This window comes from Pinus tabuliformis, chromosome 8, assembly GCF_031772625.1.
Source record: "Pinus tabuliformis cultivar Carrire ecotype Pingquan chromosome 8, CPIR1, whole genome shotgun sequence".
Taxonomy (NCBI): domain Eukaryota; kingdom Viridiplantae; phylum Streptophyta; class Pinopsida; order Pinales; family Pinaceae; genus Pinus; species Pinus tabuliformis.
In genome coordinates this window covers 1,055,462,884-1,055,534,972 of record NC_142294.1, presented here as the reverse complement: position 1 = coordinate 1,055,534,972, position 72,089 = coordinate 1,055,462,884, and the positions used below count along the sequence as shown (strand labels likewise).

Sequence of the window (72,089 nt, the reverse complement as noted above, 5' to 3'; positions counted from 1 at the left end):
CCTGAGGCCTCGGACTTCATCTGCCACCTGCGCAAACAAAATCCAATAGCCATTACCATAAGATTTATGTTTCCAAGAAACCAAGGACAATAATTCCGCATACTTGCCTGTCTACGTGTTTTTTTGTAGCTTAATTATCTCTTTAAAATAGTTATATAATTTCTCTATAAATACCTGTGTGAAGAATGCAAAACAAGTTCAATTTTTTGCTTATGTATTAAGTTCATATTTTCACTCTATAGTTTGACGAACTCATTCTCTGTTTTAATATAAAGACTATGTTTCATGGATACCTGAAGCGTTGTTGGAGTGTTGATTAAGTGCTTATAATCCGAGATCTTTGCTGAGGGCCCCTGCGTTGGTCAAGGTTACATTTGATTTATGTTTTGTCTTTCATAGTTCATTGTAAATTCACTATGTTTTTTTCATGATGTTTATAACCATTTTCTAACTCTATTCATAATGCAGCTTGTGTCCACAGAATATCTCTTTTGTTTCACTACTTTCTAGTTTCTTATCAATAGCTTGAAGTTGATGTCAGTAGCATAGAGTAATTTAGATTTGTTGATCATTAGTGTAGTTTCTTTCACTTGCTATTCATTAGTCTTTAGATTATGAATTTAACTGATCAATGCCATTTTGTTGTTAGTTTAATAACTCATGTTGTAAGTGAATGTTTCTGAAAGCCCTTTCAGTTGATGGTTCATCTAAAACTAATTGGTGAAATATTTCATTTACAAATGAGTCTTTCTCTGCATTATTATGTTTACTTTTTCTTAGAACAATGAAGTATGGAGTCCCTCAAAATGATATCACAAGGAGGTAGTTCTCCCAAAATTGTGTAGCAAAGTGATAAAGCACTTCATTTAGTTGTTATAATAGATTAGTTGCAATTTTACTTTCAATCTTAGTCTTTCATTTAATTTTGTTGCAATTTCATTTTCAGTTTTAGAACAATGAAGTATTGAATCCCTCAAAATGCTATCACAAGGAGTTAGTTCTCCCAAAATTCTGTAGCAGAGTGACAAAACACTTCATTTATTTTTTATGATAGATTAGTTGCAATTTCATTTTCGATAATAGTTTTTCATTTAGTAGCAATTCCATTTTCAGTTGTTCATTAAGTTTTGATTCTGCTATAAATTAGACAATAATTGTAATCTTATTTTCAGTATTTCATTTTTGGTTCATCTTAGATAGCTGCAATCTCATTTTCAGTGTATTGATTATATAGTAGTTGCAATTTCACTCTTAAGTCCTTTTAGTTCATGTTTTGGAAACAATCATAATAGAGAGAAGAGAAACTTTGTTTTCATTTTCTTGGTTAAAAATTTACTTCCAAATTTGGCTTAAAGCACTTTGTAGCTCTCATTTCATTTTCTCTAGATTCTTAGCAGCAATAGATTTAAGATTTTGTTAGGAATTAAAAGATAAAAACCCCCAAAACAACTTAAAACTCAAAAACACTGAAGTAGGAAGGGCCATCTAGCACATATAGTGCACTATACTTCATCAGTTTACAATACCCGGATTGATAATTTATGTAGAGCAATTTAGGACACTAAATTGACCAAAAAAAACGTATTAGTTATTACCTTAGAAAATGGAACAACAAGAGAAGCACATTCTATATAAGCGAGATAGAATCTTATCACAAAATTGGGGGAGAAATACTTCGAGTACAATAGTTAGGGGTAGTATATTTCTCACAACCATGTAAGTAATGCACGAAATAATAATAATAGTAAACCACTCTCTTTATTGCCATATCAATCTGACTATCATGATTCCTAAACTTGTAAAAGTTGGAACAATCGATTGAACTTGGAATGCTCATAGCCATTCAAAATGAGAATTCCCATAATGTAATAGAGTGTAGTTGTTCGGCAAGCTAGCCAAATACAATATACAAAAATGAGGACAGAGTAAAACAATCAGGCTAAAAACCCAACCGGTAGTAACTTCAAATGTCCTTCTATTACGGCGCAATTAAAATACAATATAACCTATCTAACTTAGGCGTTGACATACCAAGCATATTCTGAAAGAAAAAGAAATTGATAAGGAAAGTTCAAAATTTCGGATTAACATCTCGAACTTTCATTGCCATCATTATACAAAGATGTCACAAGTTAATTAATTGTAGGGAAAACACTATCAGAGACAGTGAGCTTCAGTAAATCCTACAACATCAAAACTATGCAATCAGGGGCACTTGAATTTAATAAATTACAACCAGTGAGTTTAGCATCCAGTGAAAGCGACAAGTCGTTATTGATAGAAGCTACCAATTGAGAATTCACTGGAAATGAAAACCCACATAAAGTTTTGCAACAACAAACTTCTACAACATGCCAATGATTCTTTTCTTGTATCTCAGGAAGCATGGTGAAAGTAACTATGCCGAAATCCCCGCCGAGGTGTAGTAACAAACCTGGAATGCCCCAAATGCTAAAATTATTAATCAATGGCACCCACACATGGTATAAAGTCCATAAATCCATCGTACCAAAGACACCCAAGTAATCATACTAAGTTTATAGCTTTAAATTAATGCGGGAAATATAAATAATCCACCGAAGAGGATGCAAATTACCTGTCAGAAAGAGGATTAACCTGGCAGTTGCGTCTGAATCTCAGTATTGTACTTGCAGAACAAGGAACAGAGGATGTGCATACACATACTCGGGTAACCAAGGCAGTTGTTCAAACCTCTCGGTTATCATTGTGGTTGAGACTAGAGCATAGGTTAACCAACAATGGACAAAAGTAAAGAGAAGCGGAAAGGTTTAGGGATGGAAGAGAGGTATTTCCAACTGTAGGAATGCTTCACGCCACCTGAGCTATACACGGAAACAAAAATTTGGACATTGCCCATGTTCCTGGCACATGGGGTGTGCTGCATTGGCCTTGCATCGATCTAGTAGTGTTTGACAAGTCATTCTCCAGGCGTACAATCTTCCTTACCATTCTACGGTGGAGAAGGTGAGCATTTAATTAAAGTATGGAGACATTAAAAGTAAGGAATGGTGGCTATGCTCATAAATAAAGTCTCCATCAGTTAACACTACTTATAGCATTAAGTATCCATGAATAACCTTGAGCCAATAATGTGCCTAATCAACTCGGTGTATTTAAAACTATATGCAAGCTAATAGGTTGCATACTAAAGATAATTTAAGGATAGAATGAAAAAGATAAGGCATCACCCACATATCACATTGAGGTTCTGAGCATAGAAATGGTATACCACATGGGTTTGTATTATTGTAATCCTCATTACAATGATAAGAAGTAGGTTTGGATTCATTCACCTAGTTACACCACCAAACCCCATGCAAAGCCATACATAAGATTAAGAGGGCGAGATACTTTGTAGCAAGGCACATATAAGTATTCAAGGATCATTATATCGTGACTACATATAAGCAAAGAGCTACCACATCTTGAATGAGCAGCAGTGACATACACCTCAAAGCAATAGGGGTCCTAAGTGATTAAAGAAATAATATGCCTATATATATATATATATATATATATATATATATATATATATATATATATATATATTAAGAGTATGGCATATCCTGCAGTTTGAGCAAAAGTATCGAAGGAAGCATATAACGATTTATGACTCGGAGAATTATGTGTAGAATGAGTATAGTTCCTAATATTATTGGTTCGATGAAGCAAATCCCATGATTATCATTATAATTTAATAACACACATCTATGAGGTGGAGTAAGGGATTATTGTGCAGGTAGGTATATCGATCCCAAACTCCTATATAATAAGGGGAAAAGGTTAAGATTTGTGAGGGAGTCTTCTTTGGAAGTAGGATAGGAAATTCTATAGTTTATACCAGAATAATGAGAAATTGGTGAAACCAGTAACCTTGGTGTATACTACAGCGAACACTATATATATATATATATATATATATATATATATATTATATGAAAGTGGAACAAGGGGTTCATGACAAGTGGTATTAGAGCCTAGGTTGAACTCTCGGACCTAATGGGAAGGAAAGAGCATGGTTACAAGTCATTGAACTAGATATGTAGAGTGCATCAATTTAACAACACATCATAGATGTCGCTATATAACTAAAAGTTTCCATAACAACTTAATGTTCGAAAACTAGCATTGACTGGGATAACAAGGCTATATGCTCGATGATGAACTCAATGGCCAAACCACAACTGCAAAACAAAAACTATCAATAGCAATGGAAATGCTCATGATTAGGTGTGTCATACAAATCTTCTAGATTGTTATATAATAGTTGTTTATATAAAATTCATGATGAATCAAGTGAGTAAATTTATTATAATCATAACTTGTGCTCTGGGCAAGGAACAACATGGAAAAGAATATAAAATTTCCAAGTAATTACCATTGAATCATCAGCCTTTCCCAGCGCGGTTGAGCCAGTGTAAATGGAGGTATGTACTCTACCAGCTTGTTGGTTAGCTTAATTGTACAGCCTTAAAGTTTACTTTGGAAGTTGAAGTTGATAATGCAAATTGACAGTAATTATGTGTATTCATGATTAATGGGGAATATCAACCTGACTAATGCCAATTCCCAAACTTCTTTTCTAGTTGTGCAGTATCATCTACATTATCTTTATGCTGACAAGGTTACATTCCAAAACTCCGCTTGGAAGATATTAGTATAAGGTGGAAACCCTTGCCACCAAAGCTTAGTTGAGGATGCTCATCTAGAAGGGTACAGTGGATTGATCTCTTCACCACTACTTAGTTGTTGCACCTCGGTATTAAAAGAAATAGATAGCAAAATTAGAATTCACACAGGTGTCAAATTATAGAAGTGGTTTGGGCCATGATGCAAAAATAACTTCTTGTACTTGTGATACGAGACCTCTAATTAATAACCATTATTTTCCAACCCAACTAAGGGTATGTATAAGCAGAGGATGTGATCCACTTTTTATGTTAATAAAGGCTAAATGGTGCAATGAATAAGACATCATTTTTGGGCACTACGACTAAGAAAATTGTGTGTCTTGGGAGTAGATTGCAAAAGTTTTCGTCTAAACTAACCCAAAATCATGTATACATGTTAGGGTTATTATCACTTGCAATCCCGAGTAGTATAGAGAAGATCAGCTTAGGATAGGTGGTGAGATATGTATAAGGCTGAACAAGGGACAAAGTCACCAAAATTAGTAACATGTTTTATGGAAAATTCGCATTCTACGAAGAAAAGGGGGGTTAAAAACACTTCTGTAAGGAAAATGAAGACTAGAAATTGCCTACAATGCATAATAATTTGAGCAGATACATAAACCATCAAGTTAAAAACAAGGGTATACCTAAGAAAACATTGGCAGCCTATAGGAATTGGTTGATTAAGTTACCTTGGGATACCACCAACCAGATATGAGAATGGTGAGTAAGGTGCTCTACACCTAAAGGTACACAAGTCACAGTGGTACAACCCATTAGCTCCTAATAAGAATATAAGAAACTTCAAAATTGTAGTAATATGAAGGAAATGATTTCAACTTGTATTCTAAAATCAAAAAAAAAAAATAAAAAGTGGACATAGCTAAGTCCCATTAAAAGTTGCTTTGATGATAAGATAACAACCACCGAATCTGCTTAAATATAAAAAGGAACAACTAATGACATCATATGAACCATCTAGATTGCTAAAGATAGTACCTTGATATGAGCAAGGTGGAAATGCCATTCGTTATTTTTTGTGTCACATATAACAATGGTCATACAACTAGGTGAGTGATTATATGAACATCATATATGGTACAATGATGTTGTTACTGATCTTGTTCAACTCTGCATTAAGAGTTGTTGGGTATGGATGAAATGCACATAGTATGTAGTATACCATCATATTCATTTTTAAAAATAGGAATCACAATAGGTAGCCAGTGGTGGATACATAACTCGGTAACAAGTAGGGTTGAGTCATGCTAAATTTCAATTTATGAACAATGTCTAAAGTATATTTGTTTCAGAAATGTTGCAACATGCACAACTATGGATATGTTTGTCACTTCGAATATATATATATATATATATATATATATATATATATATATATATATATATATATATATATAGACTGAAAGATGCAGTAGAGAAATGTGGATAACCACATTGTGACTGTGTGATTGAAAAAAAAATGATGACCATAAACCACTGGAAATAGAAATACTGGTACCTTTAGATCAACTGAATAGCCAAATCAAATGGCAAAATAGTTAAATAAAAATAAGTAAAAGGGTACAATCCAGATAAAGGAAGAAAATATTTGAACTAAATTAGAAAATGGAAATAGAAGCACATAAGAATGGCGAAGTCTAGAAGGGTTCATGGTATGCATAAGGCAATTCATTGTTAACCATGAAGATCAAATGTATCAAGATACTCCTTAAGTATCTAGATTGTAAATAGCCTTATACCTTCAATTATTTCTAGAAGGGCATGGAAATATGTAACAAAATAACTTCATCGGGATTGACTAAGTCCACGTGAAGCATAAAACTAATAGAAATAAACTATCATGAACTGAAACACACATGCTAGATGCATATTGATAAACAAACTAAAAAAATTAGTTGAGTAATTACCACGACTTTCGGAGAAATAATATGAAAAGTTCTATTTCGAGTTTTACGATAGATCATATGCATGACATTAGATATAGTGTGAATAAGAAGAATGAAAAGGAATTATGGTAGCGTTATGATAATATATTAAAGTTACTAATATCATGGTGCTTGGAATGCATGTGAATTGAGATGATGACTGCAGAAGAACTGCAAGAAGCAAGCGTAGAGCATGAGTACACACATACTAGAAAAATGGGAATTTTCCTTTCTGCTATTAGAAACTCAAGGGAAGTCAAAATAAGAAATATTGAGAAAATTGCAAAAGCTTTTTATTAGTTAAAATAAAGCTCATCATATTTTATTTTTGGGTAGCAGTAATTTAGAAAGGTGAACGTGATAAATCTCACACTAGTGCTTGAACAAATGTTACAGGTAGCACTTGAAGGAGACGGGTGGACCGAACTCCTTCGTACCTGGTTCTGGAAGAGAACAAATCTAGGCTGAAGTACAAACAAAACATTGTATTTCTAAGGAAACTACCTGGATATGTGAAGGGAAGTTGTAGAATGTTATCCAACAAGAGTTCAAGGAAATGCAGAATTAGATAGCAAACACTGAGGATGGTGTTAATAAAAGGGGAGGAGAATGTAATATTGCTATTGTAATCTTGTTTTGACTAGAATGGTGGAAAATCCATGAAAAATACAGGAACAATTATGTAAATGAATAATTTCTAATAAATAAATAAATAGAGCATATTTACTTGGGAATGAGACACCTAGAAACAAGAATCTTGCCAAAACAAAAGAATATAATCTCATAGGTAAATGAGATTGGGTAATTCTTTCATGATAAGGAATCTAGATAAAATTTTGGATAAGCTTAATGGATGGGAGAGAAAGATCCATTAATTTTCTTAAATGGAGAAAGATGATAAGCTTGGGAAAAACATAAAAGCACCGTGGGAGAGAAAGGTGGGTTTTAATGGAAAATCCTAGGCAAAGGATAAAAAGTTCTAGAAAAGCGGGACACTGCTAATGGAAACCTTATCATGAAAACAAGGTATTAAATACATGTTGAAGAAAGCAACAGAGGTTGTTGATTTCTTGGAAAAAACAAAAGGGATTCTCAGCTCGGGGGTGAACTAGAGGAAATATTTCTAGGTTGGGTGGTGAGCATGTGTGAACTTCCAAGTACTCCCCTGATGATTTATTTCAATTTTATTATGTGCTCTATGATTTTATTCAAATTGGCTAGGTTCCGATGCGTTGAACTGAAATAGTTAATATTCTGCGTGGAATTAATGTTGTACGATGTAATAAGTATGTTAGTTGTTGGGATTAATCAACAAAATTGTATTTAGTAGAATGTTGTTTTATTTTATCTGCATGTAGAAGAGATGTGGCTGCCATGGTGAGATAGTATTTTTACATTAATTACTGATGAATGGGAGTTTAGTGAGAAGAAACTCGGGAGGTTATAAGCCGTATTGACTATAGATAGAATTGGTAAACTTATGATAGAATTCCCTGAGAAAATACCACCAAAATGTAAATTTTGTGCTTAGGATGCCTCATTAAATGGGAACAACCTGATTTGATTCCATAACCAGGATGTTTGTGGGGAAAGTAGTTAGACCCAAGCATTTAACTTAGGATGGTCGAGAAGAACTTCATTCATAAGAACGAAAAGAAAGAAAAAAAATGGGTATTGGTCTAAAGGAAGTATGAAAGTGGAACGAGGGTTTCATGATGCATCACAATGTAACAACACCTAGAGCTATTCGTGGAAATAATATAACACATACCCAACAACAAGTAGACTTTAAAACAATTTCTCAAAATGGAAGATGGAGCCAAAAATGTCGATGCATAAGTAGAAGCCTAAAAAATGTAGCTAAAAAAACAAGAAATGACTACAAAAACTTTACAAAAAGGCCCTTAAAAAAAAGAGTCACTTGAATGTGGAAGGTTAATGTGCAACAAAATATGCAAGAAGAATCAAGAAATAAGCTAATACATGAGAACACGAAATTTGTCTATTACTAGAGAATACCATTGTGCACGACTAGAGGGTCACGAGAGCTACAAGCAGTACTTGATAAATTTTGTTGATGTGTTGAGAACTAAAAGGCATGTAACCTATTGAATCTTTACAACATAGAAAAGGTTTCCATCTCAGCCCTTCAAAATTCAAAAATCTATTCATATGCCAAGATTTGGTTGTCGGCCAGGAGAGGGACATTAAGAATGGCATGTTGTGGAACGTCTGCATAAGTATGTAGCCACTCATGGTGTAAAATTTATGTGTATTATTCTAAGCGGGCAACAAGAAGTTAAACTAACAACAAAAGGGATAGATTACATGGCTTGTAAATACTTTGTAAAAGAAGAAGTTACTGTTGCATGTTGTGTACACAATAAAGACTTGCATCATGCTTGCAAACTTAACTGGTTCTGCGAACTATTTCTTACAGACCCAAATATGTTAGCTAACACAGTTGAGAAAATAACTACTTTCGCGAACCTACCTCCAACTGTTTAAAGGAAAAACCATGCGATAGGGTTTTCACATAGTATCGCCTACCTCATACAGTTATAAAACTTATTGCTATTGGAGATCCTTCTCAGTTGCCACCACCATTATTTGGGAATCAGATCTTTGTGAAGGGTGGATGTTGAAACTAAAGACACTATTTTTTCAACTGGTGGAAGTGGGATATTAGCCAATAATGTTACGACACAATATAGATGTCATCCAAGGTTGATAATTATATTGCATGAATTATTTTACGGAGGAAGGATTATCAGTGATTGTAGGGAGATTGCCCTGCCTCCTCTTTTTTCAAGGATCTCACCTTTATTGTTTTACTAGGATGTATGCATTCATGGAAGTGAGGTAAATATTGTTCAGGAGTTTTTCTTCCCCCCAGTTTGTAGTTTTAAAATAAACAAAAGAAATACATTAAAAGTTAAATCTACCAAATATACTTGGTAACGATCTCAATTCTAATTAACAATTTTTTATAAAACATGGTTCGTATGGGTGTTACGTTTAGCTAGGGGTTGATACAAAAGGGCTCATGCCAAATCGTGCAAATGTTTTGCATATCAAAGATATTAACACATTTACAATGGAGGATGCACTTGATATGTTGAGATACCAAGTTGTCCTAGTAAGCATCTAAATGACAAGAAACCTGTTAAATTGAGGATAAAAATGATTAGCTTTGTTATTAGGCATCAAAATTTTATAGTTATGGTACCTAAAATTATAGATCTACTGACAATCATTTTGAATATAACTGTGGAGCTTAGAAGAGTGGTTTCCATAATTTTAGGAAGTGTTCATGTAAGTTAAGATGAAATGGTCGATGCATTTTTCCTTGTTCATTGTGAAAAGGATTTTGGAGTCTAACATGAGGTTTGATGCCATTCAACGATGAAATAGAAATTCTCAAAATGTTGCAGAAGCAATATTGACTATGTTGTAAGCGTTAGGGTAAGTATTCTTAGTGTTAGGTTTTGTGCACTCACCCTATACCTAACCCTAAATCCATGCCTAGCTAGCCATTATGTAGCCTAATGCTCTTTAAGGGCTCCATTCCATACTATCAAGCGACCAACTCCTCACAATGTACCATTGAACACTATGGTATGCTAAGTTCTCAAGGGGAATTCAAGAAATGTACTAAAAAGCCTCTTCAGTTCCTGAGAATACTCACTATTGTTGTATTCGATGCTGGTAATAAGGTGATGATATAAACGTGTGATACATGTTGTGCCATGACTTAAAGATATGTTGTGAAAACGCCTGATTCCTATGTAGTTATTTGTTTTGTAGAATAATATCTTCTCTTCATAAATACCACCAAGATCTAGCGATGCTATTATTTCATGGTTCAACTTAAGAGATTATATTCCATCTATATGTTGCGTACAGTGTTGTGGGCATTTTCTGTTTAGTCTGCCTTTTCTATGGGTGGATTTCTCAACGCCATGCTATGTGTGGAAGTCATGAGAAGAACAGCTTCTTGGCCTCTTGAATGTTGGGTTTGTACAAGTTATTCAATATTTAAACACGGCAAAAAAATGCATAAAAAATGACAATTTAATCATACATTAACACAAGATGTTTTTTACGTGGTAAACCTACCACCTTGACAGGGTATCAAGGAAACATCCATAGGACAAGGGATTGGAAAATTCTATTAATAAAAAATGAATCTCCATCATATAAGCCTCTTGGGCCATCCCAAGTAATATGGGCTTCTCCTCCGTTACATAACTCCTTCTCGTTATGAATCCAGTTTCAAAAACTAACTGACAGTAATTTACAAATTTTACCCATAGTTACATTTTTTTGTCATATTTCAACAAACTCCATCTTGACAACAATTTTTCTAATCCCTTGCCCATGCCCATTCATCATCTCTTCTACAAACCGAGAGAAGTCAAACACCATTGCATCTTCTCTACTGTAATTGGCTTTGTGAATATGTCTGCACAATTCTCTCGTGTATGGACCTTCTTGAGAGCTACTTTTACGCTACCGATCACATGTCTCAGAAAATGATACCGTACATCAATGTGCTTGGTCTTGGTGTGATAAGCTGGATTTGTAGCTAAATGAATAACACTCTAACTATCAAAGAATACTTTCACTTTCTCCTGCATCCTCCCAATCTCATTAAGTAGAGCTTTCAACCAAATTGCTTCTTTACTGGAATCTGAAGCAGCTATATACTCTGCTTCGGTGGTGTAAAAATAAATTGTTTCTTGAAGCTTTGACATCCAACTAATTTCTCCACCTGCAAGAGTAAAGACATAACATGTAGTAGACTTCCTTTTGTCCAAATCACTTGTATAGTTAGCATCCACATATCTGCAGACTGATCCTTCACTACCATTAAATATGATGCAATGGTCACGTGTGCCTCTTAAATATTGAAGCACCCGTTTCATTGCTTGCCAATGTTCTTCACCTGGATTTTCCATGAACCTGCTGAAAGCTCCAACTACATGTGAAATGTCAGGTCTTGTAGATACCATCACATACTTTAAGTTTCCTACAACATTTGCATATGGTACATGAGCCATATACTTCTTTTCTTCATCAGTTCTAGGACTCAAAACCGAAGAAAGTTTAAAATGAGAAGCTAATGGAACATTAATAGGTTTCACATTGTTCATACCGAACTTTTCAAGTACTCTTTCCACATACTTTTGCTGTGATAACCAAAGTTTTCCATTTTTTTGTCTCGGTGTATCTCCATGCCCAAGATATGTTTTTCCACTCCAAGATCCTTCATATCAAACATCCTAGAAAGCTAAGCCTTTAACCTATTTATCTCTTCCACGCTTTTGCTTGCAATAAGCATATCGTCAACATACAAAACCAATATAACGAATATTCCACTGAAACTCTTGAAGTATACACAATGATCATACTCACTTCTAATAAAGTTCTAGCTCACCATGAAGGAGTCAAACTTCTTGTACCATTTCCTGGGAGACTATCTGAGGCCATACAATGATTTCTTGAGCTTGCAAACAAATCTTCTATTGCGACCTTGTACAAAACCTTCTGGTTTTTCCATATATATCTCTTCATCCAAATCACCATGTAGAAATAGAAACACAATACGAATACAAACAAGTTTTACGACTAGTGAAAAAGTCTCATGAAAGCCAATACCTTCAACCTGAGAATACCCTTCCACTACCAGCCTTGCCGTATACCTCTCGATACTTCCATCAACTTTCCATTTCAATTTGAAGACCCATTTCCAACACTTCTCCCTTCAGGAAGTTCTACAAGATCCTAGGTATTGTTCTTGGCTAAGGAATCCATTTCTTCTTCCATATATTTTTTCCATTTTCCACTATATGTATCATCCATTGCTTCCTAATAACAAGAAGGTTCCCCATCTTCAGTAATCAATGCAAAAGATGAAGCAGAATCTTCATACCTTTTGGGTGTTTTTCTTTCCCTTGTAGACCTTCTTAGAGTGACTGGTTGCTAAACTGGTTCTGAAACTTCAACAATTTCTTTTTCATCTTCTTCGCCTTTTCCTCCAGAAGTCTCTCCTTCCTTTCGACTTTCTGAAAAAGATCTAGCCTTGAACTGAATTTGTTGATTTGGTGATACCTATTCCTCTGCAATTTTTTCATCATCTAATTTTAAAAGAGAAGATTCATCAAATGTTACATCTCTACTAATGACTATCTTAGGTGAAGTAGGATCCCAAAACATGTATCCTTTCACCGCATAGTCATACCCAACAAAGACATAACATTTCAATTTTGGATCTAATTTTGAAAACTGATTTTTAGGAATAAGAGAATAGGCATCACAACCAAAAATCCTTAAATGTGAATAATCACAAGATTGACCCAACCAAACTTCTTCAGAAATTTTACAATTAATTGCAACTGAAGGTGATCTATTAACTAAATAACAAGCAGTATATATTGCTTCTGCCCGCAACTCCTTTTGCAGATTAGCATTGTTGATCATACTTCTGGCTCTTTCCATAAGAGTTTGACTCATACGTTCAACAACACCATTTTTCTGAGGAGTATAAACATCAGTTTTATGTCTAACAATTCCTTCTCCTTACAGTATTGTTCAAATTCTAGAGAAGTAATTTCACCACCATTATTAGTTCTCAAACATTTAATTGATTTTCCTGTTTTCTTTTCCACCATTTCTTTGAATTGTTTAAAAACATTAAATACATCAACTTTCATTTTCAACATATAGACCCAAAATTTTTGGGAGAAATCATCAATAAATGTTAAGAAATATAAAGCAGCTCCATAAGATACAATAGGAGATGGTCCCCACATATCAAAATAAGTATAGTCCAAAATTTCTTTACTATTATGACTTACAGTTTGAAACCTTTGTTTACATTGTTTTCCATACACACAATGTTTACAGAAATCCAACTTCAAGGATTTCAAATCAGAAAGCAATTTGCGGTTCATCAGTACCTGAAGACCTTTCTCGCTCATGTGACCCAATCTCTCATACCATAGGCAAGTACCTTCTTCTTTATTCTCTGACATAGTTGTTGCCTCACTAAACTCAATACTTCCTTTGAGTCTGTAAATATTTTTGACCTTTTATGCCTTCATAACAACTAGGGTGCCTTTTTAGACTTTCAACACTCCATTCTGACCTGTAAACTTATAACCATCCAAGTCCAACACTCCCAAAGAAATCAAAAATTTCTTCAATTTAGGTACATGTCTAACATTAGTTAATTTTCTAATTGTATTATCATACATTTTAATCTTGATATTTCACATCCCAACAGTCTGGAAAGATATATTATTACCCTTAAACACAGAACTACCATTAACATCTTCATATGATGTGAACCAATTTCTGTGTGGACTCATGTGATGAGAAGCACCAAAGTCTAACAACCAATTTTCAAAATTCTGAAAGACATTACGTACAAGTAAAGTTTCATCTACCATAACTAATTCATCAGTAGATAAAACTTCATCAATCATACCTAAATCAACTTGATTTGCTTCCTTCTTTGGGTTTTCAGACTCCTTTCATTTCCAATAGTATTTCTTGAGGTGTCCAATTTTGTTGTAGTACCACCATTTGGCCTTACACTTTTTACCCTTTGATTTAGACCTGGAATAACCCCTTGTTTTATCCCCTATTTCCTTTGACCGTCCTCTGGCTACCATGGCTTGTGATGCAGATGTTTCGATACTTGATTTCCTCCATACTTCTTCAGATAACAAAGCTCCCACAACTGATTCAAATTACAAAGAATCAGCAGTGCTCAAACTGATTGATGTTATGAAGTGGTCCCTTGACTCAGGCAGAGAACAAAACAAGGTTATAGCTTTGTCTTCTTCCTAAATTTTAACTTCCATATCTAACAATTGGCAAATAAGTGTATTAAAAACATTTCAATGTTCTACAATTTTTGTACCCTCTTTCATCTGAAGACTGTACAATTGTCTTATTCGATAAATTTTGTTGGTTAATGGTTTGGTCATATATAATGTTTCCAATTTTTCCCACAAACCTGCAGTTATACTCTCTCAATGATGTTGAAGAGAACTTCATCTTCCAGGCATAACCTAATGGTACTGAGAGCTCGGGCATCAAGTCCTCCCAGTCTGAATATGTCATGCTAGCAGGTTTATTCTTCACCCCGTCTAATGCTTTGTGCAACCCTTGTTGCACAAGCAAATCCTTAAATTTCAATTTCCATAAAGAATAGTTGTTCTTGCCAGTGAATTTCTCCACCTCGAACTTTGCATTTGTCATTTTTTCCATGTCTTCCATAGAGTTAATAAAATTGTATTTCTATATTTTCTTTCTAGGTTTTATTAGTTCACTTTCTACTTTCATCTAGGGTTTAACAATTTAATTTCCTTTGATTTCTTAAAAAAAAAACTGATTTTGTTCCCTCTCCATAACTTCCACAAACAACTTCAAACCCTGTTCTATTTTTTTGTATCCTTTTTGTTTAGAATTTCAGAAAGAGAAAAAAAAATATTTTTTAACAAACCCTACTCATATTCCTCATCCTCAGTTCAGAATTTCCCTACTCCAATTTTAAAAAAAATTATATCTTTGTTTCTGTTGTAAAAAATAAATAAATTACCTGGATTTAAAAAAAATCAATTCATCTTGAGAGTGTTTTCTGCTTCTTTCTGATGTGACAGGGGGCTATCTACTCTTTTATGCTTCGACAGATGCTACCCAACCTTCTTTAAAAAAAAGAGACAAACTTCAAACAATGGATTCTTCCTTTCTCAACGACAACAACAATGGCTTCCTTTCTCCGCAACGGCAGCAGGTGTCCCTCTTCTCATTCAACAAAATGAGTGGCTCTTTCCAACAACCTCAGCCCCTTGACTAACGACTCTTCCTCTTCATCCACGACAGTGGTTGGGTTATTGTTGGGTTTCCTCATGGGTTTATTTCTCCTTCACTGTCGTCTCTTCTGTTTTCCGCAGTAGAAACAGAGGGCTTCCTCCTTCAACGTCTCTTGCTTCTATGCGTTATTCCACAGTGGGCTTTCTTTTCCCTTCACAATCGGCGACTTACAAATACGACAGGAGCATCACCTTTCAACTCATGCTTTGATACCAATTGTTGGGTCTGTAAGATTTATTCAATATTTAAACATGGCAAAAAACTGCATTAAAATTGACAATTAAATCACACATTAACACAAGATGTTTTTTACGTGGTAAAACCTACCACCTTGAAAAGGTATCAAGGAAACATCCACGAGGCAAGGGATTGGAAACTTCTATTAATAAAAAATGAATCTCCATCATACAAGCCTCTCTGGCCATCCCAATTAATATGGACTTCTCCTCTATTACATAACTCCTTCTCATTATGAATCCCATTACAAAAACTAACTAACAATAATTTACAAATTTTACCCATAATTATGTTTTGTTGTCATATTTAAACATTGAAAACTCACTGATGTAGCAATTGTTATAGTGTGTTGTCAAATTCAATATTTTGATACTCACACATCCTCCCTAATGCTATAAGGTTTTCCTATGCAACATACTGAGGTGTACCAAAAAGAACTAGGTACTAGAGTTGTCGAGTTGCGAAGTTTCAAATTAGAGTTTCCAAACACAATTAGAACAAGATCTCTCCATGGTCGTTCACGGGCTAGCTTACTGGAGAGGCTTCATAGCCATGACTACAAATAGGGATGAAAAAAGGGTGTTCAAAGTCTTAAAATAGTACATGATCTTTTTATTTGCATTAGTTAAAACTTTGAGACTGGCTTTATATATTTTGAAATGGCACAAGTCATTGATTTCAGTTTTGAAATCGTTTGAATGATGCCTCTAGGTTGAAGCTTCCTAATGTGTATGAAATGCTTCAATCTAAAAATGTTTGTTTCCATTATTTGACTTGTCCATATGTGATGGTTTGGAGAAATCACAGTCTCAAGGTGCAGGGCGTTCAAGATGTTGTTGTAGTGGGAGCATCAAACTCGGGCAAAAGAACAATAATTCCCCTTCTCGATCGATTTTATGACCTGGTTTTTGGGAAAATTTTCTTGGATGAGGACACTACAATACTTAATGTGCATTGGCTTCGAAGCTACATGAGTTTTTTCAGAAAGAGCTTGTTCTATTTTCTACTTTCATAAAGGAAAATGTTATTGAAATGCACAATGCATCTGAATCTGAGATGAAAGAAATGAGCCAGTTAGCAATCTTAAATAACCGTGGACCATGCTTGGTCATAATAAAGTAAACCACAAATGGGAATCCTATAACGGAGACATCATGGGGTTGAGTTCTTCATTGGACCCTGCAAACATAATAGAGATAAATTCTTGTAATCTTAATAGTTCCATAGCATTATGGAATAAGAAGGGTGAGAAAACATTTATGTGACTTACTAAGAAGGAGGTTCTTACCCAATTGGTAGCAAGATTGGAGTCGTAGTACTGAAATTGATGTAGCAACTTTGGTATCAAAATGAAATCAACATTTCTAGGATGTATACTCCTCCCAATCTCTCAATATTCATTTGAGCATTCTCATTCATAATAAATGAAAGGATACTTTCATTCTCTACAATTGGGTTGTGCTACCATTTTTAATAGTTATTTGTGCTTAGGGAGCTGAAAGCACTTTGCTCTTAGTAGCTTTTAGGCTAGGTGATGGTGAGGCTAGGGTTTTGTTTGGATGTAATATGAACTTCCCTAATTCCACTTTTGGATTTTGATGGGCTTGTGGGGCTTCTACTTGATTTACAATATATTAATAAGAAGTATTTCATTGTTGCATTGATTCTTGTGCATCTTCATAGTATTTGTAATGACTATCCAGTACATTTATTGTGGGTGCATGTTTGTTTTCATATTGGCTATATGTTAATGAACTACTTCTTAGCATTGACTCAGATGTTAGCTTTGAATCTTTGATTTTTTATTCCATGCAAATAACTATGAACTAATTTGCAATTGACCTCTAGTACTTTCTTACTAGTATGTTTTAGATGTTCTTAGCTAACCGATTCTTCTTGAATGATTTGGCTGTTGTGTTTTTCATTCTAATCATTTGGCTGTTGTGTTTTTCATTCTAGTAAGCTGAATCGAGATATACATTCACAAATGTAATTTAAATGATGGAACATTGTGATGTGACAAAGATTTTATAGGGCACTGAATTAAAATATGCATTCAAAAATGCAATTTAAATGATGTAACAGTATGATCTCGCTAAAAATTATGTCACCAAATTACAAAAAAAAGACTTAAAAATTATCTCTTTAAACTATGCCTTCAATGAATCCATTGCCTCAGCTAAATATGTGTTCAACTCACCATCAACCCATGAAATACCACATATTATTACTATACTATATTTATTTTCTTATTTATAGAAAATAATTTTAATAAAGTTTTCTATATTTTCCCTGATGGGGGTGAATACCAATGATATGGAAGGGACAAACAGGGCCTCGCTACCCACTTCCACTTGGAAGGGTGATTAATGAGGAGTGAAGGTGATGGGAGAAGTTGGTAGTTTGATTGCGCATAGAGGCATTCTATTAGTGTCATTACTTACTCCTTGAGCTATGATCATTTGGAAATGAATTAAGGCAGCTTCCTGTGCTAACTACAAATGTATTTCACTAGTTAATATCAAACAAATTTGGGATCTGGGCAAGAGGCACTCCCCCTAGTCCATCTTCTATGTATTCATGGTGTCAGAGGTGGGGCATGGGCGTGGGTTATCCCTTAGGTACTATAGAGGATTCTGGTGGTGGAGGATTATAGTGTGCCCTAGAGGCTAAGGGTAGTAAACACCATGTTATGTGGTGTTTTGGGAACTAGAGAAGGATTCTAGGCCTATTGGTATAACTAGTAGGCTCGTTTATCATGTAGTATCTTTCTTATTTTTTACAAAGCGTAATTTCAGGGAGTCAGAGACTACGGTAGCCTTTGGCCTTCACTTTATATTTCCTGGAAGTTTAGAGCATTTACTTGAGGGTGTACATCTTCCATCATCCATATGTAATCCTAAAAGACTCTGGGACAACATGAGGTGATTTGAAAGCCTTGTTTTCTCTACGAGATGCTTCAGCCATTATACCCTAGATTTAGGGGGAAGCAATCTCTGTTGCGATAGGAGGTCGAAGGGGTCATAAAAGTTGGAGTCGGTGTGAGAGGAAGACATCAGTGTGCAAGTTGTGGGAGGAGGGACGTTGGTCAGAAATTAATTGGTAATGAGTGGGGTTGTTGCTTGAAGTGCTTAGGTGGCACTAGATTCTGGAAGGAAGCTAAAGTCGGAGGGCATTGGAGGGGTTGGATTATTCAGGGGAAAGCTTTAGATAACTAGCATGTGTTCACTAATACTGTCTCCATGCAGTGCTAATGCAAGAGGGTTTTTCAGGGTATAGGGCCACATGGCCAAAGGGAAAAACACCACCTAGACAATCGAGATTTGGGGGAAGAGTTGGACCCGAATCCAGCACATTCCCATGATAGAATTGAACTTCCACCTCCATTTGATTCTCTGGACAACCATCTTCAACACATCATATTACTACTAGACTAGCTTGTACATGATCGAAACGATTATAGGAATGAATTCATTGGTTTCATGCATGACTTGCATAGCAACTAATGGCATATGCAGGATCGATTGGCCACTCTTCAGCGTGGACATAGGATGATCTATGAAAATACGGATCAGTTGGAAGGATGAATAAAACATATGGAAGGACATGTGCATTTTTCTTTTATTCCTCCTCCATCACCAAACGCCAATCCAAACAATCTAGATCCAGTTAATTCCTCAGACCAGGGATGATCATTGGTTGTATTCAAATCCTAGGAGTTTTTTGGTCTTATTAGGTTATTTTCATATGGTCATATATTAAATTCTCTTGTCTTTTGTTAATGTGGTTTTTCTACTATCTTTGGCCGACAAATCCAGTAGGAGTGAGGCTGGAAGACTTTTTCCTAACAACTTTTCTAGATGTACTTCTGATTTGAATTAATAGAAATTTTTGGCCTATAAAAAAAAGTTATTCTCTATTTATTTAAGCCATCCTTTAATACCCTACCCATTTTTATATTCTATATTTCTTTAAACTCTTTTATCTTTTATTTTAAAAATCTTTCTTAAAAATTGCAATTACAATTTTGCGAAATAAAAAGACCCTCCTCATTTATATAATTGTTCCCACTTACATGTAATGAGTGGCCTCTCCCTATCATCCCTATAAATCTAAATATCTTCTTTCTTCTTCTTCTTCTTTCTATTTTTCCTTTCATCAAACAAGGTTGAGTCTAGGTCGGGATCAACTTCAATGATGCATAGAAGAACAATTTGTCCACCAGTGGGAAGTTATCACTGAGATTGTGTGAAGCTCAGTGGATCTTGGACTCCCATTCGGATAATTTAATTCCCCAAAAATGGCTCCCATCCTCAACCCCTCCCCATTGAGATTTGAACCTATGACCTAGTAAGACTAAACCCCACACAAAACAATTAATTTACATCTCATAGATTATATCCTCCTAATACAAACCGATATTTTTTTTACCTCACTAACCTACTCTTACTCTCTAATCTATAATGATACAATAATATATGCACAATTTTAAGCATATTGATTATTAGGATTAAATGGGGTAAGGACCCTGTTATTTAATAATTCATAGATATTTTATATATGTACATGGATAAAAATTATGATGGAAATGTGAATGATTTGTCTTTCGTACATGGATAAAAATTATCATGCCAATGTTAATAATTTAATATTTGCAGGATAATATATTCACCATGGAGACTTCGAGTTTCATCTTATCATTACACTTGTATGTACTAGTATAGATCTGTCTTAACCACAGATCTACCAAGCACTGAGAGGGCTCAATTCTCTTTATATTTAAACTATTTTAGAGTAGAAAACTTTAAAAAGGGTTTGCACCTCAAAGAGATTTAATCACTCTTTAAAATGGATTTATGTATCCATTATTCATATTAAAATGTTTTTTTATTAATATATTTTTAGATACACATCAATATTACTTAACTTTAGATAATGAGATATTTTATTTATGACCTACGTTGAATATTTTTATTATTAATAATATTTTTTTAATTTTACATATCATTTTTATTTTAAGAATGGAATGAATTACAAATTTCTCTATTATTAAAAAGTAATTAAATTATTTTATTTTAATCACTTTTTCCTTATGGGCATTGAAATATTTTAATATCGCTGATACACACACTTATAATATTGCTCTCGCTGTGTGTGTGTGTGTGTGTGTGAAGTTGATATTAAAATATATTAATTAATATAGATATTCAAATAGTTTATTTAGGTTTTATATTGAAATATTTATAAGGTAAATACAATTTTATTTATTTATTTAATATAGACATCAAAATATTTTGTTTATGATTGAAAGAGTGAAAGTGAAATATTTTTATCGCATCTCCTTTATACTAGCTTGTAATAGCGAGCATAATGAACATGGAATTATTGATTTTTATAATGTTTTTAATTAAAAGCAACTAAATATGTATATTCATTTTTCTATTAGAGCAACATTGTTTTTTTATTTAGAGTACTATTTTATTTTATTTTAAAAGGGAAATGTGTCAACTCAAGGTTGAGCACAAACGAAATTACACAACACCCTCATATTGGGTTGTAAACTGTGCCTCTCAACACAACAAGGGATACATTAATAATGTAGGTTTCTTCCATATGTGTACAGGTTGATTTTCCCAAAGGATCATTTGGGAAAGATCAACTATAAAGGCCCATGTAATATGATTGGGGAAATAGATAATAAAACAAATGTCATGATATTTCTTGGGATTCGCATCTATAGGGTGACATTATGAATTGACCATATGCATTCATTTATTTTTATTGATAAAATTTCTTATTATAATAGTTTTTTTTTTTTTTTAATGATGTAGGTGGCTATATAATTATTATAGGAATTTGATTTATGTCCATAGAGTGCACAATTATTTGTATGTTGGTTTTAATAAAATTTAAAAACTAACAACGCAGTGATAAATTGAGAGTTAAAAGAAAAAAGATAAGAGACAACAACCAATTTTATTTCTTATTCATATAACCACCAATTTATTTTTATAATCTGTGTACATTCTTACTTTGCATACACATCACATATTTCACCAAAAAATGCACCTGGATGTTCATCTTCTCTCTATTCCTTCATTCCTTTTTTTGCCTCTAGATTTCTTCTACCCTTTCCTTCTCCTCTCCCTCAATCCTCCATTTATTCATTTCTCTTAAATAACAATTTGGAAGTTGAACAGTCACAATAGTTCAACTTCATCTGTTTCCCAAACTAGTTATTATTTCCTCACGTAGTGTTCCTAATTTATGAAGGGAATGAAAATGAATTACAAATTTAAAACCAAAACATAGAGATTAGTGAAACTCAACTTCAATTAATAAATGGAAAATGTTGAAACTATATACATGCAGAATGAAAGCAAACTAGCCCAAATGGTGTTAGCTTATCTCTGAGAAGAGATGCGATGGCCACGCCCTTTTGAACTCTGTTACAATGAGGCTTTTGAGGTCTTTTTATTGTGAAGAAGCAATGAGAAACCATAAACATAAAAAAACCTAACCCTAGGAGATGAAGCACGAAAGGCTTATGGGCCCCGATGGGGTATGTTGGAACCTCAACATCTTAGGGTCGTAACTTTGGCATATGATCTTCATTTAGCGTGCATGATAGCCCATTGGAAAGGTCTATCAGAGGAGTACAATTTTTTACTGTCAATGGAATTTTATAATTTTCATAAACCCATTTCCCAAAAAAAAAATCATTTAGGGCCTTAAAAAGGCTCTAAAAGTTCAAGACATAAAAATTGCCAAAATAGGAAAATTGTGTTGTAAGTTACTGGAATAGGTGGGTGTCCACCGATATCCACCTAGATCACATAGGTGTCCCAAAAAATTTTCATAAAGACCCATAAGACATGTGGAATCACAACAAGTTATGATACTTAATGTTGTAGCAGAGTTGTGGTATTATAACAATAGGCAGAGTTGCAACACTATAACAGCAAGGCAGAGTCACAACACTACAACATCAAGGAAAATTTGTAATATTGTCACAGCAAGGTGAAGTTGTAGCACTATAATAGTAAGGTGGAGTCACAACATTGTCATGAAAATGGGGGAGTTCCAACACTATAATAACAAGGTAGAGTTGTAGCATTGTAACAGTGAGGTGGAGTCGCAACATTATCATGACAAGGTGGAGTCACAACACTGTAACAACAAGGCATAGTTACAACACTATAATAGCAAGGTGGAGTTGTAGCACTCATAGCAAGGCTAAGTTTCAATAGTGTAGTAGCAAGTCAGAGCTACAACGCTCTTAATTCGTCCGCTATACTACTAACTGAATGTCAGTCTATATGAATTATTCTAGGCCAAAATGCTCCCAAATCTTACATCCTTGGTAAGAAAACATGAGCTTATAGCTCATATGGATGCAATTTTCTATGTAATAGAGGAGGTAAGCCCTCATATGTGTGTCAATTCCTCTTCATAAACCCATGATGCATCCTTGAAACCTTTATTTTTCCACTTGACCAAATATTCATAATACTCCTTATTCTGAGTGCTTTTGTTGACCTTCTTTGTCAAGATTGGCTCTAATACTTCAGCTAGATTAATGGGAAATTGTTCCTTCCACTCATCTAAAGTGCCTTATTCATCATCCCCTTCTACTTTATGGAACTCATACAAGTCAAAAAAATTGAATATCAGGGAAATGTCAAAATTCTTCCATAACTCCAACTTATATGCATTATCAGAAATATTCTTCAGGATTTGACATGGTCCAATTTTCCTAAACTTGGGTCTACTATGCATACCTATGGGTAATCTTTATTTCTTTAAATGTGCCATCACCAGGTCTATTTCTTCAAAATCCTTTTGTCTTCTTCACACATTTTCTCCTCGCTTATATCTAGAATTGTTTTGTTGTAGCCTTAGTTTTACCTATTCTATGCAAACTCACTTGCATCAACACTCTTTCTATTCACTATATTTGGAAACTTAACCAAATCCACAACTCCCCTCAATGACTTTCCATAAATAATTTGAAATGAACTCTTTCTAATAGACTTATTGATTGAAGCATTGTAAGTGAATTCAATTTGGGCCAAAACAAAATCCCATTCTCCTGATTTTCTTCACTCAAACTTCTCAACGAATTCTGAAGGCTCCTATTAACCACCTCAACCTTTCTGTCCATTTGTTTATGGTACGCATAAATGTACAACAACTTAGAGCCCATTTTCTTCCAAAGTACCCTCCAAAAATGTCTAAGGAATCTTGTATCTTGATTAGAAGTGATACTCCTTGGTAATACATGTGATCTCACAATTTCTTGAAAGAAAAAAATAGCCATTTCAATAGCATAATTAGTTTTCTTGCATGTTATGAAATGTTTCATCTTCAAAACCTATCTACTACAACCATCATAGAATCATGACATCCCTTTATTCTAGGCATTTCAAAAATGAATTCCATAATTACATCTTCACATGGCCTCTTAGGTAGTAGCAATGGCGCATATAACCCTAGTTTTTGAATCATGGCCTCTCTATGTTCGAGTTAGTTCCAAAATGAAGTCCATACTTACATCATCCCATGGCCTCTTGGGTACTAGAAATGACACATATAACCCTATTTGTTAACTCCTTCCTTTTGTTAACTGACAAATCCTACATTTCTCAACAAATTTCTTAACATCCCTATTGATATTGGGCCATAAGTATCTTTCCTTCAACAAATTTTTGGTCTTGTAACACCAAAATGTCCACCTAAACCTCCTCTATGCATTCATTTAACTAGATTTAGCCACAACGATCTACATGGGATGTACAAACTTTGATTCTTAATCAAGAATATTTCTTGGATGTGGAAGTCCAAATATGGATTTCTATCAATATGTGCCTTGCATGCCTTATACGCTTATGCAAAATATGCATCCTCTTCATATAACTCCTTCATACATTCCAATCTCACATTTTCGATTGACAAAGTATTCAACAACATTATCCTCTGAATTGAGGCATCTATAACCTTATGTACAAACTTTTATTCTTAATTGATAATATTTCTTAGATGTGGAAATCCAAATATGGAGTTCTATCAATAGATGCCTGAGTTCAAGTCCTACTAGCACAATCAGTTGAGGATGGGCCTCGTTAGCAAAGTGACCCAGGATCAAACCTCACAGAGGGTGTTGCGCCCATGCTAGGGGGAGGAGACATGCTAAAAATACAGTCAACTTAGGGTTGGTGTGGCCCAGGCCAGGTGCAATTCTGGGGTGACTTTGACGGATTGGATGCCCCTGGCTCATGGTTTCTCAAGCCACAAGTCAAGCCTGGAGGATCACAGACAACTTGACAAATATCTATATATATATATATATATATATATATATATCTGTAGGCTTATGTAAAATATGCATCATCTTCATACATTCCAAGCTCACGTCTTCAATTGACAAAGTATTCAACAACATTATCCTCTGACTTAACACATCTATAACCTTATTTTATTTTCCCAATCCATCCTTTGTCTTAAATGTTATCTTCCATTCATCACTTTCCCTTATACAAAATTGATGATATCCACTCTTCAAATTGATCTTTGAAAAGTACTTTCCAACACTCAAACAATCCATAAGGCCATCCATCCTTCGTAAGTGAAATCTATACTTGATAGTGATCTTATTGATAAACTATGAATCTGCACACATCCATTCACTTCCTTTCTTAGGTGCCAACACTATTGGTGTAGCATAGGGACATAAATTATCTATGATCAATCCTCCATCATGCAACTCTTGTACCTTCCTATTCACTTTTTCACTTTTTGTTGGAGTCATCCAACAAGGATCTTTGTTAGGTAGACTTGACCTTGGTATCTACTCAATATGATGTAATATACTTCTCATCAAAGGTAAACTTGTTAGAAAATAAATATCCTAAGAATTTCTCCTATTTATTAAATATTTTATTTTATTGTTTTGGTTATGACCATATCTTTTCAACTCAATGAAAAATACATGTTTGTTGCCAATAACTAGAGGGAGTGAAAAACTATAGTCCCCTCTCTATTATGTAGAAACTTACAAGTAATGCATTTTCTGTAGAATTTCCCACTGTAAATCAACAAATTCTGCAATATACTAAAGAAAAATACAAGATCTACTTCTACAAAAAACTTGCGGAAGCTTAATCGATTATGAGAAAGATCAAATAAAACACATATAACTGAGAATGAGGAATCAATCACACATGAAACACAGAAGAATACTCTGGGGAAAGCCTCATCTAAAAACCCCGATCTTTGTATTATCATACAAGTGGAAATATGTCCAGATTACACAAAGCATTAGCTCACAAGATATCCTGCTCTCAGTACAATCCCTTTGCTGCTCATAGACAGTCAAAGGCTTCTCACAAACATTCTCCTCTGCCCTCCAAGCCTCCTATTTCCTTGCGCAATTTCTCTTGGGGTTCAATGATGCCACCTTTGTGAATTCACCTCTCGCACAACACATTAAACTCAATAGTAACTACGCAATCCTGAAGGAGATAATTCCTTCTACATGGATGAGTTTCCTATATAGGAAAAATCCTCCAACTGATAGTACACTGTCCCTTCCTCTGATCTCAACTGGGTGTCTGACTGAACTGATAGGTATGGGTTATTTATGAGAGAATATTCAGTTATCTAAAGTGCAACAGTTACATGCATGCATGCATTAACTAACTGAACTCACAATTAGTTCAACAAACTATTTGAACTAATCTAACTAGACTTAACTCAGTTAACTAAGCTAACTAATTACAACTCAAAGTACAACTCATCCTGATCTCCTTAATCAAGGGATAACTTCCTCAACCAATGGAGAAAATGTTGCATGTCTTCACATAGACTTCATGTTTGATTTTCTACAACTAATTAACTCAAGATGAATTAATTAATTATTTCACAAACTGCTTTTGAGCTCAAATTCGAATTTAATTGTCAATTTTAGTTTAGGGACTAACTAAAATTGGAATGTATCCCGAAATTTTATTTATAGCAATGTTATTTTTAGCATTTCCATTTTTCATTCCTTGTTGCTATGTCCAACACTGGTACCTAAAATGTTATTTATAGCAATATTATTTTTAGCATTTCTTGTTTCTATTTCCAACACTCCCTCTCAACAAGAAAAGCATTCAACTCGAACCTGATCCTGAACCTTTGGAATGTTCTGCATGCAACACTTCTCCCAAGTGTTGTTGCTCAAGCAACTCTAGAAACAAAAAATCTCCCAACTGACCTCCCTGCTGGGCTAGAAACATCCTCTAATGTTGAAGCTTCCTCTGCCACTGACAAGTGCTCCCTCTGTGACCTCTAAGCTACTGCAACACTCTATGCATCTCGCATCATTGCACACCTCTCTGTGCCATCCTGCACTGGTGCAATACTCCTGTGCCTCTCACATTGTTGCAACCTGCTAGCTCTGCACTATCTTGGGATTCCTACACTGTAGCTCTCTCTGTCACTCCATCTGCATCTGTCTCTAACCACTCAGCCAGTCCTGCTACTCCTCATCGGGGCTTCTGTAGCAATGTCTAATCAAAGAGGTTGGGTACCTCAATGATCCTGCCCCTATTCTAGCCTTCTTGGGACTGTCACTCCACATCGCCCCACCTCCGACATCGAGGTATGGATGCATGTGATCCCTCTGCCCACTTGGCTCGAAATTTCCCCCTACTATAGGTCTCTGCATGAGTGGATGCCTCCACTCGGTCTCCTGTCTGCTTCTCCAGTTGTGGTTGCTCCACAACCTCCTAAAGCTGCTTCACCAATTGTGGCTCCTCCGCAATTGTCTGAGACTTCTTCTGGCACTACATGTTGAGAGGTAATGTACTCTCCCTCTCAACCACCAAGTCTCCATCAATTGTCTTGCTCCTCAAGGCTTTGCATGCATCTTGAACCTCAAGAGCATACAGGTTCTTGACTCGTGAACTGATCTGCTTCACCTGTCTCGTGGTGACATGTCTAAGGAAAGCCTTTCCCTTACTGAAGACTACATCATAGCCTTTGTCTTCCAGCATTGCGATCGATACCAAGCTTTTCCTCAGTCCTGGCACATACTTCATATCTATCAAGGTAATGCGAGCTCCATGCTCCCTCTGAAAAACAACTATGCCTACTCCTGAGACACTATACTTTTCATCATTACCCATCGCTATGAGTATCTGGAGATCTTTATCCTCTAAGGTATTGAATAAACTCTTATCGTCGGTCATGTGGAATGAAGCTCCATTGTCAAGAAACCAACCACATCCCACCATGGATGAAACCATGCATACAAAGAGGGTGAAATCCAACTCGAACTATGAGGCTAGTGCCTCACCATCTGATCCCTCCTTAGATCCCATCTTAGATTTCTTCAATGGACAATTTGTTGCAAAATGGCCCACCTCATGACAATGAAAGCATCGCACTTTCGATTTGTCAAACTTCTTCCCACCATGGGAAGAACTCGATTTGGGATCAGAATCCTTCTCCTTACCTTTCTTTGCCTTACTCTCTAAGGTGCAATTTTCTTCATCCTCCTTGGATGAAGAACCATCTCTGGTGCTTCTTCTTATCTCCTCCTGCATCAGATTCGACCAAAGTCATTCCCAATCTGGCAATTTTTCTCTTCCATTTACCGAGTCTTGGTAGTTATGCCAGTTCTCCGGAAGACCGAGGATAGCAAGACTCACCATGTCATCATCGGCTGTCGTGATCTCTACACTTCCAAGCTCATCCCTGTAGCTGGTGAGCTTGTTCAAATATGTAGAGATCATGTCACCCTTTTCGCACTTGATTTTCCGAAGCTTGTCTTTCAACGCCAGCTTCCTCTGATCGCTACTGTTTTTATATAGATCCTTCAATGTCTTCCACATTGAAAACGGTGTCTCATTCCCATGGAGACTTGAGACAATATGGTCTCGAACTCCCTCCAGAAGAATCATCCTCGTTCTAGCCACACATTTCTTCCATTCCGCCAATTCTTGGGCATTAGCTACTGCTGACTTGGGGACTTCTTGATCAATGAAGTCCTTTAAACCATTGTCCTCTAATACCGCTTCCGTGCGATCCTTCTAGGCTATATAATTTGAGCTGCTATCCAAGGCATACTCAAGTCTCAAACTATTGAACGTCATTGGTGAACTTTGATATGTGATAAGAATTCGATTTCTATAATCAAGAACTTCAAACTTCGAACATCTCCCTTCTTGGTATACTATTCTCTGCTTTGATCACCTTTTCTCTGATACCATGTAGAATTTCCCACTGTAGATCAACAAATTATGCAATATACTAAAGTAAAATACAAGATCTACTTCTACAACAAACTTGCGGAAGCTTAATCGATTATGAGCAAGATCAAATAGAACACATATAACTGAGAATGAGAAATCAATCACACATGAAACACAGAAGAATACTCTAGGGAAAGCCTCAACTAAAAACCTCGATCTATGTATTATCATACAAGTGGAAATATGTCTCGATTACACAAAGCATTAGCTCACAATCTATCCTGCTCTCAATACAATCCCTTTGCTGCTCATAGATAGTCAAAGGCTTCTCGCAAACCTTCTCCTTTTCCCTCCAAGTCCCCTATTTCCTTCAGCAGTTTCTCCTGGGGTCCAATACTGCCACCTGTGTGAATTCACCTCTCACACAACACATTAAATTCAATAGTAACTATGCAGTCCTAAAGGAGATAATTCCTTCTGCATGGATGAGTTTCCTATATAGGAAAAATCCTCCAACTGATAGTACATTGTCCCTTCCTCTGATCTCAACTGGGTCTCTAACTGAACTGACATGCATGAGTTATTTATGAGAGAATATTCAGTTATCTGAAGTGCGGCAGTTACGTGCATGCATGCATTAACTAACTGAACTCACATTTAGTTCAACAAACTATTTGAACTAATCTAAATAGACTTAACTCAGTTAACTAAGCTATCTAATTACAACTCAAAGTACAACTCATCCTGATCTCCTTAATCAAGGGATAACTTCCTCAATCAATGGAGAAATTGTTGCATGTCTTCACATAGACTTCATGTTTGATTTTCTACAACTAATTAACTCAAGATGAATTAATTAATTATTTTACAAACAATTGCTGAGCTCAAATTCGAATTTTAATTGTCAATTTTAGTTTAGGGACTAACTAAAATTGGAATGTATCCCGAAATGCTATTTATAGCAATGTTATTTTAGCATTTCCATTTTTCATTCCTTGTTGCTATGTCCAACACTGGTACATGAAATTCTATTTATACCAATGCTATTTTTAGCATTTCTTGCTGCTATTTCCAACATTTTGGGTGTATAGAAAGTTTATTTCTTCTTTGTAATGATTTAAAGGGGTAGATTTGAAAAACAGAATATTTTTTTGGACATCTAATCCATTAAGGCTATGGTGTGGAATGTGAACCATCATCAAGAGTCCAAAATACCTTGGAAGATGAATCCAATGGTCAGAATATTGTATTTATATTTATATAATCCTTAATGAAATAGTAATTCAAGTGATTGTTTCATTGTGGTTACATATTCCAAAATGGTGGTTACACATTCCAACAATGGTATCAGAGCAGGCCATGCCATACCTAGCATTTCTAGAGCCTGTAAGCTTTGCATCCTTACCAAAACCTATCAGGTATGCATCTACCATTTCTCTACTCAACTAGTCAGCTCTAAACATATGTTTCTTTACTCAACCTGGTCACGTATCTTGCAAACCATTTCTTCTCTATGTGTTCCATTCTACTCAACATTTCTCTACCTCTGTAATTTGTTTAGTGCTTCAATTTCTCTACGGGAACTATAATTCTTGTTCTCTATCTTTGTCCAATCCTTTCATATTTTAGTTTTTCATTGCCACTTTTGTTGGCCTGAGTGCTCATGTAAGTCCTGCGCTCTATGCATTCTCCCACGCAATAATGTTCGAGGCCTGCATCGAGGATGAGAAACAATTTACTTGGTGTTGTTCCTTCAACTTTTTTAGTGAACTCATGAATCTGTCAGCATTCATTGAAGTAGTGTTATTAGAACTGTGGTGCATTTTTCTGCAAACATAAAGAGAGAGGTTATTCTCGCTAATGAAATTTTATCCCCTACACATTGTCACAGTCTGAAGTAGTTGCGTTTTCCATTACTTTCATAAATTATGTTAGAGTACTGGCAAGGTCACCCTCTGCATGCGGTCATAATAACCTCAAGTGTCATAGGAGATCATGCATGCACAAAGTAGATGGGATGATATGCATACTTTTGATCCCTGCGAGGTTTCTACATTTTGCAGTAGTACTGTAGATGATAAGGCATGTGGCACTGATGATTCTATGTATGATTAGGCCTTATAATATCTGGATTTTACAAATTCAAAGATGGTCAAAATAGATTCTCCTACCTAGTATGTTTATAATTGTGTTATCGTCCACTATCCGGGTAGTCAAGTCTTGCGGTTTCCTAACTAGAGCTACATGATGAACGACGATGGGGGTGTGGGAAATGTCAGGGAGATGAGCATTGTATCAAGGCTCCTAGCAATGACTAGCATGAAGCACCTAGAGATGTCGAACCCGAAAAACCATTCCATTGGCTTTCTTGTTTTGGAGGAGAGTGTAGGCTCCACAACTACCACACGATGACCATGTTGCTCTATGGCCATGTTGAAAAATTTCATGGAATCCACAAAACCTGGACCATGGTCCTAGAGTCGTATACATTCTAAAAGGAAACACGGTGAAAGACATGTTTGATTCTAGGGAGCCTTGATGAAAGATATCCATGCATATACATGCCCCTCGTCGGTGAATTTATTCACACTTGTGGTTGTGTTAGTGGGTATTTACAAATTTGTAAGTGGTTTTTTTGTAGCTCCTCCACAACATGCAACTAGGGATTTTGTGGTCATTGAACCTCTCCCCCTTCCTATTCAGTTGGGTGAAGTCACAGAAGAGGAGTTGAAGGCCTATGGCAGCTCAGATCTAAAGAAACCCTTGTCGATGGCTATAAAGGGCCAGATCTATGATGTGTCCCAATCCATAATGTTTTATGGTCTAGGTAGTCAATATTCCTTGTTTTTTGAGAAATATGCTAGTGGAGCCTTAGCAAAGATATATTTTGAAGGAAAGGAGTTAACCAGGGATATTGAATATCTTGGTCCATTTGAATTAGATTCCATGCAAGATTAGGAGTACAAATTTATGGGAAAATATGTCAAGGTCGGTTAGATTAAGAAAATTGCTCCCAAAGAAGTAGAAGTCATTGAAAGTACATCTAACAACGGAACTAAAGTGGAGAGAAGTTTGACTGAACATGATGAAAAAGAGGGCGTTGAGAAACATGACATTAGATATCATTTTTGGGATTCAACTGCGTTAAGTAAGTCATTCAAACGTATGACCATTTCCATGAGAGGTAGTCGTAACTGACTAATTTCTCATGATTTTTGAATAGTTCACTTAGCACTCATTGCATCGGGTGATGCTCACAGGGGTGAAGAAGTGGGATTGAAACTAGTGAAATGTGGAGAACGAATCACATAGCATCAATCATCACTTCCGGGGCTTGCACCCGGTAACCAGGACTTCCCAGGAGGTCACCCATCCCAGAACTCGTCTGGCTCAAGCGCGCTTAACTGTGGAGTTTTTCCACAATCAAGCCCACTTAGCTTGCTACCCCATTTGCAAAACCTTAGCAAGTATTGTGCCTCATGAACCATTCAAGTAGAGATCCCTTGACTCTTTTTGAATTTAAGTATGGGGGATTTACGCAGTGCATTATATTAGATATCATTTTTGGGATTCAACTGCGTTAAGTAAGTCATTCAAACGTATGACCATTTCCATGAGAGGTAGTCGTAACTGACTAATTTCTCATGATTTTTGAATAGTTCACTTAGCACTCATTGCATCGGGTGATGCTCACAAGGGTGAAGAAGTGGGATTGAAACTAGTGAAATGTGGAGAACGAATCACATAGCATCAATCATCACTTCCGGGGCTTGCACCCGGTAACCAGGACTTCCCAGGAGGTCACCCATCCCAGAACTCCTCTGGCTCAAGCGCGCTTAACTGTGGAGTTTTTCCACAATCAAGCCCACTTAGCTTGCTACCCCATTTGCAAAACCTTAGCAAGTATTGTGCCTCATGAACCATTCAAGTAGAGATCCCTTGACTCTTTTTGAATTTAAGTATGGGGGATTTACGCAGTGCATTATATTAGATATCATTTTTGGGATTCAACTGCGTTAAGTAAGTCATTCAAACGTATGACCATTTCCATGAGAGGTAGTCGTAACTGACTAATTTCTCATGATTTTTGAATAGTTCACTTAGCACTCATTGCATCGGGTGATGCTCACAGGGGTGAAGAAGTGGGATTGAAACTAGTGAAATGTGGAGAACGAATCACATAGCATCAATCATCACTTCCGGGGCTTGCACCGGTAACCAGGACTTCCCAGGAGGTCACCCATCCCAGAACTCCTCTGGCTCAAGCGCGCTTAACTGTGGAGTTTTTCCACAATCAAGCCCACTTAGCTTGCTACCCCATTTGCAAAACCTTAGCAAGTATTGTGCCTCATGAACCATTCAAGTAGAGATCCCTTGACTCTTTTTGAATTTAAGTATGGGGGATTTACGCAGTGCATTATATTAGATATCATTTTTGGGATTCAACTGCGTTAAGTAAGTCATTCAAACGTATGACCATTTCCATGAGAGGTAGTCGTAACTGACTAATTTCTCATGATTTTTGAATAGTTCACTTAGCACTCATTGCATCGGGTGATGCTCACAGGGGTGAAGAAGTGGGATTGAAACTAGTGAAATGTGGAGAACGAATCACATAGCATCAATCATCACTTCCGGGGCTTGCACCCGGTAACCAGGACTTCCCAGGAGGTCACCCATCCCAGAACTCCTCTGGCTCAAGCGCGCTTAACTATGGAGTTTTTCCACAATCAAGCCCACTTAGCTTGCTACCCCATTTGCAAAACCTTAGCAAGTATTGTGCCTCATGAACCATTCAAGTAGAGATCCCTTGACTCTTTTTGAATTTAAGTATGGGGGATTTACGCAGTGCATTATATTAGATATCATTTTTGGGATTCAACTGCGTTAAGTAAGTCATTCAAACGTATGACCATTTCCATGAGAGGTAGTCGTAACTGACTAATTTCTCATGATTTTTGAATAGTTCACTTAGCACTCATTGCATCGGGTGATGCACTGCGTAAATCCCCCATACTTAAACATGACATTGTTATACTATTGGGAAAGAGTGAGAAAATTGATTATGATTTGTTCACAATCAGAGTTGGGAGCAGTGGAGTTAGGGTCTCCAAGTTTGATGCTAATTTGGTGCCATGAGTTTCAATTTGTAAGATGCCCTTCACTATTGTTTCCTCTAATAATGTTAGGGGCATCAGTGGCACATGTGTAATTTGTGATTGTGTCCAAAAAGAAAAAAGAATTTCCTTGTTTATGCATCCAAGTTTTCTCATGACCTTGAAGAGAGTGAAGAGTTTAGCTGGTCTTATGAGTGTTATCCCAAGCATGACTCAAGTCATTCTGATATCTAATATAAATTCGCATGGAGGATTAGAGTTTTTTATCTTCATCCATGAGAACATTCTAGAAATATATTCATCCTCTTACTTTGTATGGTATAAGAGGGGATTGATATAAGTGATTTATAATGAGGCTTTTAGTTTTGAATACCTATGAATCAAGCATGTATAAGTGAGCATGAGCATCAACCAAAACAAGAGCCTTAACTTAGAACTAGAATCAAAGTTGTAGCCAGAGTCAAATTTATGGGCATGATTTATATTGTGGTCATCTTCAAACTGACATCAATTTGTGGTTATCTTCAAACTGACATCAGTTTGCAGTTCTCTTCAAATCACCATCTTTGAGCACTTCCAATCAACATAAGACAACAACTTCTTGCCAGATTTGGAAATGTTTCGAGAATTATTGAGCCTTGGATCCAAGTTCCAACAATTTGTGGTAAACTTCAAACCACCATTTTCAATAGTTTATAGTTATATTTAAGCCATCGTCAGGGAGCGCTTCCACTTTGCAGAAGAATTCAACTTCTAGCCAAATTCGCAATTGTTATAGGAATTGCTTGAAGCCTAGTTCCAGAGTTGGTGGTCAGTCTTAAACCACCACTGATAGAATACTTTGGCTTCTACTATCCATTTGGTTTATGGTCTTCCTTAAATGATCACATTAAAGAGCACATTCAACCATTACTAGTCATCCTTGTCTCTCTACTTGGACTCACATACACCCATGGGGGGAATGTTTGACACCTAATCCGTTAGGGTTATGGTGTGGAACATGAACCATCACAGGGAGTCTGAGAGACGTAGGAAGTTGAATCCAATGGTCAGAACAATGCATTTAGATGTGTATATTCTTTAATGAAATAGTAATTCATGCCCATTCTTTCATTCTAATTTCACATTCCAGCATATGTAAAGAGAAGGCTCTCATCATTTTAGACTAAAAACTAGAACAAAATATTATCATTATTTTGAGAGAATTAAAAAGCCATCACGGAACCTAGGTGCATTGATCACATTTTCTTAAATATAAAAGGGTATTATTGGGACTTTCAATTCACTAAATACGAATAAAAATAAGATAATGGTGTAAGCATGCTCCTTTTGAAGTAAACTATCTGATTGTTGTGTTGTTTGCATAAAAAGAATCACTCCCAAAAAAATTGTTTGATATTTCAGTAATAAGAGATTGTCCCCATCCCCATCTCCTCTTATTCCAAGTAAATAAGCCCTCTGTAATTTCCCATGCCATATCCATTCTATGACCACCTTTTCTTTTCTCTCTCTTTTTATTTTTTAAATAGAAATGGTTAAAAAATTGTATTTAAAGGTGCTATAGTGAAATTGTTCAGTATGATAGTACAATAAATAAGTTGTCTCTAATATTAAAACACAAATTGCTTCTCAAACCATTAGATTCTAAATCTTAATGATGATGAGTAGCATCATTTACATAGAAATTCAAATGTAGCAACTAGTGTAAACCCTATAATAAACTCCTAGATACAAACCAATTTTATTTATCATATTCAACTACAAACTTTTAAAACACATGCTTGTTACTTACTTCATATTGAGCAAATTTGGTGGGTTGAGATTCTTATTTTTCGAGGTCCATGTTTTCAAGTAACTACTAGTCCATTTTCTTTCCTTTTAGTTTTCCAGGAGTTAACATATTTTGATTACAAGTTGAACATTCTGAGCCTCTACTTAGGTTGCAAACCATGTTCTTAAGCATTAAGCACTCAACTTATAAATAATATTTTGTGTTTTTTACTGCAATAAAGTGTCCACAATCATTGAATTCTAGGAAACACATTATTCTCATTTCATGTACTTTAGTGTGTGAAATTTTCAAAACTGAAATCTTATTGCAACTAGAATTAATTCTTCGAATTGTTAATTAATTTAACAATTTATTTGCTACGGAAAATATCAAATTAATCACACTACAACCTTCACAAATAAAATACTATGGAAATAATAGCGTTGGAAACTGAGAAAACACTAGCACACACACACAATAAAAATGACATCGTCATTTTTGGACAATTGTCCTCAGAAAAACCCAATGTTGGAAAACCGATGCAGCAACTAAGGGTTTTTATAATTATGCAGCAATGAATTTCTGAGTATAATCTATGGATTCCCAACCAAAATCCTAATTAGAAAGTATCTAATAGAAATAATTAAAGAGAAAATTCTCTCACCCCACAAGCAATCCTGAGACTGGCTTCTACAGAAAAATTGGTTGTCCAAACCCTAGCATAAGCCCTTTATGTAGTCCTTGTGTTTCCTCTCACATGTGTGGCTTGAATCTACCTCTCGGCAAGTTTTCTAGCTTGCCTCTGCTGATGGAAGTGACTCTTTGTCCCTCTGGAAGACTTTCCCAACCTCTGGAAACTAAATTTACCTCCTGCTTAGCTAAATTGAACTGCTCTGCTTCAGCTACTACGTAGTCCTTGCACTCCTTCTGCGTGGATCACTTTTGTCACTTGTTGCTGCCTCTCTGGATCTGGAAATCTTCCTTCAGATCATTTTCCCTACCCCTCACTATCTCTTCTTCAATTTTTGGCTCTCCGACAACTGCTGCTGCTCTCTTTAAATCGATATGCCAAGGAAATTTAACTATTGGTTTATCTTCTCAAAGTTCCCATCGACTTGTTCTTATAATCCTCTGTTAAGACTCCAACGACCAATATTAATTCTTAATCAAGGGATAGGATCATCTTGAATTCAAGCCATGTGATTTTCTAAACTATTCTTACCTTGAATTAATTAAGTCTGATTAATTAACTATATTCCCTAAGTTTAGACTTAGGAAGTATTTAAAAATTGGTTAATAATCTAATTAATCCATCTCTAGGTGGAATTTCCAAAAACAATTTCTGGGTTTTGGAGATATCATGTATTCTAGCGTCTCCACCAAATTTCATGGCTAGAACACATCCAATGCTACAAAAAATAGCACTCCCTTTTATTGAGGATTATGTCCTCTCTTTAGTGTTACACATCCTACCACAACACCCTGTCTCTATATCACCTTCTTCACATTGTTGATGTTTGGTTGTTGTTTCCCACCAATTACTACACAACTCTGATTCATCTGTTATGGCTTTGTAGTTGAATCTCTATTGCATATGTGTTGTTGCTGACACTATCATACTGCTGCCAACTATGCATTTGCATTGCAACTCCCTCTAATTTTTTGTTGCAGCAATTTCAACTATTATTACTAGTATCTGCATTGTCACTGAAGAATGTGTGCTACTGTTGACTCTTCTACTGAGCCACCTGCTTTGTTATGAACACTATTTGCACTCCTTAGCATCTGACTGCTACTAGTCTACAAATTTCGCTCTAGTACCGACTGCGTCAACTGCCATTGATCCATCCTACTACTGAATATTGTGGTCCCATCATAGCTAGGTAATGATCCATGAGGTCGACTCCTCAAGACCCTACCGTATCTCTATAGCTCTCTAGGGCTACAACTCCAAGTCAACCCATCTCACTGTTGGAGGTATGGTTTCCATCATAGCGAAGTATTCCTCCAACCTGGAGGACAACGTATCTATCTCAGCATGTGTTGTTACCTGGTCATGCTTCTCCTACTTATCCTTCTTCTTGAGAGGACACTAGGTACTATAGTGGCCAAACTCACCACACCTGAAGCACTTGACCTTAGATAAGTCCTTCTTCTTCCTTATTTTTTCCTCGTGACCCTTATTGGGACCCTTTGATGTGAGGGTCACATTCTCCTCCTCCTTCACCACCTTCGATCTGTTTCTACTATTGCCATTGATGGATCTCTTTAATAGAGTTTACCTCAACTCCTTTAGCTGCAATTATAACCACATCTTGTCCCATTCTAGTAGCTTTTCTCTGTCCAATATACTTTGGACAAAATTTTTCCACTCCTCAGAGACATTGTTCAGTGCCAATATCATTAGATTTGTTGGTTGAGGTGTTTCCCCAACAACTGAAATAAGGTCTCGGACCTCGTGAATCCTCGTGAGGAAGGGGTCTCTCCATTCCCATTTTTGCATCTTGATGCATCTCATATTTTCTTCTAAGAACATATTTCTTTGCTTGGAAGTGTCCTAATATAGCGTAGAGAGAGAATCCCACATATCTTTGGCAATATCCTTGTCAGATATGTGTGAGACTATATGGCCCTAGACTCCATCCAGGATCAACTGCTTCATCTTCGCCCTTTCCTTCCTATATTATTTTAGCTTATCTGCATCCTGGGGAACTACCACAACACTATTTATGTAGAGCTTAAGGCCATATTTATCAAACAAGAAGGACATCCTGGCCTTCTAGATGACATAGTTGGAGGAACCTTCCAACCTATCGTGATCTTTAAGTCTAGTTGTGGCCATCTCGAAAAAATTGTCGAAAACTCCCTCTTTCCTTTTGCTCGGTTGCTGCTATACTACTCGCAGTCCCTTCTAGAATACACAAATCTTCTAGCTACTACTATTAATCTGTTTGGAAAAATTGAAATTCTGAGACTTGAAGTTCTCTAAGAGAAATTTTCCCTCTACTGTGTGTGCTTTTTTCTTCCACTTGACGTCGGTTCTACTACTGCAAAACCCTCTGCATCCAACCAAGGAATCTACTCAGTGAAAATTTGAGTTGTTGTTGCTCCCTCTAGCTGTTGGAATCACTAACCTGGGCAACTCGACTTTTCTGCAACCCTACAACTAAAAATCAAATTCTTTCCCCGGAAATACGACCTGCATGTCTGAGCATTGTTCTGCCTCTAGGAATTTCGACCTGCTGCTGCTACTGAATAGCGAAATTCCCTCTTTCGCTTCTGAGCTTCCTAGCTGATCACTTATGCTCTCATACCATGTGAAAATTTCAAAACTGAAATCCTATTGCAACAACTGGAATTAATTCTTCTAATTGTTAATTAATTTAACAATTTATTTGCTAAAGAAAATATCAAATTAATCACACCGTGACCTTGAAAAATAAAATATTGTAGAAATAATAGCGCTATATACTGATAAAATACTATCACACACATAATAAAAATGACACCATTGTTTTTGGACAAGTGTCCTCGGAAAAACCCAATGTGGGAAAACTAGTGCAGCAGCTAAGGGTTTTTATTATTGTGCATCAGTGAATTTCTGAGTACAATATATGGTTTCCCAATTGGAAATACAATCAACAAGTATCTAACAAAAATAATTTGAGAGAAAATTATCTCACCCCACAAGCAATCCCGACACTGGCTTCTACAAAAAAATTGGTTGTCCAAACCCCAACGTAGGACCTCTGCGCAATCCCTACGCTACCTCTCACATGTATGGCTCAAATTTGCCTTAGAGAAAGTCATCTAGCTTTCCTCTACTGCTAGAAGTGACTCTTCTACCCTCTGGAATACTTTCCCATCCTCTGGAAATTGAATTGGCCTCCTCTTCAGCGAAATCGAACTACTCTATTTCATCTACTACACAATCCTTGTGTTGCTAAAGCATGGATCACTTCTGTTACTTGTTGTTGCTTCCCCGAATCTGGAAAACTTCCCTCAAATCACTTTCCTTGCCCCTCACTATCTCTGCTTTGATTTTTGGCTCTCCGACAACTACTGCTACTCTCTGGAAATCGATCTACTAAGGAAATCAAATTGTTGGTGTATCTTCTCCAAGTTCCCATCGACTTCTTCTTATAATCCTTTGTTGAGACTCCAACATCCAAGATTAAATCTCAATCAAGGGCTAGGATCATCTTGAAGTCAATCCGTGTGATTTTCTAGATTATTCTCACCTTGACTTAATTAATTCTGATTAATTAACCATATTCTCTAAGTTTATACTTGGGAAATATTTAAAAATTGGTTAATAATATAATTAATCCATCTCTAGGTGGAATTTCTGAAAACGATTTATGGGTTTTAGATATATCATGTATTCTAGCCTCTCCACCAAATTTCATGAGTATAACACATCGTATGCTACAGAAACTAACATAGTGGTGAAAGAGAAAATAAAGACTTTATTTCCACTTATATACTCTTCATGCTAATGCAATACCCTATGAATGTTTTGAATATTTTTAGTGACATTTGGGATTGTTTCCATGTCAAACCATTTATGAAGCCTTCAAATAAAAATGAAGATGCAGGAAACCCAAATGAAGTAGCAACCCAATGAGTCCTCTACTTGTTAAATAAGAAGAAAATGCTTTGAAAATTTTAACCAGCATCATTGTCCAAGTCTATCAACCAAGAATAAAGGGTTCATAAAATATATTTATGGGCCCAAACATAAACCATTTAATGTATGGCATGACCTAGAATGGGAGTATTCAATTAGAAACGTCATTGACTTGGTTCCAATTCCATGCTATACTCCAAGCATTAAAATGAACCAGGATTCTATTAGAGAATTGCTTGCCCAAATGGTTTTATGAGTCCATGCGACATGCAAGCTAGATCTTCCCCTTTCCAACAATCCCCAACTAGATTTCTCTCTAAAGGTGTTTGAATAAGCCATAATACTACATGTAAGTGATATAATATCATCCATAGATTTAAAATATAAATGAAGATTTATTTGTAGTATGTGTTGGGATGGTATAGAGTTAATGTTTGTTTTATCCTACTTCCAATTGATGGTGGTGATTCTATATTGATGTGTTAGCTTGATGGATTTAGGCATCATACAAATTTAAATTATAAATTTGATACCTACGAGATGCTTAATACGCCACCACCGTATTTTTCTCAATGGTGCCTATTACCCACCATTAAAGAGTGACCCCATAGGAGAAATTTTCTCCTAGATTTGTCTTTAGCCAGCAGTCAGAAACGCCTTGCAGCATCTAATATTTTTTATGTGCTAATTTTCTCTGCCACCTGAGCTAGCTATTGTGTACCCTCACTCACATGTCATGACCATATGTTTGAAGGTAGGTCATCCAATCCTAAAGGTTTGATTTTTATTATGTAATTGGGTGTTTATGCTTGTTTTCTTTGGGCACACTTGGGCATGGATTATTGTGCAACTTGGAAGAAGGAAGACCTTTGATTGTACTCTTGTTCCTTTACCTCAACTGGGGGGGTTAATCCTATATCTTAGTCCCGTGGGATCTCCTCTATTGGCTATTAGCTTTAGGAACAACACTACATGGGAAACCCTGATTTTGGTTGTGTGGTCACACTTCCCAATACCATATATCTCACTCCCCTCTGCTCATTGCAAGCACTTTTCAGACTTTCCCCATCTAGGTCCACATTTGTCCATTGGGTCCACAAGGTGTTAGACTCCTCTTCCCCTTGTCCACACCCTAAGCTAGGCCTGGAATGATGCCCCAAAGGTTTTTGCAGCTGCAAAAAAGGGATAAAAGCATAATATGGCAACATACAATAGGACATGTACCATGAAATGAAAAAGATGGCCAAAACAATAAAACTTAGCATGTGGGTGAAAGCCAAACATGACCTCTAACCCCTTATCATTATGGTCATTACCTTAGTTCCTACTTCCCCTATGAGTTCCCCTTGCATCATTAAGGAACCCATGAATGTCCCAACCCCTAGTGGGCGATGAACAACCCTACCTTATGGGGGTAATCATTGTTATATATTACACATGATGTTCTCATCCCCTTGAGACCCGAGTAGTAAAATGAAGAAAATTCAATAAAAATCAAATGGAAAATGAAGAAGGGTGTAAAAAAAAGGCTGGGGTAACGAATGTACCACAATTTCTCCCTCCTACATTCATATACCCAAGGTGTGAGATTTCCTCATCATAACTACCTTTGAACCATGGCATGTGGCTTGGAGCCTTCCCTTTGTCCCCACTCCGTTCCATCATTATTTCACATGACACCTACCTCTTGAGGGGTGTGTCTTGGACCTGTCATTCCCTTAGAGATTGAAACCACCTAATAGGCTCCTTCATTAACCTCTCCTACCCACGAAGGCAACACTAGTACATGTTAAAAACCCCAAATTTGGAAGGGAAATCCACTGTGAAGTGGCCATCTCTACCTTTGATTAGCAAGCTTATTTACTCTATTGCATTAATGAATCATTGTATTGGAAGGTGAGGAGACATATTTGATCTTATACAGGATTGAAGGTGGGTTTTCATATTGGACTTAGCCTCCCTATATGGGATTCAAGCCCTATAGAGGATCACAATTTCATTTGTAGGGTGATCGTTGAAAGCCATGGGCCTCCATCCATGCAGAGCATTGTTTTCCACACCATAAGCTTCTTCGGCACCACCATTTTCTTGCTCGTGCCCCAATTATTTAGACACGATTATGCACTTGGACCATGTTACCCCAACTGGCTACACATTGCACATGACATTTGGCAATTGTTCCAAGGCCTAGAGAAGGTTATGTATTTCCTATGGAGACATGGGAGGGCATGTGTCATATTCTAGACCTCATTGATGGAGCATTGACTTGATCATGAGCCACTTCGAGACCCATGAGACACATTTGGAGCCCAATTAGCCCAAATAGGGGTTTGGAAATTTTTTGCAGCACATAGAGGGCATGATCCTCTTTATCATGATTTTTGAGGACCTCTCTTGCATTTTGAGCACATAAGGCCTCAACGCTGCCCATCTAGGCCTCCAAGCATGCATGATGTCAGCCTTACATGGGCCTAGGAGGGAAATTCAATTTCTTTTTTTTTATCTATCATGGTTGGATTGTAACCATGAGTGGGTTGCTTAGCATATTAGGCAAATAGAGGGGCTTTGTCTTTCATAATTTGAACTCTTAACACTTGCATAAATAGGAGAGACCTAGTCTCTTCCTATCATCATCACTTGGATTTTCGATATCTCTCTTGAGAATTTCAAATTGCATGGATGATTTGGATGAATTTTGATGTTTGGATAATTTCACTCTCTCTGTCTCTTGGAGCTTCTTTTTGGCATTGTGATGGATGGATATCTTCTTCATTGTCTTGTAAAGTGCTATTTAATGTTATATTTATGATTTTGATTAATGTCTAATACATGGAATATTCTCTCATGGTTATTAATGTGACCTAATTGACGAGATATTGTCTAAAAATTGGATTTATTGGGAAATTTTACATGTGTTACTCATATATAATGAATGTTCCTAGGGATTCGTTGCATATGTATCCTTGAAACTACATTAGCAATTGTTGTCGAAGTATATATATCTAGAAGTGTTGTGTAGTTTCTTTTAGTTCTCCTTGAAGAATGATTTTCCATATCAAGATCATTTTTTGACTCCAATTCCACCTATTGCAAGGCACTGGTCTTAAATCCTTGGTGATCACCCTAAACTTGAAATTTTCTCTCTTTTTTTCACCTCCTTTTCCTTGTCTCTTTAAGGATAAATAGGCCTCTCTATGGCTTGGTGGGAAATCCATTAGAGGAGGGAATTTTGAATTTTGTATGGATAAAACTCTTCATTAGTGTCTCCTCTAGTGATCCTTAAGTTTTGACATATTTCCCACGGTGGAATCTTTGAAAATTTCGTTGAAGGCATTTCCTTGGAGTAGATCATTAACTGCCTTTCTTTGGTCTACCTTAACCTTGGATGAACTCATATCTCACTAAATATATCAACCCTAGGTCTAGTGTAGTATTATTTTCAAGGGGTTTTTCATGGAAAGTCTTACTAGCTTCTCCCAAATCTCGTACATTTATTGAAATTTTCCATTGAATGAGCCACCTTCCCTCACTTCAAACATACCATAGATACATATCTATCACAATTGGTTCATATTGGGACTCCTCCTTTCAATGAAAATCCAAGAGGAGTAGGGGACTTAGGTTGTGGTGACAATGGGCCTCTGTCCCAAGTGTTGTTATGCCCTCTAGCTTTTGACTCTTTACAAGGTCTGCTAGTTTGTGAAGCAACAATACCTTTGCTTAATGTTGAGGCACCATTGGTGTTCTTATCAACTTCATGGTTAAAGTCCCTAAGAATGTGAAGAAATTGAACCTCCTTAAACCTTAAGAAATATTTTTTATTCTTATGATAAGCCTTGTTAAGTTACTATCATATGGAACTTTATCATTCTTCATAAAATGGACAATGATAGAGGAATCTTGAATAGATAACATAATTCTCACAATATATGGATTTAATCATGTCATTCCTTGTAGGAGAGCATATACCTCTAACTAATTATTGGTTGTTGTACATAATACACATGAATAGTTCAATTATTTAATTCCCTTGAGATCATAAATGATCCCCCACAATGAATGCCACCCTTAGGTTCCCTTTAGCTGTTCCATCAAAAAAGTGTACATGCTTTTTCTATCTATTTATCCATTCTCTAGAATCATTCTCTTTCATTCAAATTTCCTTTGAATAATAACAAGGCCAATGAAATTTGCATGTCCTAGGGTATAAATCCCTTCCCATGAGGATGTTTCTTAGCCATTCATTTTCTCCAATGTCCAAGATTTACACGTAATGGCCCTTCAATCCCTTGATTTTGACTGATTTTGTTGTTAATCCATGAGCTTTTGCTATTGTAAGTGTAGGATGTTCAAACTCCTATTGAAAAATTTCTTTGTTCCTTGCCAACTAAACTTTTTGGTAAAGTAACTTCGAGAGAGCTTGCCAAGATATTTTAAGAACTAACATGTTTAAGAAATATCAATTGTACTTTTGATGCCACAAAGTAAACATTTCTCTCCAAATATTATGGGTTGTCTATATAATATTAGTTTTTTTTTAAGTGAACTACCAAACCCATTTGGTGATGGTGCATTCGAAAAAGAGATGATGATGTGAATTGGCTTTGGTTTGATACAAATCACGCCATGATGATCAACTTATCCTTAATTTTTGAAGGTTCTTAGTGATGAGAAACTTATTGTGTATCATAGCACGATAGAAAGTGTTAAACTTAGGAATGTCATCACCATGCTAAATGTGTTTCCCAATTCTAGCTCGATTTGGTAGCTTCATATCCATTTCTACCCCATCCTCTACTATCCAACTTGGAGATTTCTATTTGGACACACCCTTCTAAGGAAGTAAATTGAGTCATAGTCAATTGTATTAGGTTGGTAGGTGGTGAGAGAGGAACTAACAAAGAGAGAAAACATGTCATGAAGTGGGATTTGAACCTAAGTGGTGGAGGATAACATATTTCCTCTCAACCACTTAAGCTACTCAATCGATGTGATGAACTCCCTTTTTTTAAGAATCTATCGTAGGACTAAATGTTTCCCAATAACCTTGGATTTTATTGAGGTGCTCACCGAGGGCATTATTAATTATATATCCTTGGAAATCATTGACATGTGAAGTAGAGGAACCAGATAACTAGTGTCTAACCCCCTCATGATTATCCATCCAAATTATCCCATTGTTCCATAAATTGTGTTGACATGCAAGTATCATCTTGATTTGTTTGCCACTCCAACTACATCCTTTCCATGTACTTTTACTAAACGGTTCCATGACGTGTTAACTACATTTTGTTTAATGAATCAAAATAATATATGTATTTCTATCAATATTTTTTACTTAATTATTATTTTTTTACTTGGGGCATTTGGCCCTATTGTATTACATGATAAGACTTTCATGTTGAATGTATGTTTTCATCCCAAATATAAACTTCCTTGAGATTTTGTATTTTCCCCAAAACTATAATCACTTGTTTTCTACCTTTAACAAATCCTTATTTAATTTTCTACATGTTCTACAAGTATATGAATCAACTTTAGTTTATCTTTTAAAGAATTGAGGGTTGATCTCCAAAGGTTTATATATGGTACCACCTATCTTCAATTGTTCCAACTTCTCTCTATTTTTCTTTTAGCTTCTTTTGTTAGTTTTCTTTTTTTACAATGTCTTCATTTTTTAATGTAATTAAAAATATTGTATTAATAGATTTGAACCTCGTAGTGCAATGTTACATCAAAGATACAAAATGTAAAAATTTAGGCTATTAGCTTCCAGCTATTTAAAAATATTGATATCATAGCATGATTATAACAACAAGACCTCCAGACTATAGATCCTAGTAGTGTAAATTCTCCAATACAACCCTAATATCAAACAAAATTTAACTTCCATAAAGTGCTAAGTTTGAGTGTCTTATTATTCTTTCTCTTGGAGATTCACTTGCTCCATTGAAGGAGTTTTCTACATATGAAAAATATCACTTCCATGACATATTTCCAACTCTAACACTCCCCTCCATGCATACTGATATTATGGAAGTGTCAAACGACTCACCCTTTTGTTTACAAGACGGGTGCCAATTTCCAAAGATATTTCATTGTTTGCTAATTGACTCACTATAGGGTTGTTATGATGCAAAACATGGATCACAGTGAACTCATTTAAAATTTCCGAATGGGATTGAATCCTTTCAATAGGATGTTGAACTTGAAATCTAATGAAGAGGAACCAAGGTGAAGATGTTGAATTATAATCTTGGAGTCCCCTATTTTTTTTCAAAATGTTTTCATTAATAGCCTCTAAAATAGTTTGATCATACCATGTGCATAAAAATTCAAAATTTATTTCTACCATAATCTTATCTCTCAAATGAAAGCTTACCCTCTTCCATATTTTGTTTCTTAGTTTCCTAAAGTTCATTTTCCTTTATTATCATTTCATATTTTTCTTATTGAATCTAATGAATATCTAATACCTATTTTTCACCTATATTATGATTTTATTTACGCCCTTCTTTTGTTTCCCTTATCTTAATCATGTTTAATATGTCAATTATATTTAACTTAGTTGAAGTATTTTCCAAATTCTAGTTTACAAGTTTTCCCTTGTTCAATACCTCTTGAAGTGAAGTACAAATCCTCTTCTCTTTCTCTATTACTTTTGGGTAAGAGACAAATATCATTCATAATTTGGCATGTCTACTTTTTTCAATGAAGAAATATTTTTATATTCCATATGAGGAATGTATATGTTTGATCCTCAAGGGATTATTCAAATCTATAACAAGGATATGCTCATTATGAGCTCAACATCTTAAATGCAAGAATTGAACTTGGGTGGGGACGATAACAACATTTCTCCCAACGACTCAAGTTACATCCAATTGATAGTTTGATGTGTCGACTTACTTATTCCCAATTATCTCATTACAAATAAAAAAAATCAGAACTTAACAAATATTTCACCAACCCTTTCTACCACTCAACACTTATTTTCCCATTTGTTCTTTATTAACTTGGATTTTGTTTCTCCCTTCATAAAACCCTGCAAATTCATCAGTTTTTCCTACAATTCATCTAATATAAAGAACACAGATACATAAGGTGTCCATAAACATGGGAAACACATTATCTAAATGAAATTTTTTTCATCATCAATAATCTATACCAACTTTATTATTTTGGCAATATAAAATAATCAACTCAATTAAAAAATTATACAAATTCATTAAAATGTAAATTTTGTGTATTTTTATCTTTGTTAATTTTTGGTCTTAACAAATGCCAAATGTATTTTATATATCCTTTATCATTTTCTCATTCCATTTTGTTTTAATCATGGTGAATTAGTTACTCGTTGGAGTAATCTAGGTGACGCCCAAGCTCATTCAAATTTTCAAAATGTAAAAAATAAATATGAATAGGTACTAAAGCCTTACTAAATTCTTCCTTTTTAGAAAATCTCTCTTACTTGTGTCTCTCTCCTTAGTATAAAAAATGAAGCCTCTGTAGAGTTCAAAAAATAAAGGTTTGTTTCTAAATATTATCCTCCCCTTGAGGAGGGAAAATATTACAAGAGTTATGAAAGGGCTTGACCTAGAGTCAATATCCATACTTGTGCTTCCCAATTCAACTTTATTAGAAACTTGTTGAAGGAAATCTTCAATGGATTGTGTTTATAAGTTTATAAATATATGGAAACATTATTGATATGTCTTATTTTTTGGAGTATTGTGTTTTTGGTATATGGAAGAGCATGTGTTATATATAATGTGTTTGTAGTTTTTTTTGGTCAATATCTATATTTGTGTTTCACAATTCAAGTTCAAGAAAAAATTGTTGAAGGTAGGTTTTGATGGCTTGTATTTATAAATATATGATAAGGTTATTTATGTCTTTCATTTGTCGGATTATTGAGTTGGGGATATATTGAAGTTTAGATATTAATTAGTTTTCCTATATATGTTTAAATTTAATGTTCTTAGTAGTTCATATATTGGTACTTCTGTTAATGTTTAATTAAACAAAAGGTTTGTGTATAATTATAAAATATGTGGATGTGATGTTCTTTAATCTTAACATTTGGTATATAGATTCATATCCATTAAGTCTTTGACCTTTAAAATTGACCAAATCCACCACTTTAGTATGTGTTTAATTGGCTACCAATCTAAGCAGTGATAATCACATGTTCTTTAATACACTCCATTTCTTCTCCTATTTGCAAAGAAGAAATCATTAATTAGGGTTATTATTTATGTTGTTTAACAATCAGAGGATGATCAATTTTTACATTCTACATTTTCTTTACACCTTTTTTGTTTGTGAAAAAACTCCCTTATAACTCACAATAAAATCCTTACAAGAAACTAAAGAGTTTCCCTCCCCCAAGTGGGGTAGCATGAGTGGTACCTACCTAAATATATACCTAAATAAAACATATATTTTTTTTTACCTTGCTTCCTTGTTCCCACTTCCTAATCTATAGGCTATATTATAATGATAGACATGCACTTTTAATCTTACCAAGTGGAAAGGTTATATAGGAGGTAGAGCCATATTATTTAATCTCTCTTGTGTCTTTTATCCATGCAATTTAATATAAATTTTATTGAGGAAAAAGACTCATTCAATTTATTGGAAACTTGAGCTTCATCTTACCCTTTGATTAGTATATACACAAGCTTCATTTATGCTTCAAGTTTCTTTCACATTTATATGGAGATATTTTTCATGAAAGGAAGAAAAGAGGTGAAATACACTTCCTATTTTAATATGTGACAAAAGAATGTGCATAAAAATTTAAAACAAAATGGTTACAAACGAATGAAATAACAACAAATGGTCGACAAGAGGATTTCTTGGGAAAAGTTATTCTAGGAGAAAAATCCCACACTCTAAAGCACACTCAATGTATTATTCTATAACTAAATGGTTGTAAAATAGAGTCTTTGAGCTCTCAACAAGTGTTTAACAATACCATAATTGTGGAGAAATTTTGATAGCATAGCAATAAGATAAAACTTAAACTCTTAGTTTTCCTATAGCCTCACTAATAAATAAATATGCATAGTAAAAACATCAAATATTAATGGTTTTCCATTTCTACATGTTAGAAACCACCAAGAAGTTATTCCCTTCCACTATTCCACATTTATTCCCTACTAATACTCAACAATTATCCCCTAGCACTACTCCTCATTTAGTCTCTAGCATTGCTCAACATATATTTGTTACATTGCTTTGCATTTATTCTCTGCCATTGCTTTACATTTATTCCTTGCTATAACATTACATGTATTCCCTACTCCACTTGAACACTATAAGGTGTATGACAGAACTACCCCAACATTCTTTAACTTCTCATATACATTGCAAGGGTACAAGAGAGAATGAATCAAACTAAAGATAATTGTTAGGGCCCATATGACCCATAAACTCATAGCACCACTTGAATTTGCTTGTGCCCATTGATTTTTTCGATACAACTACAACACTCTACAAGGTGTCAATATATCATTTCCCTAAGAAATGGTGTTGGATATCTATATGCCTTTCTCTTGCATAAAAGGTTGGGTTCTTAGATTAACAAATTTCATTGTTACTATCACATTCAATTGTAATAACTCTTTGGCTTAGCCTTACTTCTAAACAATTTCATAAGCCAAACGACCTCCTTATAGGCATGAGTAGCTTCCATACTATGTTTTTACATTGGACAAAAGGACATGTTGTAGCCACTGCAACAACACCCCCAAAATTTCTTCTCTTTCAAAAAATTAGGGACCCCACTTGACTAACCTCGTAGCCTCCATCTACATCTCAATTACGTTTCTGCATCCTAGCAGAAGAACAAGTTCCCTTTGGGCTTCTCAAGGAATCTAAGTTTGTAAGCCTTAAAGTTTATCTTTCCCCTAAGTCACAAGTCACATAAGTGGATCTTAATTAAGTTGAAAAATGGCGACTTTCAACCTCCCTTTTCCAAAGTTACACCTTGATTGGGTGGGGTCACAAGGTCGCATGATAGTTAAGCACCTGACTCCCAATTTTGTGACTACTATTGTCTTGCGACTATGTGACCCATAGCTCTATGGTCACGAGGTTGCAACATAGTCTTGTGCCTGATCCAAAATTTACAACTCCTACCGGATTGTGACTATGCGACCTATAGCTTTGACATCACCAGGTCGCAACATAGTCTTGTGCCTGACCTCAGATTTAGTGACCCCTCATGTCATGCGACTCTATGACCTATAACTTCGAGGTTTCTACGTCACTAGGTCGCAAGTAACTTAGATGCCAACTTTATGACCTGGACTGCCCTATGACTTGGTAACCTCTCCAAGCCTCGCACGTGCAACCATTTTCTATTTAAACCACTTACTCTATGATTCATTTTTCCTATTGACTAGAGTTCTTGAATGACAGAGAGACTAGGTGATTAGGAAAGGCATGCGACTCCCTTGAGGTAGGTGTCTCTTCCTCTTCCTTGGTAATAATTTTTTCTTGCCATTTATCCTTCTCTGCATACCAACCTTTCACCTTCCCTATGGGTGGGGGTTTTTTATCTACCCTTTGGTCATTCTCAAACCCATTCCACCTTGAAACCCTCTAGACTTATGCTCTCCTCATTTAGCTTTTCATTTCCCAAGAAATAAGCCTAACCTAAGGCCCATTCCCCTATGCTCTCAGTTACTTAGGTTTTCCAGGGTCCAGTAAAGCCCAAATTCCCGTTTCGAGCCTCAAATTTTTTGCCAATCCAAAGCCTAACCTGAGGCCCAAGGACATTAGAGGCGTCATCTCTCTTTGGAGATATGACGCCTCTAATGTCTAATTCATCTCTTAAGAATGCTGAGAGCAGTACCCAAGAGTTCTCTGAAGGACCACCGCCACCTATCTAATAGGATACAACATACAATGTCAATATGGCCATTAAACTCTCTTGGTTCGACCTGTATTCTGAATTCTCTAAGAAGAACATCCTTGAGGATCTATTGTGGCCACCAACAACCCCCCTCTTTGTTTAGTATTAGCAATAACACTAAGCAAATGGGGACCCTTAATAAAAAATTCAAAAAACATTTTATAAAACTTTTTGTATTCTACTCCTTGAAATTATGTCGCATCACGTGGAGAAGATAAAACACCCCCTTATGAGCATAATAAAAATTGCGAAGAAGCGACGTGAAATTCATCGCATCGCACACATTAAGAAGCGCTCTTAAATGAAAATCTTAAGAAATCTCCGACGGCCGATGTGCGACGTCGCATATCGCAATATCGCATAAGCAGCACACAATGATTTAATGACTCATGCGATCTGCGATAAACGCGATCTGCGATATGCGATAATCCGATCTGAAAAAATTTGCGATGACACATCTAGGTAATGCGATGACACGATGCTGCTATCGCCCATCGCAAATTTCCTCGGCTCAACATTCAAAAAAAGTTGTCTATAAACCAAAATTAGGCGCGTGCCTTAAAGGAAATTAATGAACATATGCCAAAGTGTTAGTGAAGGATAGTTTTGTGTTTTTCGAAGAGTCAGTTCACGATGGGTGTCATGATTTTATACATTCATAGAGGTTAGAGCTTTCGTATCAGTATTTATTATCATTACTCTTTTCCTTTGTGTGAACTGCAGGAATGAAAAACAGGAAACAATATGAAGAAATGAGCAGGAAACATCTAAGGAAAAGGGGAAAGCGTCAATGCTCGGAGAATAGAGAAGAGATGCCTTCATGAACGGATGTCGCATGCAACAGAACCACAGATTCCAGAGTATCACTCAACAGATGCGGAGGTCGATAGGTGATTCAACATTCAGGGTCTGAAAGCTCACAAAAGCAGCATGTTTACAAAAAATCCTGAAACTTCTACCTGGTAAAGGAAAAAGGCGCTAAGAAGGAAAACGCACCAAAAAAGCTCGGATCAAAGAACAGAGGTAGTTTTCGATGCGCAGTTAGCGCCTAACGCTAATCGCGCATCGCTAAGAAAATTGTTCAGAAAGCAAAGTCCCTAACTTGCTTAGTCATTCACAATTTCGGAAACTGAAATAGCAAAAGCAGAAGCAGTTTGAGGGAAATTTGGGTTGTTTCCAAGTATATACGCAGTAAATTCGCCCAACCAGAAGATAATTCTCAAAAATATCTTCTAGTGTACTAAAAAGTGGTGCCAGCGCTTGCCATTTCTGTTTGCATAACTCAAACAAAAGTAGAAGGCAACCAGCCGACTCTTCCCAGGCGAATGTTGAATGCTCGCAACTTTTAAGGAGCAAATGCAGAAATAGTTAGGAATTAGATTCAGTTTTTAGAAATAGTTTTGCTTTAGAAGAAGGGCGGTCATTTAAACCGTATCCTAAATTTATGTAATTAAGTTAATTAGTTAGCATTATTTAAACCCTTCTCATGCATTTGGAGAAGGGTCCAGAAATTTGTCAAAAAACTTGTCCTCAGAACATGCACTTTTGCACCCTCGGAGGGGGTCTTTGATGAATGGATGGATCAAGGTTTATTAATGTTTGCATTTGATATCTGCTACTGATGTTGCACTTCTGTACTCTTAGTAGATGTTAGAGCAAGGAGAGATAAATCATTGTTGCTTGAAGCTTATGAGTAGGATCAGTCATAAATGGTACTTTTATCTCTTGACCATTTCTGCTTATATTCTTAAAGTGATATACAGTTTTAGTTGTTTATATGTTATTGCATGAATGTGTGAGTTACCATTTGGCACTTTTGTACGGTGGAGCCATTTATTTATGTCTGATATATGAATAACTTATTATGTGATATGTTGTTCACAATTGTTTTGCCTAACTTTTTATGCAAAGTAGTTCATCTTAATTGATTTCTATTCTTATGATAGCTGAATGATCTTTATTACCAGTTATTGTTCGAAATCTCTTTAGATTGCATAATAGAATAAATACACCCCGGGTTAGCATAGATTAGATGTGTTGTTTTTCATTAGATTACAATAGCATAGATTTAGTTTAAAAGTTTGAATTAGATTAGCTTTAAGTATTCTTAGATCAGCAACATCCAACTCTGCACACACACACACCCTTAGATTGGGAAACTGGTCCCATTATCCCCAGTCGAACCCACTATACCAAACGGATAAGGAGCTTCCAACCAAGGTCTGGACCGGGTGGGTATCTGGCACTAGAAGGAGGGCCCGAACTATGAATGGCACCTAAATCAAAATCTAAATACCATTCTGAGAGTAAATCGCCCTCATCAACTCCCCCGACTTCCCCAGTACGTTTAAATCCAGAGTCAGAAGTCGCTCGAGTATTAACCGCTGCTACGCACCCTAATATTTCAGACCAATCTACCATTGAACCCCTTGAAGTTCAAACTCTGATTCACAAACTCCAGGGATTTTCCATTTCTACTCAGAGGTCTGATAAATCTCAAAGCAGCGTGAGTTCGCAGTACAATCCTGCTCATCCCCTGACCAGATTAAAGAGTGAAAAATTTGGCACCCAGCCAACTGAATTGCCTCTCCCCACCAGGAAAAGAGCGAGGAAAACACCACAAGAGTCTGACAGTGAGACTCTTTCATCTACGTCGTCCATTTCAACTCCCTCACCGTGAAGTCAGCCACCCACATATTCATCCCATACCATCATCCATCCGCTTACTAGAACTCCCACAACCCCTCTTCAATCACCTATGATCATAGTGTACTCATCCTCCTAGCCACATGGATCATCTTCTGCACTTTCATTCACTAGCAACTCAACGATGGCCCAGTCTCCATGGAATAATCCTGGGGCAGTTTTAATGCCTCCACCCTTGAGTCAAATACCGGCCCATCCTAAGAAATGGCTACCCAAATTCAATCCAGAAGCAGGTATGCTAGCTGAAGAACACATAAACAATTTCATGCTTTCTGTCAATCTCAACGGAGTTACTAACGAAGATGTTGTTGTTCGGCTTTTTCCCTATACAATTCAAGGAACAGTCGGGTCATGGTACTTTTCATTACCCTCCGGGTCTATCACAAGTTGGGACATTTTCCAAAGTCAATTCCTTACCAAGTTTGGTGATGACAGATCAACGGCAACGTTAATCAATGACCTATCCAATCTTAAAGCCGAGGCTAGAGAACCCATCAAAGATTTCAATTTACGGTTTAATAAGATCCTCAACAAAATTCCCACTGCTTCCCAACCCAGCGAAGAAGTACGATGTGAATGGTATATTACGGCCTTACCATCAAACTTAGCAATCTTCGTGGATAGGGCAAATAAAACAACCTTAGTTGAAAACTTGACAGAGGCGATAGCAGTAGAGAAACACGTAATAGCCCTGGAAAAGAGATCTGCGATAGAGGAAAGTAAGTCTAAAAAAGTCACCTTCAAGGAAGACTCCAAGAAGAAACAAACGAAAGACCCTTTCGATTTGGAAGGATTGCAAAAAGTATTAAAGACCATGTCCAATGAGATGATTGACATAAAAAAACAAGTAGCAGAAACTTCTTCGAAAAAGCCCTACAGAGCTTTTAAAAGAGGTCCTTCGATGGATGTGAAACCACCCAACGCTATTTCAAATGTTGAATCCTAAGAAGAGGAAGAAGAAGAGAATACCACTAAAGGGCAGACTGATGACGAAGAAGTTGTGGAATTACAAGGAATGTGGGATTTCATCCTCCCACAAGAAGAAGATCAAGAAGCATTTTCGGTTAGCACATGAAGCAAAAATCAACTTGATCCTCCCAAAACTACCCCTAAGCAGAAGAGCACAAGCTCTACAGCAAAAGATAAAGTCGCAACAAAAAAAACGACGACTAAAGCGACTCAACCTAGCCCGGTCCAATCAGATCAAACAACTCCATCAAAAACACTAATAATGTCAGATGAAATGGAATACAACATTATTGACGACATGAAAAAGACTAGGGCTAATGTTACCCTTTATGAATTGAGCAAATTGAAACTTCAACAGAAGATAATGATGAAAGAATTACATGTCATGCCTATTACATCTTTGCCTACAGCTGTAGCTTCCCACAACATGGGAAAACCTCCAACCAACATGATTAATAAGATGGATCCTAATGACATCGCCTTGATTGGAGGAAGATCAAGGTCTCACACTCCCCCTTTCCTTCTCACTTATGAAATTTTCAATAAAAATGTGCACAATTGTTTGGTAGATTTTGGTGCTTCAACGAATATTTTACCCAGATCAATATGTGCCAAGTTAAATGTTCAACCACAAAAATTCGCAGTGCGCATAGTTCAACTTGATCGATCTCAAGTCGAAGTGATTGGTGAACTTAATCAAGTAACCATAAGATTGTCATCCAACCCAAAGGTATGTCAGGTTATTGACATTCTAGTGGTTGATATCCCAGAATTCTATGGCTTGATTCTTAGCAGGGATTGGTCCGAAAAACTCCATGGATACTTTTCAACCGACTGGTCACACATGTGGTTACCCTATAATGGTAAACCGAATCAAATAAAGGTTGAACGAGAGTTACACCAGAAGTACATAGTAACAGAATTGGACGGAGAAAATGAAGCAGTAGCGTATAACAGCAGTATCATAGGCAATTACTCGGTAGATTCTTTTCTCGACAATTTCAATACTCATACATCACCTTACTTAAAAAATTCAGTTTTGTCCCAAGTCGAAAATTTTTCCCAAACTGATAATTCAAAGTGTGTTAATTTTGTAGATAAACCTGTAAATACATCTTTGTTTTGGAAATTATATTTTGATGGCTCTAAATCTAACGAAGGAGCAGGAGCAGGATGTGTTCTGACTAGTCCAGAAGGAAATAAGACCATGCTTACGTGCAGACTTGAATTCGATTGCACAAACAATACAGCAGAATATGAGGCCTTGGTGCAAGGCCTATACAAAGCAATCGGGTTGAACGTCAAGTACCTTCAAGTCTTCGGAGACTCTGAGATTGTTTTCAAACAGGTACGTAACACTATTCATTGCCTATCAAGTCATTTAAAACACTATCAACCTTTGGTGCAAGATCTGACTGAGCATTTCATAACATTCAATATTTCTTCAATCCCGAGACTCCAAAACGCAAGCGCAGAACTTTTGGCTAATGTAGCCTCTAGGCTTATTCCCTCCGAAGAGTTTAGTCCAGATAGATTCTCAATAGAATTAATCTTTAGACCATCCATCCCTGACAACATTACAAATTGGAGAGTATTCAACGACGATCCTGATATTGTAAATTTCCTCACTTCCGAAGGATCCTACTCCAATTAGATAACTGACGAAGACCATCACGATCGACTAATACAACAAAATGGCATTGATAATGTTATACCTAAATCGGTGGTTAAGTTAGAAGACCTATACGATTTAAAAAATCAGTTTAAAAGGTCTACCAATTCAAAGCTCTACAGTTCAACTCTGAACTACGAATTAGTAAACCTAGGAACCGACGAAAAACCACAAAACATTAATCTAGGCATCGGCTTAGCCCCTGAAGAAAAACTAGCGTATATTTGTCTTTTGAGACAATATAAAAATGTCTTTGCCTGGAATTACGATGAGCTGAAGACGTACGAAACTTCTATCATTCAGCACACTATTCCTATGATTGACAACGAAAAACATGTCCAACTGAAACTGAGAAAGATCCACCCCAATTTAGAAAATCAGATAAAAACCGAGCTAAATAAGTTGTTAAAAGCCAGAATAATTTTCCCCGTCAGACATTCCAAATGGGTCTCCAATATGGTACCCGTTAGAAAGAAAAACGGAGATATTAGAATCTGCATTGATTTTCGGAATCTCAACAAAGCCTGTCTAAAAGACAATTTTCTTCTCCCACCTATGGAGCAGATATTACAGGCAGTAGCAGGCTCAGAACTGATGTCTTTCTTGGATGGATTTTCAGGATATAATCAAGTGCTGGTACATCCCGATGATCAGTTGAAAACCACATTCAGAACTAAATGGGGCACATACGCATATCGGAAGATGCCATTTGGTTTGATCAATGTCGGTGCTACATTTCAGAGAGCCATGGACATCGCATTCAAGGGTTTAGTCAATAAATCCGTAGTAATTTATTTGGATGATATAACAGTGTACTCCCATAAACGAAGCAACCATCTCAGAGACTTAAAACAGATCTTTCAACGATGTTTAAGGTATGGGATTTCACTTAACCCAAAGAAATATTTTTTCGCACTAAGTGAAGGGAAACTTCTAGGATTCATAGTGTCAAAATCTGGTATTCACATCGAGCCTGACAGAATCAAAGAAATTTCTGAAATATCCCTACCTCATAATAAAAAATCCATGCAATCTTTCCTTGGTCAAATCAATTTTGTAAAGAGATTTGTCCCAGATTTTTCACGAATTGTGTCTCCTTTACAAACCATGATTAAAAAGAATTCAAATTTCAAATGGGGTCAAGATGAACATGAAGCATTCAACCTGATCAAACAAGCTATCATTAATGCTCCATCTTTAGCAACCCCGAATTTTTCAGAATCTTTTATCTTATACACATTTGCCTCAGAGAAATCATACGATGTGATTCTAACTCAAGCAAATCAAGAAAAAGCGGAAGCTCCAATCGCATTTTTTAGCTTGAATTTACAAGGTACCGAACTCAACTATTCAGACGTGGAGAAACAGGCATATGTTTTTTTCAAAGCGGTCAAATATTTCAGACCTTTCTTACTTAAAACCCATACTAAGGTCATAGTACCGTTTCCAGCGGTAAGAAATCTTCTAGTACAAAAGGATGTGGGTGAGAAAAGAGCAAATTGGATCACTGCTTTACAGGAATACGACCTTGAGATCAAGCCAGCAAACATTGTAAGAGGTCAAGGCTTCTACAAAATGTTGGTCGGAGCATCGCAGATTTCTGAAAATTCATCTGAACAGGTACAACTGTATGAGGTAAGCCTAAACGATGCAGAATCGTTATATGCTGACATCATTTATTACCTTAGGAACGGATATGCTCCATCACACCTAGATCACACTAAGAAAAGAGCTCTGAGATTGAAAGCTAAACAATATCAACTCATAAATGATGTTCTTTTTAGAAAGAATTATGATTCGGTTCTTCTTAGATGTCTTGAGAAAACTGAAGCTGAAAAAGTTTTGCAGGAACTCCACGACGGACCAGCAGGCGGGCACTATGCTGGAGATGCTACTGCACATAAGATCTTATGTGCAGGATATTACTGGCCTACGTTGTTCAAAGACTCACACTGTTACTTAAGGAAATGTCAAGTCTGCCAAACAACTGCTGGAAGACAAAAGAAGTCGTCCCTGCCACTACAGCCGGTAAACATCGAGCAACCATTCAGTCAGTGGGGCTTGGACATAATAGGTGAGATCGTTCCTCACTCTTCTAAGCACCATAGATACATCCTCACGGCAACAGATTATTTTACTAAATGGGTAGAAGCAGTTCCTCTCAAGACAGCTAATTCTGAAAATATTATTGAATTCATAGATCAATTTATAATCACTAGGTTTGGATTGCCAACGGCTTTAATGTTTGATAATGCATCATACTTTTCTGGAAATGCAATGACTGAGTTTGCACTTAAAAGAGGGTTCAAACTGAAATATTTGGCCAACTACTATCCACAAGGTAATGGGTTAGCTGAGTCAACAAATAAAAACCTAATCAGGATTATTAAAAGAACAGTTGACCAGAACCAAAAGAATTGGCACAAAGCTTTGGTAAATGCTTTATGGGAAGATAGAATAATGAAGAAAGCTTCAATCAACACTTCTCCCTTTAATTTAGTTTATGGGAAAGAAGTGGTTCTTCCAACTCACTTAGTCATCCCCTCTTTGTCTTTAGTACAATACATCGATGAAGTATCTACTTCCTCCATACAACTAAGACAAATGGAAATAATTAAATTAGAAGAACAACGAGAAAAAGCTAAGAAAACCCATGCTCATCACCAAGCACTAATAAAATCCTCTTTCGATTCAAGCACAATGACCAGAAAATGTTTTCAGATGGGAGATTTAGAATTGAAATGGGATAAGGCTCATGAAGAAAAGGGCAAACATACGAAATTTCAAAAGATGTGGCTTGGTCCTTTTCAGATTGTTGAAGTCATAGGTCCATCAACGTTTGTGTTGTAGGATTTAGCAGGTAGAAGGGATTCTTTGCCTGTTAATGGACAAATCCTTAAAATATATTTTCCATAGAAGATTATTCTTCTATTTTTGTAGAATAGTTTTTCTTTTCTTTTTCATAATAAAACCAATTGTGAGTGATTACTACAGGTATTCGCGGAAAAGACACCAATTCTCTTTCAGATTTTGAGCTTTCGCTTGTATAAGTAGCAAAAATTATTGAAAATCTGATTTTTATTATTGACAGATACAATTGAAAACTTTAGCCTAGAGATGATGCTAGTTTCAACTTCAAAATTTGATGAAAGCAACCTTTAGCGAAGGAATTGTTTTATATCAGCACAATGAAGGGTATCGATAGCAAAATAAGGCTTCTCTGTAAGACTGTTGTTTTCAAACTCTATTATTGTCGTTCAGAGCTTTCTTAAGGAAAAACAATGACTTCCTCCCGGCTAAAGAAAATCACAGCATTCAGAGGAACAATCCGAGAAACACTATATCTCAAAGAATAAGAGGTCTCATCACGAGCCGGCTTATCATGATCACAGATATTATAACTTGTTGACTTTGCCAATATTGTCCATCAAAACAGGGCAACGACTCAAGATTGTTGCAATCAAAAGACAAGGGGTCTCATCACGAGCCAGCTTGTTCAGCAAAAGTATAAATCAAGTGAATGACTGTGTCATAATTTTGGCTACCAAACCAAGACATTGTTCTTTGAGAATAAAAAAGGAAAAAGTGTCGATGTGGATTTTTCTTCGAAGGTTGTAGATAGCCTTAAGCAGGATAAAGGATCATTGCTGGGTAACAGGTAACCCTGTCGAGGCTATGGACGCCTGCTAGCAGCAGAGGCTCTACCTACAACAAATGAGCATATTTTAAAGCCAGCACACAGAGAAGACTTTATTTCATCTTTAAAAAGACCAAGTAGTGGTTGATATAAGTACAAGAACAAGCCTGAGGAAGCAAACAATTAGAATAGAAAGAGGTTGAAACAAAATATCATTGATAGGATAAGGCATAATGTACTCTATCTGTCCATAACAAAGCTTAGATTTATGAAAATTTTTCTGTTTTGAAAGTTTAGGAAAATTCAATAGAAAAGCAGAGATAACTTGTTCTTCCAAGTGAATCGCCATTGTTGTGGCCACCAACAACCCCCCTCTTTGTTTAGTACTAGAAATAACACTAAGCAAATGGGGACCCTTAATAAAAAATTCAAAAAACATTTTATAAAACTTTTTGTATTCTACTCCTTGAAATTATGTCGCATCGCGTGGAGAAGATAAAACACCCCCTTATGAGCATAATAAAAACTGCGAAGAAGCGACACGAAATTCATCGCGTCGCACACATTAAGAAGCGCTCTTAAATGAAAATCTTAAGAAATCTCCGACGGTCGATGTGCGACGTCGCATATCGCAATATCGCATAAGCAGCACACAATGATTTAATGACTCATGCGATCTGCGATAAACGCGATTTGCGATCTACGATAATCCGATCTGAAAAAATTTGCGATGACACATCTAGGTAATGCGATGGCGCGATGCTGCTATCGCCCATCGCAAATTTCCTCAGCTCAACATTCAAAAAAAGCTGTCTATAAACCAAAATTAGGCGCGCACCTTAAAGGAAATTAATGAACATATGCCAAAGTGATAGTGAAGGACAGTTTTGTGTTTTTCAACGAGTCAGTTCACGATGGGTGTCATGATTTTATACATTCATAGAGGTTAGAGCTTTCGTATCAGTATTTATTATCATTACTCTTTTCCTTTGCGTGAACTGCAGGAATGAAAAATAGGAAACAATATGAAGCAATGAGCAAGAAACATCTAAGGAAAAGGGGAAAGCGTCAATGCTCGAAGAATAGAGAAGAGATGCCTTCATGAACGGATGTCGCATGCAACAAAACCACAGATTCCAGAGTATCACTCAACAGATGCTGAGGTCAATAGGTGATTCAACATTCAGGGTCAGAAAGCTCACAAAAGCAGCATGTTTACAAAAAATCCTGAAACTTCTACCTGGTAAAGGAAAAAGGCGCTAAAGAAGGAAAATGCACCAAAAAAGCCCGGATCAAAGAACAGAGGCAGTTTTCTCGCGCATCGCTAAGAAAATTGTTCAGAAAGCAAAGTCCCTAACTTACTTAGTCATTCGCAATTCCGGAAACTGAAATAGCAAAATCAGAAGCAGTTTGAGGGAAATTTGGGTTGTTTCCAAGTATATACGCAGTAAATTAGCCCAACCAGAAGATAATTCTCAAAAATATCTTCTAATGTACTAAAAAGTGGTGCCAGCACTTGCCATTTCTGTTTGCATAACTCAAACAAAAGCAGAAGGCAACCAACCGACTCTTCCCAGGCGAATGTTGAATGCTCGCAACGTTTAAGGAGCAAATGCAGAAATAGTTAGGAATTAGATTCAGTTTTTAGAAATAGTTTTGCTTTAGAAGAAGGGCAGTCATTTAAACCGTATCCTAAATTTATGTAATTAAGTTAATTAGTTAGCAGTATTTAAACCCTTCTCATGCATTTGGAGAAGGGTCCAGAAATTTGTCAAAAAACTTGTCCTCAAAACATGCACTTTTGCACCCTTGGAGGGGGTCTTTGATGAATGGATGGATCAAGGTTTATTAATGTTTGCATTTGATATCTGCTACTGATGTTGCACTTATGTACTCTTAGTAGATGTTAGAGCAAGGAGAGATAAATCATTGTTGCTTGAAGCTTATGAGTAGGATCAGTCATAAATGGTACTTTTAACTCTTGACCATTTCTGCTAATATTCTTAAAGTGATATACAGTTTTAGTTGTTTACATGTTATTGCATGAATGTGTGGGTTACCATTTGGCACTTTTGTACGGTGGAGCCATTTATTTATGTCTGATATATGAATAACTTATTATGCGATATGCTGTTCACAACTGTTTTGCCTAACTTTTTATGCAAAGTAGTTCATCTTAATTTATTTCTATTCTTATGATAGCTGAATGATCTTTATTACCAGTTATTGTTCGAAATCTCTTTAGATTGCATAATAGAAGAAATACACCCCGGGTTAGCATAGATTAGATGTGTTGTTTTTCATTAGATTACAATAGCATAGATTTAGTTTAAAAGTTTGAATTAGATTAGCTTTAAGTATTCTTAGATCAGCAACATCCAACTCTGCACACACACACACACACTTAGATTGGGAAATTGGTCCCATTATCCCCAGTCGGACCTGCTATACCAAACGGATAAGGAGCTACCAACCAAGGTCCGGACCAGGTGGGTATCCCCCTTGTTGTCGACCCAATTTTCGGGGCTTCAACAGGATCAGGAATACTTCAAAGTGTACATCAACATTAAGAGGTATTGTCTTCACAAAGTGCTCGTGCATCCACTTGTTTCCCTTGTGCAAAAACCATTGACTGGATTCTACATAATATGATACGACTCCGTGGGTGATAAGGAGCAACACAGGTGATGCCTTTGCTGCTATTTCTTCCACAGATATTGCTACTTATTACATATTTCTAGAGAAAGAAGATACTTTCAGTACTAAGTGGATTTCATATTTTCGAGTGGCAGCTAAAGACATTCTAAAATCATGGTGGTAATACCCATCTAAATTATGGGTGAAAGTTGACCAAGTTTACAAGACAGAAGGACTAAGGAAGGTCTACCAACTCATGGTTGCAATGATGAATCGGTTATACATGAGGACTGATATTGATACCTTTCTTAGAACATGGGTACCTATTATGTACATTGTTGCCACTAGGGGCACGATTTTCAACTAGGAAAGCATCCTTGCTTCATCATTGAAAATCGACATACAAGCAACAAAGAATCCAGAGGTAGACTAGCCATCGAAATTTTATATGGCATCATACCTATTGGACGTAGTGTGTGCAAGATGCCATTTTAATGGTTGGAGCCACAACTGGACATTAGATATGCCATACCCCATGCACCTGCATTATAAGGTCTAAAAGGACCTGGGCTATAAGAGTATGCATGATTCAACTTCAGAATCATTAAATGCCCCATTATATCTGATACTCTTCATAGAAGAAGCCCCTTATATGTCCAAGAGGTTCAGAGAGATGATCATCAGGGTGACAAACTAGTTTCCTATCCAGGAAGGCACTTTCGTCGGAGTCTTCGACTCGTACAAACCCCCTCATGCACTCTCCAGGTTTGTAACAAACAAGTTGTTGTTGTAAGAAGCGTGCTACCAGATGACTACACGGTTCTCTAACATTGAACAAGGGCAAGGAAAAGCCTTGGCCTGCCTTGCCTTTCACTATTGGGGCCTATACCATTGAGATCTTTAAGGAAGTGGAAGTATAAGTTGAGTAGATTAAAGGATTTAATTTTGTTAATCTGAGTCATTGTAGGTATGATCCCGAAGGAGTCGTGGTAGCACACTACAAGAAGGCAAGATTCAACTGGTCATACTTGCACAACAAACATTTTCATGAAGACAAGGTTGGGAATTAGTACAATGCCAGCATGGAGCTTGGGTCAAGCAAGCAACAGGAAAAGGAGGACGAGTAAGCCGAGGAATCCAAGAAAACATAAGCCTGCAAGCTGGGTTTTCCTCGATCAAAAGAAAGAAGTAGTAAAAAAATGAAAGAGGGAAACAGAAAAATCACAAAGGTGATAAACCATAATACCCTTCAGATGAGTAAGAGGAAGATGAAGACAATGAAACCCCAGAAGAAAGAAATGTGACCCTAGTTAAGAAGAAGCAAGAAATTGGGAGGAAGAGGGAAGAAGAACTCAAGAAGTCATAGAAATAAGGAGACCAACAGCCTGAGGATCCCCAGAAAAATCAATAGGAAGAGGAAAGGAAGAGAAAACAAGAGGAGGAAGACCAACTGAGAAAAGAAGAATAGGAGCGAAGGACAGAGGAAGCAAAAGAGAAGAAACGGTAAGAAGTAGAAGAAAATAAAAGGCAAGAAAAGAAGTAACATGAGAGGAAACACAAGCAAGAGGAAGAACTCAAAAGGAAATAGGAGAAAGAAGAGAGAGAGAAGAAAAGGATAGAAGAAGAACAAAGGAGGAAAGTTGGAGAAGAAAAGAGAAAGCAGGAGGAAGAGGATATGAAGAGACAACAAGAAAGATGAGTTGGATCTCCAACAACAACACCAAGAGTCTGAGGTGCGGGTTGAGCTTCCTCCATTAGATGTTCCTCCATACACCCCCATCATCGGAGGACATCTACCCCTCAAATAATTGGGCATTCTCGATGAGGTGGAAGAAGAGGTAGGCCTCCACCATGAAAGATTTATAGGTGACAAAGGAGAAAATCACTCAATATGTGATAGAACCAATAAGGATGTACACCAAGCTGGTAACTCTATAGAATCATATCAAGGTCAATAATAGTACTCTAATATCGGATTCCCTTGAGTGCCTTCACAGACATGATGAAGAACAACAAAAGTTAGTCACAGTGGTAGATGAGTACAAGCTTTGGCACACATACCTTGTGGAGAAATTACATGTGGATATTCTAGAATTGTCTATTACTAAATTGTTAGAATAAGGACCAATTTTGTTGTGCATAGCAAGATAGAGTAGGGTAGAGTCTAGTAGGAATATGAAAGGTCATGAGGTATTCCAAGAGTCATGGGCAGACCAAAAATCACCCTCTTTTCTATAAATATACCCTCATGACACATTGTAAATGACTTTTAGCTTTGGACTCATTATTGTGTATATGGTTTGGAGAATTTAGGACCTTCTAGTGAATGCAAGGAGTAATTGTCTATTTCTAGTTTTGGATTTGATGGATATCTTATATGATGGTGCCATGGAAATTATAGATTTATGAATTGGAAGTTCCTATGAGATTTGGCGTGTTGTATCTCCATGCGTCTTCCTCGATGTGAGACTTCTCTTGCAACAAATGGATGGTATATGTTATGCGTTCATTATGCTTATGTCGATAAACTATTTTATTGATGTTGGAATTATATCATTGTAGATTGTGTGTTTATTTATGGTTTATTTACTCATTGATTGTGAACATATTCGTGATTGATGATTTATCTTTTATATGTGTGTGGTTCTCATTTAAGGTCTTTCTAACATCACTTTCTTGAGGTTTATGCTTTGTAATTACATTGTTTCTATTCATGGTATCTACTTTATCATATATTCATAAGTTATTGATTTGCATTTGTTGAAGTTCTATTCATTCTCCTTTAACTTATACTCTCCCTTTCGTCCGAAGCAAACCTCGACCAATGAAATGGAAGTCAATCCTACATACCAAATGGATCCTAGACCAAATGGTGTAGAGTCTGAATAGGATTCTACATTGGGGATATCCCCTAGCTATTGGCAGTACATTCCAGTCTGTCAATAGGACCATAGCTTGTTGCTCACTCATCCAACTTACTGCTCCACCGAACAATTGAAACACATATTCACTCATATAAATCCTTCTATATACATCCCTTGCCCAATCAAAATCCTCAAAATCATGTATCCATAGAGTGTGGGTCTCCAAAGGGAATATTCAAAAGTACTTCACAAATACCTGAATATCCACTACATTGTAGCCCAATTTTCATGTCCAATATTAGCCATGAATTGAATCAAAACCCACATTTTTTGGGTAATGTCTAGTCTAGGAGAAGCCATAGCATACACCAAACTACCAACAACACTACCGTAAGGGACATAAGCCATATCTTCCATCTTTGCGGGTGTTGTATGGATTTTTTTAACTAAAATAGTTTCCACATAAATCAAAACACTTAATGATTTGCAATCTACTATGCAAAAACACTATAACACAAACAGGGAAAGTTTTATGGGCTAATATTCGTAGGTGGGCTAATTTTACATGTTTTTTTCCAAAAAAATATTCATCAATTTCCATATTTTTAAAACTTGATTCACCCAAATTTTTATAGTATAAAATTATTTTACCTTAAAAATCGGCAAAATTTTATACAAAATAATATAAAATACCTAGAAACCTAAAAACAAATACAAAAATATGGTAAAAAAATTTACAATTTTCATATTAGGGACTAGTAAGATTCGCCAAGGTCTCAAAACTTAGAGATTAACTTCCATCCTTAAAATTTTCCCTGAACACAAAGTATAAATACTTTCTATCCTCCATCCATGTAGGTGTTGTAGGGCATTAGTCAACTAAAAGCTTAGTTCCCACATAAATCAAAACACTCGATGATTTGCAATTTTCTATGTGAAAACACTATATCACATAGTTTACATACTTACTCTAGCTCAACCAAAGATTTTTACTTGCTCTATCTCTCTTGATATCTATTGCTAAGATATATTTTGCAGACCTAAAGTCCTTCATATCGAATTATGTTGAAAATTGAGACTTCAAATCCCAAATAATATCCTTAATGTTACTAAAGAATAACATATCGTCTACATGTGGAGTGATAATAAGGACATGACCATCATCTTGTATGTAATACACACAATGATCTTATTTGGATCTCAAAAATTGCGGTCTCAACACAAAATAATCAAACTTATGGAGGATGGCGATTATAGGCGATTTCTGTAATGGTTTAGGGTAAAACCGTAGAATTTACTGCAGCACTTTGCAGGCACCTGAAGCTAGGTACCTGACGACCGACAGTTCTGCTCACTATTTCCATTGCAACCACGCACGTCTCTTTCCACTGTCGGTTACTGATTGCAACATGGGAGATATGATGGAAGTCGAGGAACTTGATTTTTCCAAGGACCCTTACCCTGACCGTGTCATTTTCGGAAACCCTAACCTCTCCGCGCCGACATCTGGCTCTACTCTCCCGTCCGACCCTGCTCCGACTATTTCGTCGCCGGTGGTTTCCTTTCCGGGGCACTGTACTGCTCCTCTGTACATTGGGTCACTTTCCATTGAATCTCCAGCATTGGATTGCCCTCTGTTATCACCTAGTACACTGCACATACTCACCGCAAACACTCCTCCATTGCCCTCTTTTGATCCCCATCCGTCCATCTCGACTTTCTTCACCGCGCCGCCTGAAGTCATCCACGCATCCGAGGTTCCAAACCCTCCCTCTTCTGCACACTCACTATCGGGATGCTTTGAGACCCCTGCGATTAAGGTAAAGTCTATGAAAAATACCCCTTTGGAAGGTTCACCTGATCCATTGGCAGATCACCCATCTGCACCTCGTACAGGGAAGTGAAAGACAAAGTGTGTGAAGGTGACTTCAAAGGACATCACCATCCGGTTTGGCGAGACCTCTGCTATTGGGGAAGTGGCATATATGGCCAACACAGTACTCGTGGGACATGTTCACGGTAGAGCTTATTCGGCCGCCAGACTCACTCTATGGGTCCGAGAGATTTGGGGTGGAATGCTTAAGGAACTGCCCGAGGTGCAGGTCTTACCCAGGGGCTGGTTTGCCCTACATTTTGCGAAAGAAAATTACACGGATTTGGTCCTCACTAGGTACTGGCACATTGAGATGGCGCTGGTACTTCTCAAGAGATGGAGCCCCCTCTTCGATCCAGAGAGAGAGCAAATTGGGGCTGGGCCACTCTGGGTGCGCTTGCCAGGGCTCCCATTACAGTACTGGTGTGAGGAGGTCTTCATCAGGATCGGGAATGCCCTCGGTACCTACCTGGACCATGATCAAACTTTTGTGCAATCAAAGAATAGAACCCTTGCTCGCATCTTGGTCCACTTGGATACGCGCGAGGGATTGGAGGAGAAAATTACACTTCAATGGGGGAAATTCACCAGGGTCCAGATCCTGGACTACGAGGGAGTTCCCTTCTGTTGTCAGCGATGTCACAGGGTGGGTCACATCTTCAAAGACTGCCCTCTCATCAAGAAATCAGAGGACCCTCCAAAGGCATCACCAGCTCCTTCTAGGATTGACTCGTCGGTCATGCAGCGCTCTCCTGTTCCAGGCCCTTTTCCCCCAGCCAGCAACCCCCTCCCAAAGTCAGTGGATGAAGTGCACAGATCAAACTCACCTCCACTCACCAGATCTCGGGCGGCTGCTGAAGCTGCAAAAGCATCGGGTATTCCTCTGACCTCTCTATCTCCTTCAATTGCATTTTGCACATCTTTTGTTCCACCTTCCATTATCACTTTTGTGGCACACTACACTATGGCTACTCCTCCCTCTATTGCCACCACTGCACCCTCATTACAATCGTTATCCACATCCTCCTCCTCTCCATCTTCCAACAGGATTTCATCATCTCATCACTATAATCTTCGCTCCCATACCCTATCTAGCGGTACTCTGGTACATCTTGCTGGCTTGGGACTCACCCTACCCGGCTCGGTTTCTTTGACTACGCAGGGGAGGAAATCAGACCTCTCCAAAGCCATCAAACGAGCAGGGGTTGAGGTCACCTCTGGCTGTCAATCCACTCTCGACGGGGTTCTTAGAGCATTGAACACCCCGGGTAGGGTTCCCCCATGAAGTGTCTATCATTCAATTGCAGAGGCATGGCTAGTGCCTCCAAGAAACTAGCCCTGCGCAGACTCTTTGAGGTTGAACCTATTGACATTATCCTGCTCCAAGAAACCCTAGGTGAGGCTGATCACATTACCAGCTCCCTAAAATCTATTTTACCAGGATGGAACTTTATGGCAATGGATGCAGTAGGGAGATCAGGGGGCCTTGCCATTGGATATAAGCCCCATTCCATCAGAGCTTTAGCATCTTGGGGAGGCCACGGATTCATTGGATTAGATTTTTTTTCGGCAGAGCTTGGCATTAACCTAAGGGTTGTAAACATATATGGCCCCTGTCAACAGAGGGAGCATTTCTGGTAGCACCTGCTTGATCTCACGATTTTCTCCCCTGATCACATCATCCTAGGAGGCGATTTCAATTTCTCCCTGGGTTTTGGTGAATCTTGGGGGTCTATGGCTCAAGTGGATTCTATTTCGGGGTACATGTCAAACCTCCTAGAGCAGCACAACTTAGTGGATGTCCCCATGAATAAACCTCTTCCTACATGGCGAAACAGAAGGGTGGGTGAGGCTGCACTTGCTCGAAGATTAGATAGGTTCCTATTGAAGGTCCCCCTCATGCAGCATCTGCATCACTACAAGCAATGGGTCGGTTCAGGGGGCATTTCGGATCACTCCCCCATTTATCTGGAGGTGTCTAGTCCTCATCCTAAACCTAAAGCCCCTTTCAAATTTAACCATGTGTGGTTACAGGACCCTGCATACATTAACATGGTTTCGGAATTCTGGGCTGCAAACCCGATTGATAGATATGACTCCTTGGCTAAAGGCTTCTGCCATAACCTGTCTCAGCTCAAACATCTTTCTATTAATTGGGCAAAAGAGAAACACCAGAGGGAGGATTCGCTACTATCTCACATCGAATCTGAGCTGAGCTCTCTGCTGGATGAGCGAAGCCTGGGGTTTATATCAGCAGAGGACAAATCACATTTGATTGAGCTAGAGAATCAGAAGGCTAAGATCTTGAAGGAGCGAGAGGAATCTTTGAGACTCAGAAGTAGGGCCATATGGTTGAAAGCAGGTGATGACAATACTAGATTCTTTCATAATTATGCAAAAGGTAGGAAGGTAACAAACACCATATGGAACTTACCTCTACCAAAGGGTGGAGTTGCTGATACTTTCAACAAACTCTCCCATCTCGGCTCTACACATTTCAGGAATCTATACAAAAACCCACCTGGTTCAAATCTGGCTGATATCATCAATGTGGCCGGACATTTCCCCAGATTTGTTAATGAGGATGAGGCCGAGGAATTATGTGCACCTGTGACTGCAGGAGAACTCGAAGGAACGTTGAAATGGTTCAAAAAGGACAAGAGCCCGGGACCGGATGGGTGGACCATAGAATTCTATCTTGCGTTCTATGACCTACTGGGGCATGATCTATTGAAAGTTGTGGAAGAATGCAGATTGTCTGGATCGTTGTACAATGCTATCAATTCGACTTTTATTGCCCTCATACCAAAATCTGATTCCCCATCCTCCTTCAATGACTATAGGCCCATTTCATTATGCAATTGTTTGTACAAAATCATCTCCAAGATCATTGCAAACCGACTCCGCCCTATTCTATCTCGTCATATTGCCCCCCAGCAATTTGCCTTTCTTGAACATCGCCAGATTCATGAAGCCATTGGCTCGGCCCAGGAGGCAATTCATTCGATCTGGACTAAACATCATAAGGGCATTATTCTTAAGATTGATCTGGCAAAAGCTTTTGACTATGTCAGCTGGCTTTACATTAAGATGCTTCTTATTCATCTGGGCTTTCCCCATGGATTCATCACCTAGATTATGGCTTGTATTACCTCCCCTACATTCAGTGTTCTCATTAATGGTTCTGCCTCCCATTTCTTTCATTCTGAGAGGGGGCTTAGACAAGGCTGCCCTCTCTCTCCCCTCCTCTTTTTGATCATCATGGATGGGCTTAGCCGCTTGCTTGCATCGGCTAAGCGTGATGGAAGTCTTTGTGGTCTCAAGATATCTGATGCCTGTTTCCTCACCCATCTGCTTTTCGTGGATGATGTCCTCATCTTCCTGGATGGGAGTATTCGGGACTCTCTTACTTTCTCCAAGATTCTCTCTCTTTTCTCGGCGGCTACTGGGATGTTAGCTAATCACACAAAATCTACCATAACTTTAGCTCGAACTTCCATCCAGGAGTCTCAACTTGCCCACCAGCATTTCCCTTATTGTATCATACCCCTGGACAGGGGTTTCAAATACTTGGGTTTCTGGATAAAGCCTCTTAGTCAGAAAATTGCAGATTGGGTTTGGCTTGTCACCAAACTGGAGAAAAGGCTTTCAATCTGGAGTCTCAGATACTTATCTAGAGCTGGCAGGCTTGTTCTTATCAAATATGTTCTTGAGGCCACACCGGTTTTTTGGATGGCACTTGCATGGATCCCCAGGAACATTTTGGCTCGTCTACAACAACTCTGTAACAGATATCTTTGGAATGGAAATCAAGACAAAAAGATTTTTTCATGGGTGAGCTGGAACAAGATTGCTCTACCAAAGAAATGGGGAGGCTGGGGTCTAAAAGATCTTCCTCTATTTGCACAAGCCCTTGCTGCAAAAATGGGCTGGACTCTGCTGACAGGACAAAATCTATGGACTACTATCACATATCATAAGTATATATGGCCTCAGCAAATCATGGACTGGGTTCGATTGCCGAGCTGGCCCAAATCTGGCATTTCATCAGTCTGGAAGGCACTTTTACATTCCCTGCCTCACATCAGGGACAATCTTGTCTAGAGAATCAATGATGGTTCATTGGCCCGCATTGGTTTGGATCCATGGTCTGGAGGTGGTGGTAGGTATCAGCTGTCTAGAGACCTCATACAACATCTTCATTCCCAAGAGATCAAGGTGATTGCAAATATCGTGGACCCTCAGAACACCAACATCTTCTCCCAAGGATGGAAATCAGCCTTGCAGC

The 72,089-nt window shown here is 36.9% G+C and overlaps 1 pseudogene; it reads left to right on the top strand.

Annotated features, from left to right (window-relative positions):
* The first annotated feature begins 31,258 nt into the window (after positions 1-31,258).
* On the top strand, positions 31,259-63,248 carry LOC149238978 (membrane steroid-binding protein 2 pseudogene; annotated as a pseudogene).
* Positions 63,249-72,089: the final 8,841 nt, after the last annotated feature.